At 43.1% G+C, this 72,089-nt stretch overlaps 2 protein-coding genes across 2 annotated transcripts in view; one reads left to right on the top strand and one right to left on the bottom strand.

The window, feature by feature from the left end:
* The window catches only part of ier3 (immediate early response 3), a 3,495-nt gene extending 1,702 nt beyond the window's left edge, over positions 1-1,793 (bottom strand). Inside the window, exon 1 of the mRNA XM_008121950.3 lies at positions 1,497-1,793. Within this exon, the coding sequence (XP_008120157.2) occupies positions 1,497-1,724 (228 nt within the window). The 5' untranslated portion in view covers positions 1,725-1,793. The remainder of the gene's footprint in view (positions 1-1,496) is intronic.
* A 43,683-nt stretch (positions 1,794-45,476) lies between these two features.
* On the top strand, positions 45,477-50,793 carry LOC134297074 (uncharacterized). The gene is made up of 2 exons (XM_062973688.1): positions 45,477-47,240; positions 50,469-50,793. The coding sequence occupies exons 1-2, from the start codon at positions 45,657-45,659 to the stop codon at positions 50,508-50,510; spliced, it is 1,626 nt and encodes a 541-aa protein (XP_062829758.1). The 5' UTR covers positions 45,477-45,656; the 3' UTR covers positions 50,511-50,793.
* The last annotated feature ends 21,296 nt before the right edge of the window (positions 50,794-72,089 follow it).

The raw sequence follows: 72,089 nt of genomic DNA, 5'->3' as shown, positions 1-72,089 counted from the left end.
GACATGGGACATGGCTCAGTTGTCATATTCCTTCAGATCAATTCCACTTCATTGAGAGACCATCCGGATGCAAATTAAACTGTTTGACACCACCAATTGCCATGGCTTCATACTATGGCATCCACTGTAGAACAAAATGCAGTTTGACACCACACTAACTGCCATAACTTAATGCTATGGAATCATAGGAATAGTAGTTTTACAAGGCTGTTAGCCTTCTCTGGCAAAGACTACTGGTGCCTCACCAAACTACAATTCTCACGATTCCACTGCATTCAGCCATGGCAGTTAAAGTAGTGTCAAACTACACTAAACCAACTGTGTATATCAGGCATGGGCAAACTTTGTCTCTCCAGGTGTTTTGGACTTCAACTCCCAGAAATCCCAGCCAGCTTACCAACTGTTAGGAAGTATGGAAGTTGAAGTCCAAAACACCTATAGGACCCAAGTTTGCCATACCTGATATAGATGCATCTCTGGTCAAGTGCTCAAACCAAAACACAACCTAGGAGTGAAGCTCCACGGAGCGACCAACCAAACGGCACAATCATAGAAGAATGATTTAGTTTGATTGGCACCAGAGCTGTCCAGGAAAGAAGGGTCAATATCTCACAAAACTTCAAATCCCAGACTCCCATAGCATGGAGCCATGGCAGTTACAAGTGTTATCAAACTGCTATCATTCTGCAGTGTGGATGCAACCTAGAGAATTGATTAGTTAAAAAGCCAGGAAGCATCTATATTGCAGAACAAATGCAGTTTGACACCACTTTTAATTGTCATGACTCAATGCTATGGAGGCCTGAGAGTTGTAGTTTGGTGAGGCTAAAACTACAACTCTCAGGATTCCATAGCATTGAGCTATGACAATTAATAGTGGTGTCAAACTGCATTCATTCTGAAATGTAGATGCAACCGCAGGCTACCTCTCATGGAGAACACGCTGCCCTTGCTCCACTTTATTTTAAGACCCTTGGCTTTAAACCAGGCCTGGGCCAACTTGGGCCCTCCAGGTGTTTTGGACTTCAACTCCCACAATTCCTAACAGCCAGTAGGCTGTTAGGAATTGTGGGAGTTGAAGTCCAAAACACCTGGAGGGCCCAAGTTGGCCCATCCCTGCAAACATTCCTGCTTCCTCTCCTCTCACTATTTCTGCATCTTACAAAGGGTAGAATGAATGCAATGTGTTGTCGAAGGCTTTCAGGGTGGTTGTGTGTTTTCCGGGCTGTATGGCCATGTTCCGGAAGCATTCTCTCCTGACGTTTCACCCACATCTATGGCAGGCATCCTCAGAGGTTGTGAGCCCGGAAAACTCACAGCAACCCAGAATGGATGCAGTTTGACACCTCTTGAATTGCTATGTGATTGTGGGAGCTTGAGTTTGGTGAGGCAGAACTACAACTCCCAGGATTCCCATAGCATTGAGCCATGGCAGCTGAAGGGATGTCAATCAAAGTGCATTCATTCTTACTGCAGTGAGGCAGGCAAATACTTACCACTGGCGGATAGAGCACTCTTCTGGATCTCTTTTTGCTCCTGGTGGTCTTGGCGCCCTTCTTAGGGGCAGCAGGGCTCGCCTCGACCTCCGGGATGGGGTCGAAAGTGAAGTATTGGGGCCCCGTGGGCTCCCGTCTTTTGGGAGCTTCGGGCATCGTGAAAGCAGGGGTCAGTCTGGACTCGCAAGCGTAGCACATGGCCGTGGGGCCGCCGGAGAAGCCGTGCATGTAGCAGAGACAAAAAAAAAAACAGCAAAGCGAGACCAGGAATCTGCTTGGGAGTGAAGAGCCAGCCTGCCTGCTTGGGTATTTATGAATGAAAGAGGGCACGCCCCCAGCGCCGCGTGATTGGCCGAAAGGGTTCGAATGGGGGACGCCGCTGATTGGGGGATCGGGGGAGACAGCTCACAATGGGAAACTCCAATCTTGTTCAAGCTCGAGTTGGTTTATGGGCTTGGCGCGAGAGGGACTGGTACGCAGGGAAAGGGGAGGAAAAAAAAGAGAGGAAAAGGCATGGTTGCGTAACTGCAATTAGCCATTACCCAATTTGTGCTCCTTTTAATTTTCTTTCCCCTCCCCCCCTCCCCCCCCCACAAAGTTTGCAAACTATACCCAGCCAGCAGAGAGGCAGGAGCATTGGGGTGGTGGTGCATCTACACTGTGGAATTAATGCAGTTTGACACCACTTGAACTGGAATGCCTCAATGTTATGAAATCATGGCGTTGGTGGTTTTATAAGGTCCTTAGGCTTCTCTGCCCAAGAGCCCCATGATTCCGTAGCATAGGGTGCATCTCAACTATAATGATAATAATAATAATAATAATAATAATAATAATAATAATAATAATAATAATAATAAAAAGACTGGCACAAGCCCGTCAAGGTGGTCCCAGTGGTGATCGACACACTGGGTGCAGTGCCTAAGGACCTTGGCCTGCACTGAACACAATCGGCGCTGACAAAATGACCACCTGCCAGCTGCAGAAGGCCACCTTACTTGGATCTGCCAGCATTATTCGCCGATACATCACACAGTCCTAGACACTTGGGAAGTGTCCGACGTGTGATCCAGTTCAACAGCCAGCAGAGTGTCTGCTGTAAACTCATCTTGTTGTGTTTCAAATAATAATAATAATAATAAATATAATGGAGCCCCTGGTGGTGCAGTGGGTTAAACCGCTGAGCTGCTGTCCGAAAGGTCGGATGTCTGAATTCAGGGAACGGAATGAGCTCCCGCTGTTAGTCCCAGCTTCTGCCAACCTAGCAGTTTGAAAACATGCAAATGTGAGTAGATCAATAGATACCGCTCCGGTGGGAAGGTAACAGTGCTCCATGCAGTCATGCCAGCCACATGACGTTGGAGGTGTCTACAGACAACGCTGGCTCTTTGTCTTAGAAATGGAGATGAGCACCAACCCCCAGAGTCTGACAGGACTAGACTTGATGTCAGGGAAAACCCTTTACCTTTAATAATAATAATAATAATAATAATAATAATAATAATAATAATAAGCATGCAAAAATACTATGGGACTGTCGAATCCAGACTGACACAACAAGTTTTGGAACACAACACATCGGACCTCATGGCTATGGAAAGAAAAACATTTTGATTTTTGATGTCGCCATAACAGGTGACAGTTGAATTGACAAAAAACAACAGGAATAATATTAATATTAAAACTTTATTTATATACTGCTCTATCTCCCTGAAGGGACTCAGGGTGGTTTCCAAAGAATACAAATACAAATACAAAACTCACCTATTTGGAAAAACTCAGTCGTTATTAGGACCTCAAAATCGAACTTCAAAGACTCAGTACAGGCGGTCCCAGTGGTAATTGGCACACTGGGTGCCATGCCAAACATCTCAGCTGACATTTGGAAACAATAGACATTGACAAAATTACGATCTGCCAACTGCAAAAGGTCACCTGACTGGGATCTGCGCACATCATCCGAAAATACATCACACAGTCCTAAACACTTGGGAAGTGTTTGACTTGTGGTTTTGTGATACGAAATCCAGCATATACATCTCATTTGCTGTGTCATACTCTGTCTTTGTGTCAATAATAATAACAATATAATATTGACTCTGGAAGCAGACGAAACGATGGATCACATCTTCAGCTGCTGCAAGAAGACCACAAGCAAAGGCATAATACCATTGCTCAAATGATGCATTGGAACTTGTGCCATCTGCCTGTGACAAAGAACTGGTGGGATGAAAAGCCTGAAAAAAGTTACAGAAAATGAACGCATCAAACTATTCTGGGACTTCCAAATTCAGACGGACAGAATATTGGAGCACAATACTCCTGATTTCACAATCGATTGTGTTAAAAAACAAAGTATGGATTATTGTTGATGTTGCAATCCCAGGGGACAGCAAGATTGAAGAAAAGCTGGAGGCTGTTAGGAATTGTGGGAATTGAAGTCCAAAACACGTAAATGGCTGAAGCTTGCCCGTACCTGGTTTAGATGCACCCATATGTTCAGCCCTAGACAACCCCATGAAAGTGGCAGGATCTGCATTTCCAAATGCATTATATGGGTCTACTACACTGAGCAGAGAATGCAGTTCAAACTACATCATTTGCCGGTGTAGATCCAGCCAAGGTCTCTTTAAATTAGAACCCAATTGAAAGCAACAGTGTAGATGCAGTTCTCACCTTTCATCCTCTTGTAGCCCTTTCTATCCAATGATGGGGTCTTTTAAGAGCCCACAACAATCCTTGCTATTGTTTTGGCTGCAAAAAATTAATACAATGGAATATCCAGAGATGTAATGTTGCACTGGAAGGCTGAGTCCCAAAGATTGGAAACAGAGAGTTATTTTGTGCCTGCAGGTCAATGTCAACTTAAGGCAACTCTTTCCTAATTTTTTTTCTTATCAAGATTCATTCTGGAGAGGCTTGCCCTTGTTTCCCTTTAAGGCCGAGAGAGAGTGGCTTTGTGCAAGATCCACCAGTGTGTTTCCATGTCTGGTGATGGACTTGAACCCGTGGGCTCCATGATTCTTAGTCTAACACTGAAACCACTATGCCACGCTGTTTCCATACCATTTATAGCATGGACTCACTGTCCTGAGAGATCCATTCCAAGCCTATGACTCTCTCATTTAGACACTGTTTCACAGCTGGAAGGCCTCTCGGAGTGGCTTACAGATCAATAAAAAGAAGATTAAGACCGTCTCTGGCCTCAGGAGTCAATCTGAACAAGACAGTACACAAAGGAATGCAGGCCGGGGAAAGGGAAGAGAAAAGATAAACAAGAAAACACATCCATACTATAGAAATAATGCAGTTTGACACCACCGTAACTGGCATGGCTTCAATGCTATAGAATTGTGGGAGCTGTCACTTCGCAAAGGTCTTTAGCCTGCTCTGCCTCACCCTCTTAATTCCATTGCATTGAGCCAAGGCAATTAAACTGCATTAATCTCATAGTGTGGATGCATCCCCAAGTCATGGTAAACTTAGGGCCCTTTAACACTGCACACTTATTGCACTATTTATTTATTTTCTTTATTGTGTCAGAAGCAAACTAAGGGTACAAGTTGTAATGTATTTGAAAACACAAACAAAATTTAAAACAAAACAACAACAACAACAACTTAGAATAATACTAAATGTCCTTTGACTAGTAGCTGGCCACTTGGAGTGCCTCTGGTGTTGCTGTAAGAAGGTCCTCCGTTGTGCATATGGCAGGGCTCAGGCTGCATTGTAAAAGGTGGTCTGTGGTTTGCTCTTCTCCACACGTGCATGTTGTGGACTCCACTTTGTAGCCCCATTTCCTAAGGTTGGCTCTGCATCTCATGGTGCCAGAGCGCAGTCTGTTCAGTGCCTTCCAAGTCGCCCAGTCTTCTTTGTGCCCAGGAGGGAGTCTCTCATCCAGCATCAGCCACTGATTGAGGTTTCAGGTTTTAGCCTGCCACTTTTGGACTCTCGCTTGCTGAGATGTTCCTATGAGTATCTCTGTAGATCTCAGAAAACTTTCTTGATTTAAGGAGTTAGCGTGCTGGCTGATACTCGAACAGAGGACGGGCTGGAGATGTCATTGCCTTTGTTCTTAACTGTTTTGGCTCCATTCTATGAAATCATGGGATTTGCCATTTGGCAAAGCACTACAGAGTCCTTTGGATGAGAATATTTAGTGCCCATCCACAAACCGCTAATACTGGGATGCCATAGGGTGGAACCATAACAGCTAAAGTAGAATAATAGTGTATTAATTACACTATGTAGCATGATTTTTGTTCCTGGGTTATAAATGTCATTTCTTAATTGGTTCTATCATCCAAACATGGGAAAAGTCGATTAAACTGCTAAAACTTTGTTTATGCCGGACATTCTGCAGCACATTTTTCTATAGTTTTTCAATAAATACAGTAGAGTCTCACTTATCAAAGCTAAACGGGCAGGCAGAAGCTTGGATAAGCGAATATCTTGGATAATAAGGAGGGATTAAGGAAAAGCCTATTAAACATCAAATTAGGTTATGATTTTTCAAATTAAGCACATCATGTTTTACAACAAATTTGACAGAAAAAGCAGTTCAATTCGCAGTAATGTTGTGTTGTAATTACTGTATTTACGAATTTAGCACCAAAATATCATGATATATTGAAAACATTGACTACAAAAATGGCTTGGATAATCCAGAAACTTGGATAAGCGAGGCTTGGATAAGTGAGTCTCTACTGTATCTGATAAGAGTCTCAACCAATTCAACATAGTTTGTGACAGTCACAAAAATGAAGTTTCTGGAGTATAGCAACTAGTTTCAAAGTAGGTACTACACAATTAAACAGGAATGAACACCATCAAACCAGGAACAGATTTTTTTTTTCAAATTTTGTTACATAATGTTATACAGTATGTAATGGCCCTTATTTTTGTAGACTGAATAACATAGCAGCTAAGTGGGAAAGTTCTGAGGTTTGCAGGAGCTTCTTGGGAAAGACTTCCAGACATTTTGTTGCCTCAGACAGAAGCAGCTCATGACATTTGCATTCATGTCTCCTTTTCCGCGAATTCAAGGTGCCCAAGGCTGGCCAAATTAATTCAGCCTCTGGAATGGAAAATTCCACAGGCAGCTCTCTGGGACAGTAAATACCCAGCAATAACAAGTATAATAATTCAAAGTTTGCTGCCCTTTCAATAAAAGTCCCCAGTTGCCAGAGGCGTGCATTTTGCTGTGTCTAATAGCTGGTCCTTTTAATGCCATGACTTTTATGCTCCTAGGAACACACTCTTACAGCCTGCTTGTCTTGTTATTTTTATATGCAAGGGAACTCAGAAGCTGGTTTGGAACTCCATAATAAAAACCAGATATCTAAAACTAAAATAAACAAAACATTAACCTGTCCCCTCTCCAATTATGTTTATAGGGGAAGACTGAAATCCTGTATATTCCGTATTTCACCTATTCTAAGATGCCGCCGACTTTTAAGATATTATTTATTTACTTACAGTATTTATATTCCGCCCTTCTCACCCCAAAGGGGACTCAGGGTGGATTACAAAGCACATATACATGGCAAACATTCAATGCCATTAGACATACGACATATAGACAGACACAGAGGCAATTTAACATTTTCAAGCTTCTGGCTTCCTGAGGGTATGCTCGATTCCAGCTACAGAGGGAGCTGTTGCTTCATCATCCATTTGAGACACCGAGTCCTTGATAGTAGTACTTCCTCATTCCTTTCTGCATGCTGCTAGAAGTTTTTATGGTGTCGTAAATTAGTTAAATTAGCTTCACCGCATAAAGCAGTACCTAAATTTTCTGTTCAACAGATGCAACTGTTTTTGAGCTACTTCAGTCAACAGCGAGCTAGGGTATTAACAGACGGGAACTCAATCTGTCCTGGGCTTTGATCTCATGACCTCTCGGTCAGTAGTGAATTATTGCAGCTGGCTACTAACCAGCTGCACCACAGTCCGGCTCGGGCTGTGATGCACACAAACAGGAAAACACACACACACACACACAGTATCTCACACATGATTCTAAGTGTTTTTGAGGTATTTATATGGGGAAAAGTGTGTCTTAGAATCAGTAAAATACAGCATTTACTTGTTGGAAGTAATTTCCAATAAACTCAGGGGTGGGGCTGTATACCTCCAAGTTGTAAAACTTGAAGTATACAGCAAGCTTTAGGTTCAACATAAGAAATGCAAATGACCCTGAAAAAAAAGTGTAACAGGCTGAACGTCCCTTTTCCAAAATGCTTGGGGCCAGAAATTATTTGAATTTTGGAATTTTGGTGATTTTGGAATACCTGTATTTGCATGTATATACATAATGAGATATCTCAGAGACAGGATCCAAGTCTAAACAGGGAATTAATTTATGTTTTATATTCATCTTATACACATAGCTAGAAGGTAATTTTATATATAACAAGCTTAGGTAACTGAAAGGTCGGCAGTTTGAATCCGGGGAGCAGGGTGAACTCCCACTGTTAGCCCCAGCTTCTGCCAACCTAGCAGTTCTAAAACATGCAAATGTGAGTAGATCAATAGGTACCACTCTGGTGGGAAGGTAATGGCGCTCCATGCCATCACGCCAGCTACATGACCTTGAAGGTGGCTGCAGACAACGTCGGCTCTTTGGCTTAGAAATGGAGATGAGCACCAACCCCTAGAGCTGGACACAACAAAACTTCAAGTTTAGCAGCTCAGCGGTTTAACTTGCTGCGCCACCGGGGGCTCCCACAAGCATAATGTATAACAAACTGTAAAATTAAGTTTAGCTATCAATCAGACGCATCTCTTTTTTTCCTTCCCATTCCCACCTCATCCCAGCAGCAAGGACACCATTCACTCATCCTTTAAACAACCTGGGCCACTGAAGAAGAAACAAGAAATAATGTCAATTTGCCATTAGAATTGCTCTGGAGGATATCTTTTGAAAAATAGACTACATATCTCATTGCACCCAATCAAACTTACTTACTTACTTAACTTACTTAGGCGATCCCTCGTAGGTCGAGGATGATGGTCCTCCAGTTATAGGGTCTTGGGGGTGTGTCCGCAGGTGACTGAAGACTGATCTGCATGTTCTCCCGCAATGAGGACATCGGTTTCCAGGTGGAAGGCGGTCTCGGTCAGGGTTGGCTTGACGCTCCTTCCTCTTGGCACGTTTCTCCTTTAAGCCCTCCATTTGTGCCTCTTCGAACTCCGCAGCACTGCTGGTCACAGCTGACCTCCAATTAGAGCGCTCAAGGGCCAGGGCTTCCCAGTTCTCAGTGTCTATGCCACAGTTTTTAAGGTTGGCTTTAAGCCCATCTTTAAATCTCTTTTCCTGCCCACCAACATTACGTTTCCCGTTCTTGAGTTCAGAGTAGAGTAGCTGCTTTGGGAGATGGTGATCGGGACATAAGTGATCGTCTTCCAACCCAATCAAAAGTGGTAATTTCATTACTGGTTGAGTCTTACATAGTGAATATGGAATTAGGTAAAGGGATCTAGTCACACATCCAGCACCCGCTGAGTTTTTCCTCAAAGGTTGTCAGCACACTTTCTGCTCTTTTGACGAAGTAGCTAAGAAGGCAATGCAGAATCCTTCTCCCATGATTTTCTTTATTTCTCCGGCCAGGATTCAGATGACTGTCAATGGGGTTGCTCTGCACTTATCCATGTAGCCATTTCTAGAGCTCCTGCTCTTCCTCTCATTGCCATTGATTGGACAGAAAATGAATATGGAAGCATTTGGGATGTTTGCTTTTTACAGGGTCCTTGTGTAAGCAGTATCTTCCCCATTCCCCCTCTTTTCTTTCCTGCATAAGAGTTCCTTCAGAAAAAAACAATTGGACTTGAGACTAGCCCCCTTTCCCCAAAGTGGAAGTTTTTGGAATGTTCTGGATTTCTGGATAAAGGAGACTCAAACTGTACCACATGTAATTACTTGTAGGTAGCTGGGACACTTTAACTCATTTCTCATCTCCTTCAGATATTATTGAACTGTAGCTCCCATAACCATACACCACTGGTTATACTGGTTAGGGCAGATGGGACTTGTAGGCCAACAACATTGAAAGGCCATGATTGCCCCCCTCTGCTTAACTAAGACAGGCATGTAGAGGCGGCATAGGTTGGACAAAGTTATGCTTCATTCACTATCTTTAATTTCTATTTCACCCATATGCTGTTCATCACTTTATTTTGTGTAATTGTAGTTTCTTCCTGACATATTTGCTCCAGTTGCATGAAATAAATACGCAGTACAGCAGCATAAACATGCAGCTTATCCAGCATAAACATCCTGCTATGATAAACACCCACATTGACCCCTCGGTACTACTAAAGACACTTGCTGGTCATAATGACATATCTCAAAAGCACCATCAATTCACATGTTGTGTGCAGTTGTTGACATTTTTAATTATGCACATGACAAGAAAGAGGGAAAATGCTACTAAAGCCAAGGGGGAAAATAAGAGTAAGAGTAAAATAGTTGACTGCGACACAACACTGGAAACAACTTACAACCTGTAATGACTCACAATAGCCATTTTAATCTATTCTTTGTTTAATGTTTTGCACCAACTGTCAGACAGCTGTGCAGCTTCCCATGCCAACCTATGAGATCACAATGGCAATGGAACTCCCTAAAATGAAATTATTAGCTTATCTATACCAGCAAAAAGAAACATCTGTAGCCAACCTTTTGCCAGTGCTGCTGCAACACAAAAGTATAACCTCGTTCACAGTGAAAGCACTTTTTAAAGGAATTAATGCGGTTTTCAAAAGCTCACTTTAGCAAATTATAGAATCATAGAATCATAGCATTGGAAGAGACCACATGTACCATTAGTCCAACCTCATTCTGCCATACAAGAAAAGCACAATCAGCACACCCCCGACAGATGGCCATCCAGTTTCTGTTTAAAAGCCTTCAAAGAAGGAGCCTCCACCACTCTCCAAGGCAGAGTGTTCCACTGTTGTCTAAACTAGTTTTGTTCTAGGACAAACAGCTTTAAGCTTTCCACATATTATTGGATTGCAATTCCCATCAGTGCCTGTGGTAAGGGATCAAGGGAAGTATAGTCCAGCAAGAACATCAGCCTTTGAATTGCATTTTTTTCCATATCAGGAACAACTTGAGAGAGTGCAAGTCACTTCTGGAGTGAGATAATTGGCCTTCTGCAAGGATGTTGCCCAGGGGACGCCCGGATGTTTTGTCATCCTTGTGGGAGGCTTCTCTCATGTCCCTGCATGGAGCTGACAGAGGGAGCTCATCCACACTCTCCCCGGGTTGGATTCGAACCGGCAACCTTCAGGTCAAAAACCCAACCTTCAAGTCAGCAGTCTGCTGGCACAAGGGTTTAACCTATTGTGTCTCCGGGGGCTCCGTGAACTGCACTGAAACAACAGGAAGAAAAACAAACAAAACACATTATATCACATTGGTACAAGTAGTGGCTCTTCTGTCCTTGGGATGGTAGATCAATTCCACGTCTTAGTCCAAACCTCAGAGCAAGGGGGAAAGTCTGGCCCATGGACATGTGATTCTTCAAGCTCCCTAAAGGCCTTGAATTCACTCAACCAATTGTTCCCATTAAAAATCCATAATAGGGAGGACAATCCCTCCCCAACTTTCTCCAAGATGGCTTAAAACGCTGCAACAGCCCCATATATCTGAAAAGCAACATCCTCTGTCACTGTCCAAAACATAGCAAAAAGCATCACTTCCAGTTGTGTCAGACTTACCATTATAGCTCCCAAGGCATTTTATGTGGATGAAAAATGCCTTCCTCCCTATCTGTACTTGCATAACCTTGCTATAAATGATCCATCCAACATGATAGTTTTATGATGGAGAAGGATTTGGCACTTTGGTTAGCTCTTTTAATGTTTAGCTTAAAATATGGAGGAGATCAACTTTTCTACCAACATAGAAGGCACCAGCAGCCATTGATATAAAAATATAATGAAATGTGAGGAGCACTGCTGCCATGTGTTAGATAAGGCATTCAGGAAGAAAGATGTCACTTTTTCTAAAGTCCATTTTTACACTTCTGCTGGACTGTTCACTCTTGAAGTACTCTTGAGTAATTTCAGGAGGACATTAGTCCTTGTGGAATAGTTTCTTTTTTCAGTAATCATTTCTGAGCACAAACCATGTCTCTGAGAAGATGAAAAGAAAGCAGGAATTTGTCCTGTTTACATTACCTCAAACCAATAACAGGTGTCCAACTAATAAACATAGTTGTAGAATCATAGATTAGAAGGGACCTCAAGGATCATCCTGTCCAAAACCTGATGGCTGGCTTATGAGAGATGATGTTGAAAGATCTCCAAAGAAGGAGAGTCTGATACCTCCGAGGCAGTTTATGTCATTCTGAAAATAGCTCATACAGTCAAGAATTTCATAATGTTTAGGTGTGCAATCTGAATCCATTGCTTCATTTCCTAGACTCTGGAAGAACAGAAAACAAGCCAGCCCAACTTCTACATGACAATCCTTCAGATACTAAAGATGGCTATCATGACCCCATTTTCTCTTTTCCAAGCTGAACACACCAATTTCCCTAAGTTGTCCTTCATAGGGCCTCGTTCCCAGATCTTGGATCATCTTGGTTGACCTTCTCTGGCCAGTTTCCATTTGGCCAAGATCCTTCTTGAACTGTGATGCCCAGAAAGAGATGCCATATTCCAGATGACGAGATCTGTCCAGAGCAGAACAAGTGGCATCATTACTTCTGCAATCTAGACACCAAACCCTTATTGATGCAGCCTCTGAATGCACCACTTCCTCTTACCAAGAAAAGTGAAGTTGCCTCTCCGTTTTTATTTCCATGAGTGGAAGAGAAGAACTATGCTGGACCACATTGATGGCCCATCTAGTTCTGCTTGGTTTTCACCTATTGGCAGAAAGGAAGCCTCAAGCAGGATGTGACAACAATGGCAAATGCCCTCCAAATATTATTTTCCGCTGAAGTGTATTGGACTATTTCTAGGTAGAAAAATATTAGGATTGTGCTGAAACTGAGCAAAAGCGGATGTTTGGCAGGAGCAGTTGCAGGTGGAGGGAACATTGTTTTCCCCTTCAAGTTAAAAATAAGTTTAGGGAAAGGACAAAATAGGGGGAACATGTTCCGCGGATTAAAGTTTTCTCCTTTTAAGTAGGAACTAGTATGAATGAATTCAGTTTCAAAGTGATAACTGCTTTCTTTCAGACTTCCAGACAGCTTTATACAAACAAATGGGATCCTGGAGATCTCATATGTATGCACGCAAAGTGTTCTCCTTTCTTCTATGATGCTTTCCACGTGGATTTTGATCCAAATTGCCACAACCATTCCATCATTTGTTGTGGTTTTAAATCACAGGACATTCTCTAGCTCTCCCACATCAGACAGAGTTTTGCTCTTGAGGCAGGTATTTTCCCCCTTTCCCCCAAATGGAAACTATAATTTGTCCAATGTGTTGTGTTTTATGGTTCTTCTCAAGCTATCTGATGTGGTGGAGAAGGATTTATTTTTCCCCTCAGTGTTCCAGTCACTGGTGCCTTATTTTTGTCATTGACTACAATGGATTTTTGAAAGGGTTGTGCTCTTGCGGTAAACATTAACCCGTTTTGTTTCCAGGCTTTTGGTGGGGGTCCTAATCCATTTTTTGGAGCCTCCCAAATTCAGGAGGGAAGATATCTGTTTTCGCTCTCGGGTGCCGAAAGATCCATTTTCTATCAGCCCATTTTGGGAGGCCGCTTCCCAGCCCCCCCCCTTCCCCCTTGTCATTTTAGGCATTTAAACTCTACTCTATAGGAGAAGTACTCGGCTGCAGAAAGGCATGCACTTTAAGGAGACATGTTCTTACCTTCTACTCCATAGGAGAGGCACTCGGCTGCAGACAGGTGTCCACTTTAAGGAGGCAAGTTCTTACCCTCTACTCCATAGGAGAGGCACTCGGCTGCAGACAGGTGTGCACTTTAAGGAGGCAAGTTCTTACCTTCTACTCTAGAGGAGAGGCGCTCGGCTGCAGACAGGTATGTGCATTAAGGAGGCAAGTTTTTACCTTCTACTCTAGAGGAGAGGCGCTCGGCTGCAGACAGGTGCACACTTTAAGGAGGCAAGTTCTTGCCTTCTACTCTAGAGGAGAGGCGCTCGGCTGCAGAAAAGTGCACACTTTAAGGAGGCAAGTTCTTACCTTCTACTCTAGAGGAGAGGCGCTCGGCTGCAGACAGGTGCGGACTTTAAGGAGGCAAGTTCTTATCTTCTACTCTAGAGGAGAGGCGCTCGGCTGCAGACAAGTGCACACTTTAAAGAGGCAAGTTCTTACCTTCTACTCTAGAGGAGAGGTGCTCGGCTGCAGACAGGTGCGCACTTTAAAGAGGCAAGTTCTTACCTTCTACTCTAGAGGAGAGGTGCTCGGCTGCAGACAGGTGCACACTTTAAGAAGGCAAGTTCTTACCTTCTACTCTAGAGGAGAGGTGTTGCAGGCAGGTGCACACTTTAAGGAGGCAAGTTCTTATCTTCTACTCTAGAGGAGAGGCGCTCGGCTGCAGACAAGTGCACACTTTAAAGAGGCAAGTTCTTACCTTCTACTCTAGAGGAGAGGTGCTCGGCTGCAGACAGGTGCGCACTTTAAAGAGGCAAGTTCTTACCTTCTACTCTAGAGGAGAGGTGCTTGGCTGCAGACAGGTGCGCACTTTAAGGAGGCAAGTTCTTACCTTCTACTCTAGAGGAGAGGTGTTGCAGGCAGGTGCACACTTTAAGGAGGCAAGTTCTTACCTTCTACTCTAGAGGAGAGGTGCTCTGCTGCAGACAGGTGCACACTTTAAGGAGGCAAGTTCTTACCTTCTGCTCTAAAGGAGAGGTGCTGCAAGCAGGTCCACATACTTTCTCTCCCGGGCCTGGACGCCATCCGCACTTTCCAAGGCGGAGGCAAGTTCTTAAAGTTGTTTCTTATTCTAGAAGAGAGACACTGCAGGCAGGCGTGCATGCTTTCTCTCCTGGGCTTGTACACTACACACAGTTTCGAAGGCATTTTAAGGAGGTTTCCCACTTCCAGGTAAGGAAGAGTGATGACCTCCTGGAACTCCTTATCCTCCCTGGGTTTCCTTAAGAAAACCCTCTTTTTTCCTGGCAGGCTTCAATTTCCTTTCTGCTTTGGGCTTAATGCTTCCTTAAAGCTGTTTCTACTTTCTACTCTAGAGGAGAGGTAACTGGTAGTAGTTTTCAGGGAATGAGGGTTTTCTTTTTGTTTGTTGGGAGATTAATAAAATTAAATTGTGATGGCGAAAAGCAGAGGTAAAGCCGATATCGGCTCCCGCTTATTTTCATACTGGGAGGGCCCTTCCCGTTTCATGCTTCCGAAGGTACTGGATGTGCTATAGGTACCAATGAAATGGGATTCGCGTACAACTCTAGTTTTTTCTTCTTGGAAACTCACTGAGAACAGGTAGCCAATGACCCAATGACCACAATTTCTAATAGCATGTTTGCTATATACATTCCCATTTCTGGCTGTTTGTTGTACTTAACACTATGATACTTCTTTTAATACTTCTGTGCCTCATAATGGCATTAAAATCCTTCTATTTTTTTCCTTAAATTAAAAAGCAATATGAGGATCAAAACAGTTTACTATTTGAGGCAGAAATAACAAAAAGGAGTATGGAAACTTGAAGACTTAGTAAATTTGTAACAGTGTGAGCTATTAGGGATTACAATTCAGTTTAGCATGTGCCTTCAAGGTCATCTGTCAAGATCATGAATTTTAGAGAAATTTCTTAGGCAATATAATATACAGTAGAGTCTCACTTATCCAAGCTAAACGGGCCGGCAGAAGCTTGGATAAGCAAATATCTTGGATAATAAGGAGGGATTAAGGAAAAGCCTTGTCAAAGACAGAACGCCACAAGATAAAAGATAACAAAGTTTATTGGAGTTACAGAACCAAAAATGCCCGTAAAAGACAAGGGCTAGGCAAACACTGGCCTTAAAAGTAAAAAGAGACAAGAAAAACGTTCAAAAGATAAACCGGATTAAACCGGAGTTTAATCCGGGTTAAATCAAAACAGCTTGCTTCAGCCTGGGAATAAACAAACAGAAGCTGGTGAACAAAAAGTTCAAAGGAATGCAACTAATTGGCAGCAGATGCTTCTCTGCTGCCAAGAGCTATGTTTGAGTAACTTAGAGGTTACTCCTCCACACAGCAGGCAATTTCCCGATACAAACACAGCAGACGAGGGCAGAAGCAGTCAGCGAAGTCCCAATCCGTTCCGAAGGTCGTAAGGCAGATGCAGACGTTTGTAGTTCACCAGTTCCAACGATAGACACAGGTAGGAGAATCCGAGGCCGTAGTCAGTCAGTCCGTAAGTCCAGAGTAAGCAGATGGCATCCGTCAAGAAGACGACGGAAGGTCAAAGCTATTAAGATTAAGCAGAGGTTGCACAACAAAACCCCACACAATTCCTCCCGCCGTCTGAGCCCAATGTCCAGGATAACTTACGTAGTCAGCAAACGAATCACACCCATCTTCAGGAAAACTTCCCACACAGATCCCAAGCGTTCGTCCAGATTACCTTGCCCAACGCAATTTGCTATTGCTCCCAAACCCCATTTTATGCCAGTTACAAGTCCTCATCGCTATCAGCTGTTCTCCTTAGCCCGGGCGTTTCCTCATCACTTTCCTCATCAGAACTGGAACACCTTTGACTACGCCCCACAGCATCCCCAGCTGTGGATCCCGTCCCATCCCTCCAGCTTGTCCACGGGTCTAATCCTGAAGGTCCCCAATCGCCTTCCATACTATCATTGCCAGTGGCACCCAAATCCTCCCTTACACGAGTCCATTCCATGTCATCCTCTTCCGAGCTAACCATCTCTTCCTCCATTCTCTCAGTAAACCCCTCAAAAGAATCCTCGTCAGATGGTTCTGCAAAGATATCTCGCAGCCGCTTCCTTTCTCACTCCTCGAGAGTATCTGACTCTCGAGGAGTCTTACGCCCACGTCTCCCAGTAGTAGAGCCATGAGGCTCAACCATAACAAGCCTATTAAACATCAAATTAGGTTATGATTTTACAAATTAAGCACCAAAACATCATGTTGTACAACAAATTTGACAGAAAAAGTAGTTCAGTACGCAGTAATGCTATGTAGTAATTACTGTATTTACGAATTTAGCACCAAAATATCACAATATATTGAAAACATTGACTACAAAAATGGTTTGGATAATCCAGAAGCTTGGATAAGCGAGGATTGGATAAGTGAGACTCTACTGTATAATAAAACTTTATTTGTTCTCCGCCGTATCTCCCCAAGGGGACTCAGGGCAGATTCCAACATACAACAGCAAACATTCAATGCAAGAAATACTCAGAGGTGGTTTGTCAGCTCCTTCCTTGGAAATATAGCCTACACCATGTGATATTCATGATGGTCTCCCATCCAAACACTAACCAGAATTGACCCTTCTTAGCTCTAAAGACTGGGGCCCCTTTCACACAGCTGAATAAAATCCCACATTATCTGCTTTCAAGTGGAATATATGGCAGTGTGATCTCAGCTATCCTAGTTCAAAGCAGATATTGTGGGGATTTTCTGCTTTGATATTCTGGGTTATATGGCTGTCTGGAAGGATTTGGGCAGGATTTGGTGCCTTTAGGATATTTAGGTCCAGCACTTTTTTCTAGAACAGTCCTTCCATCTGGATCCAATTCTTGGCTAAACAGAATCCAAGAAATTGGAGAGACGGGGCCCAGCTCCCAAGATATTTAAAACTGCATGTTTATTTCAATGGAAGAGAAGGAAAGATTTTGTGTTACTGACCTTCCAGGCGGATTTTTCCCTTCTATATGGAGGAATGTTGGCAACTCCTAAGGAGAATAACATCTGGATCATTTCCACAGCCTTTAAAAAAAGATTTAAAAGTAACCAGCTTTACAATTAAAGCAATCTGTGCCACTTTACTGAAAAACAGGAGAAGAAAAACATATATCTAGGTATTAGATTTTTAGGATTCTAAAAAATCTATTTTGTTGTACTCGGTGGTGCAGTGGGTTAAACCACTGAGCTGTTGAACTTGCTGATCAAAAAGTTGGTGGTTCAAATCCGGGGAGCAGGGTGAGCTCCTGCTGTTAGCCCCAGCTTCTGCCAATCTAGCAGTTCGAAAACATGCAAATGTGAGTAGATCAATAGGTACTGTCCCAACGGGAAGGTAATGGCGTTCCATACAGTCATGCCAACCGCATGACCTTGGAGGTGTCTACAGACAACGCCGGCTCTTTGGCTTAGAAATGGAGATGAGCACCAAACCCCAGAGTTGGACATGACTAGACTTAATGTCAAGGGAAAACCTTTACTTTAACCTAAGAAATTGATGCTGTAAAAAATACAGTAAAAGGAATGGATAGGCTATTCTTTTTTAAAAACAATTGATGCATACAATATAATGAGCCGCATGGCCATACTATTCAAAGCTTCCTTTGGGCTTTGGTGAGATTTCGTCATAGTGGTGAGCAATCGACAAAGCAGGCTGTCAGCTCGCACGCACCTTCTTGGCAGACAAAGGCAAAGTCCCGATCCATGCTTAAGGTCTAAACAAGAAATGTGTTTATTGGAATTGGGGGAATAAGAGGAGCTTGAAACTAGAAATGGAGGATGGAATGGTACAGTAGACTTACCAATGAAACGTTTTTTAAGAGTTTGTAGAGATTTGAGGTCCGTGCTGACACAGAATAATTGCATTCATAGGCTGCCATAATAAACTGTTAAAAGTAGATCAGGTTCTCAGCTAATATAGAATCAATGGCAAGAAGATAAATTGGGAGGAAAAAACCTTTGCCCTTTACTTGGTTGGGATGAAGGCTTTCCAGTGTGAAATCTATTCCCTGTGTAAGGAAATAAGTTAGAATCCATGAAAAAAGATGCTAAAAGAAATTTGTTAATCTTAGACTAAACTTTCCCCCCTCTTTATGCTGAAAATATTTCTTTGGTTTGTTGTCGAGTGCTTTCATGTCGAAGGCCGGAATCACTGGGTTGCTGTGAGTTTTCTGGGCTTTATGGCCATCATCCAGAACCATTCTCTCCTGACGTTTCACCCACATCTATGGCAGGCATCCTCAGATGTTGAGGGGTCTGTTGGAAACGGATCCCTTAACCTCTGAGGATGCCTACCATAGATGTGGGTGAAACGTCAGGAGAGAATGCTTCTGGAACATTGCTATATATCTCTGGTTATTGCTAATACCAATAACAAAAAATTGCTTAGAATTTTCTAAGGTGCTCTCTAGCCTACCTGCCATGTACAATTCCATAGAATCATGGGAGTTGTAGTTTTACAAGGTCTTTAGTTTTCTTTGCCAAAGAATGCTGGGGTTCACAAAATTTGGATATCACCAAATTAGAAATCCCAGGATGTCATAACACTGATCCATGGCAGTTAAAGTGGTACTAAACTGCATTCATTCTACAGTTTAGATCAGGTTGCAGATAGCGTGGTTAATAGTGAATGTCATGTTTTAAAATGTATTAATGTGTTTTAAATGCTATTTTAAAATGTTTATTTTAATTGTACACTGTTCTAAGGCATCGAATACTTGCCTATGTGTAAAGCCTCCTTGAGTCCCCTTCAGGGTTGAAATTTTTTTTTCGTGTCAGGAGCAACCGGAGTTGCTTCTGGAGTGAGAGAATTGGCCGTCTGCAAGGACGTTGCCCAGGGGACGCCCGGATGTTTTTGATGTTTTACCATCCTTGTGGGAGGCTTCTCTCATGTCCCCGCATAGGCAGGGTATAAATATGGTAAACAAATAAATAGATAGATCAGATGCATCAAACTCAAGTCATAATCTGGGATCAGATCCTGGGATATACGAGCAGTGTGGAAGGAGCCTCAGGCAAGCAGTACTCAGGGGTGGTTTTACATTTATACAAATCTTAATTGGTTACTGATGGTAAATGAACACAGCTTTTCCAGCTCAACATCTTTTGTGTTCATTTCATGTAAAATAGCTTTGAGTAATCACTCTTTTAGCATGCTGAAAATGATAGACTCATAGAGCTGGAAGAGACTCCAAGGGCCATCCAGTCCAACCCCCTGCTCTGCAGGATCATATAATCAAAACCCTCCTGACAGATAGCCATCCAGCCTCTGCTTAAAAACTTCCAGAGGAGACTCCGCCAGACTCACAGGCAGCATATTCTATTAACCATTTGTAGACCAAAAAGTAGCTTCCCTGAGTGTGCTGTGTAATTCTGACCAAAGACATTTGAAGACTGAACCAGTTTAAATGAGAGACCCTTTTGCCTGTTAAATGGGTGCATCATACAATGTTTCCCCTCATTCTATTAGGAAAACAGCAGTGGTGGAGTTTTGAACAGACAAAGAGTGGAAGGGTTCAGCTCATGGACACACATATGGCTTTTCTCTGTGTTTTACACTGTCAACCTCCAAAGCGTTGTCTAATTAAAACCATTAAAATAGCCAAACCACTTGCGCAACCCACACAAAGAAAGTGTCACGTAGCTTGAGCCTGCAAGACTGGCTATAACAGAAGTTGCTGTGATGTCAATAAATGAGACTACGCCTTGCAAAGATGCTATTTTGGGCTATATGTTTCCTGGGCAAGAAGGAAGTACAGTCACAAAAGCCATATTGCAGTTCATCAGAAAGAATAATAATAACAAAAGGAACGTCTGTGGTGTGGGAGACTCTCCCCTTCTTGCCTAGTTTCCAACACCTCACAACCTCTGAGGATGTCTGCCATAGATGTGGGTGAAACATCAGGAGAGAATGCTTCTGCAACATGGCCATACAGCCACACATGGCCATACAGACTCACAGCAACCCAGTCTTCCCATTGTTCTTGTGCCACCAGCCAATTTGCGCCTAGAAAATGATTTTGCAATTCAGCGACAAGTTGCATTGACTGGAAGTGACGTGATTTGCGAGTTCAAATGAATAACAGATTCAAGAGAAATAAGTCCAACGGATTTGCAATAATTTGAAGACGTTAAAAGGATATACTTGGTCCCACAGAAATTGTGATGGCATCTAACTAGATTTCTACCAAGATCTTCTGACAGAAATGGGAGGAAGGTTGTTTCCAAATTTCTGCACCTAGGATGCAGTTTGACACCATTTTAATTGCTATGGCTCAATACTATGGAATCCCAGGAATTGTAGTTTCACATGGTCTATAATCTTCTCTGCCAGAGGTCTGGTGCCTCACCAAACTACAACTCCCATAATTTCATAGCATTGAGCCAAAGCAGTTAAGTTGTGTTGAACTGCATTAGTTCCACAGTGTAGATGCATCTCAAGGCAATGCACATTCTATATATAAAAAGTATATATAAAAAGTGTCATTGTTCAATCTTCATATAATTGTCTTATTTTATAAAATGTACTTGGCTCTTCCTAGGACCTTTCCTAGTTACATATTTATAGCACTATGAACACCAATTTAACTACCATGTGTTTGTAATTTAGGAGGGGCTTAATCTCTTCATCAGCTGCCAATCCTAGGATCTCATAGGATGGAATCATGGCAGTATATGTGACACCATAGTGATATATTTATAGGACTTTATCATACCAGATTGATGAAGCGCAATTACAACAGGATAATTGTGCTTTTGCTTGAGGCTTATAGCCAGGGCCGGCCGGAGATATTTTTAAATGTTAAGCGGGGGTGCTAAAAAGCGCCCCCGCCACCGGCCCCGCCTCCCACGCCCTGGCCCCGCCCAGCGTGCCCTGGCCCCGCCTCCCACGCTGCATGGGAGGCGGGGCCAGGGCAAATAGTGCTGGGGGCGGGGCCAGAGTTGGCCCCGCCCCCCGTCCAGCGTGCCCTGGCCGCGACCAGGAAGTAAGGCCAAAATGGCCTATCTGTGCTGTGCGTATGCACACAGCACAGATAGGCCATTTGGCCCTTAGTCTACAAACTAAGGGCAAAAGGCCTATCTGGCTGTGTGCATGCGCACAGCACAGATAGGCCGTTTTGCCCTTAGTCTACAAACTAAGGGCAAAAGGCCTATCTGGCTGTGCGCACGGGCACAGCACAGATAGCCCATTTGGCCCTTACTTCCTGGTCGCGGCCGCCGATCGCCCGGCGGCCGCGACCAGGAAGTAAGGGCCAAATGGCCTATCTGTGCTGTGCGCATGCGCACAGCACAGATAGGCCATTTTGCCCTTAGTCGACAAACTAAGGGCAAAATGGCCTATCTGGCAGTGCGCATGTGCACAGCACAGATAGGCCATTTGGCCCTTACTCCCTGGTCGCGGCCGCCGATCGCCCGGGCGATCGGTGGCCGCGACCAGGAGGTAAGGGCCAAATGGGCTATCTGTGCTGTGCGCACGGGCACAGCACAGATAGGCCATTTTGCCCTTAGTCGACAAACCAAGGGCAAAATGGCCTATCTGGCAGTGCGCATGCGCACAGCCAGATAGGCCATTTTGCCCTTAGTTTGTCGACTAAGGGCAAAATGGCATATCTGTTTTCAGCGGTTTGGCGCGGGCACGGGGATTGAAGCCCCGCGCGGCCGCGCCAACACCGGAGGCATTTGCAGCTAAAAACGTGTAAATTAATTCACAATTGCTATTGTTCCATGACTATTGTGTGATGTTTTCCTTCTGCCACAGCCCTGATATTGCAAAGTGGAGGAAGATCCCTTGAGAAGGCTGACACTGTGCAACTGTGCAATTGCAGAAAAATAAAATACAATATGCATGTACCATATTAGGTACAGTAAACATGGGTAAGAAATGAGAATGGGCATAAGACTGATTGCAGGAATTTACATCACCAGAGAATTTACATCATGCAATTGAAGCAGGTAGTGAAAGTGATTGTTCTAATAACTGTAGGTTTCACTTTACTTAAACCGCATGAAAACCACGAGACAACAAGCTGATGTGATAATGTTCTTATTGTGAAAGGGCCCCCAGTCATAGAGAAAGGTAAGAACTTTGGTGGATTGACTGAATCATAGAATCATAGAATTGGAAAAAAACCACATGGGCCATCTAGTCCAAATCCCTGGCATGCAGGAGAAGCACAATAAAAGCACCCCCAACAGATGGCCATCCAGTTTCTGTTTTTTCCCCCATGTCAGGAGCAACTTGAATTGCTTCTGGAGTTTCTGTTTAAAAGCTCCCAAAGGAGGAGCCTCCTCCACACTCCAAGGCAATTTTGAACAGCTCTCACTGTCCTAGTATCCAGGGCAGCAGAAAACAAGCCAGCTCCCTCTTCCTTATGACATCCTTCCCCATATTTATACATGTCTATCATGTCTCCTCTCAACCTTCTCTTCTGCAGGCTAAACAGACCCATGTCTTTAAGCCACTCTTCATAGGGATTTGTGGTCTCCAGATGTTTGATCAATTTAAGTTGCCCTCCTTTGAACATATTCTAGTTTCCCAATACCTTCCTTGAATTGTGGTGCCCAGAGTGAAGTGCCTCCATTTGACCATCAGAAATCCTACTTCAATTTTGTTTTGTGTTGATCAAGAGACATTGCAGACATTCTCTTAAGCCTGTGTTAACAGATTTATGATATAGAAACTTGCTTGTATTTTTAAAAGCGTTGTGAAAATAGTTACTTGAAGACAAAGATGATGAGGATGACCCAATATCTGGTCTTTGAATTTTTTTGAGGCAAGGCAGATTATAAATGTAACAAATAATGATTCCATTATACTAGGTCAGGAGCCCCAGTGGCGAAGTGTGTTAAAGCACTGAGCTGCTAAACTTGCAGACTGAAAGGTCCCAGGTTCAAATCCCAGGAGCGGAGTGAGCGCCCACTGTTAGCTCCAGCTTCTGCCAACCTAGCAGTTCAAAAACATGCCAATGTGAGTAGATCAATAGGTACTGCTCCAGCGGGAAGGTAACGGTGCTTCATGCAGTCATGCTGGCCACATGACCTTGGAGGTGTCTATGGACAACGTCGGCTCTTCAGCTTAGAAATGGAGATGAGCACCAACCCCCAGAGTCAGGCATGACTGGACTTAACGTCAGGGGAAAACCTTTACTTTACACTAGGTCAGTGGTTCTCAACTTGTGGGTCCCCAGATGTTTTGGCCTGGGATTTCTAGGAGTTGTAGGCCAAAATACATGAGGTGTTGAGAACCACTGTAGTAGGAGGTGATACCTGTTTTTGGTAGATATCTACTAATATTTCACACCTCTTTCTGCAGAGAACATGGCGACTGCAATGCTTAGGTTTGACATGTTTTTGCCATGCCTTCCAAAAGTATGCAGGCCTTTGATCAAGATCCTGTTCAAGTCCACTGGAGCTGGATTTTTCCAAGTCACTGCAGGAAGAACTAGTTTCTAAGCCAGTTTTTTAGACCGTTTGAGCAATGGAAAATGCTTTGTGTCAGAATGTTGTGATGTCAGCTTCCACAAGAACCACAGGTTCAGGGGCCCAGTGTGTCTAGCTTCCCAGGGCCCTTCCACACAGCCACATAACCCAGAATATCGAGACAGATAATCCACAATATCTGCTTTGAATTGGGTTATCTGAGTCTACACTGCTATATAACCAGTTCACTGTGGATTTTATACAGCTGTGTGGAAGGGGCCCTAGAAGGCCAAATGAGAGACAAACGAGTGGAAGGCAAAATCAGAGGTTTATTCTCAATGATCAGAGAGGATGTCAGCAGAAAAAGCACTCCAAAGAACTGTCATAGAATCATAGAATAGTAGAGTTGGAAGAGACCTCATGGGCCATCCAGTCCAATCCCCTGCTAAGAAGCAGGAAATCGCATTCAAAGCACCCCCAACAGATGGCCATCCAGCCTCTGTTTAAAAGCCTCCAAAGAAGGAGCCTCCATCACAGTCCGGGGGAAGAGAGTTCCACTGCTGAACAGCCCTCACTGTGAGGAAGTTCTTCCTGATGTTCAGGTGGAATCTCCTTTCCTGTAGTTTGAAGCCATTGTTCCGTGTCCTAGTCTGCAGGGCAGCAGAAAATAAGCTTGCTCCCTCCTCCCTATGACTTCCCTTCACGTATTTGTACATGGCTATCATGTCTCCTCTCAGCCTTCTCTTCTGCAGGCTAAATATGCCCAGTTCTTTAAGCCGCTCCTTATAGGGCTTGATCTCCAGACCTTTGATCATTTTAGTTGCCCTCCTCTGGACGCTTTCCAGCTTGTCAACATCTCCCTTCAACTGCAGTGCCCAGAATTGGACACAGTATTCCAGGTGTGGTCTGACCAAGGCAGAATAGAGGGAGAGCATGACTTCCCTGGATCTAGACGCTTTTCCCCTATTGATGCAGGCCAGAATCCCGTTGGCTTTCTTAGCAGCTGCATCACATTGCTTGCTCATGTTTAACTTGTTGTCCACAAGGACTCCAAGATCTTTTTCACATGTACTGCTCTCTAGCCACAACTGCGAAAACAAAGCATATTTATTACATTTGACAGCTATTTAAGATTCCTGAGCTAGCCTCTGATTGGCTCTGAAAATATTTGGCTAGGATCTTCTCTGTAATTGGTTCAGGATTCCCTCAGATTTTATTTATTTTTTATTTATTTACAGTATTTATATTCCGCCCTTCTCACCCCGAAGGGGACTCAGGGTGGATCACATCACACATATAAGGCAAAATTCAATGCCTTAACATAGAACAAAGACAGAGACAAACACGGCTCCGAGCTGGCCTCGAACTCATGACCTCTTGGTCAGAGTGATTTGTTGCAGCTGACTGCTTTATCAGCCTGCGCCACAGCCCGGTCTGCCAGATGCCATTGCTGTTTGGTCTCCACCATGATGAGAAACTCAAACTGTTATTAGATTATTTTGAAAAGTCTGTCCATTTATTGATCTGCCCCCCAAGAGGGGGGCAATCAGAAAGGAATGCAGTTTTCAATCAGGGCAAAAGAGTTATATGATCTGAAAAGAAACCAGAGTTTTGCAATAAAAAATGAGCTTAATGTCTTGGCTCCAGGGGTTACAATGGGTTAGTCCAAGGTAAACAATGGGTGCTTTAGGATAATAACTGTCTCAATGGGTGTCGCAACAGTGAGTCTGGCTGGGCACAAGGAAGAGGAATCATTCCCACAGATAGCCCCAATGGCATCAGGGGAAATAGGTAAAGGACCCAGGAGTTCTGATGCAAATCTATTGTGTACTCCCTCAAAACTTTCCCGTTTATTGTAAAAGGATTATGGTAATTTAGGGGCATCATTTCCTGGAGTCCACATATGGTGAAGCAACATTCATAAGAAATTCATGCACGGTTACTACAGGGCGAAACAGAAAAGGCAAAGCGGGTGCGCCGTATGTTCCCATGGATCCATGTCTCATAATTCACAATTTGGAGTCCAGTTTTTTGATAACAGGGGAATAGTGATGTAAGCAAGAAAACAAGAAGCAGTGATGTAACTTGGAATTGTTGTTGCTGTGTGCCTTCAAGATGTATCACAGAGTTTTCTGTGGCTGAGAACATATGACTTGCCCTGGGTCACCCAACGGGTTTTCATTACTGAGTGAGAATTTGAACCAGAGTCATAGCTCAATGCTGAAAACTGCCTCTTTTCTCACTTTGTGTCTCCTCCACAACATGATGTACAGTAGAGTCTCACTTATCCAACATTCTGGATTATCCAACGCATTTTTGTAGTCAGTTTTTAATACATCATGATATTTTGGTGCTAAATTCGTAAATATAGTAATTACTGCGTAGCATTACTGCATAATAAACTACTTTTTCTGTCAAATTTGTTGTATAACATGATGTTTAGGTGCTTAATTTGTAAAATCGTAACCTAATTTGATGTTTAATAGGCTTCTCCTTAATCTTATTATCCAACATATTCACTTATCTAACGTTCTGCCGGCCCGTTTATGTTGGATAAGTGAGACTCTGCTGTATTTTTAATATATATAATAAAGGTAAAGATTTCACTTGAAGTCTAGTGTGTCCAACTCTGGGGGTTGGTGCTCATCTCCATTTCTAAGCCAAAGAGCCATTTCTAAGCCAAAGACACCTCCAAGGTCATGTGGCCGGCATGACTGCATGGAATGCCTTTACCTTCCTGCCGGAGTGTACCTATTGATCTACTCACATTTGTATGTTTTCAAACTGCTAGGTTGGCAGAAGTTGGGGTAAGAGTGGGACCTCACTCCGCTCCTCAGATTCGAACCGCGAACCTTTTGGTCAGCAAGTTCAGTAGCTCAGCAGTTTAATCTGCTGCACCACGGGGGCTCCCTCCCTGGTTATATAATGTGATAATTTCAATTCTAGCCTATGCTGAATCAGTCTCTGATACTGGAGCTTATCTAGCACCTGCATTTACCTGGCTGTTGAGAACATACAACCGCACATGGCATGACTTCTGACACTTTCAACAGAGGTGTGCCCCTTTGGGTGCAGGATCCAGGGGAGCCACCTTTGAAGTAGAGCCCCACCTTGCCCTTCCCCAGGGCTGGGCTTGCCTTCCTCCTTAGTAGGGAGAGGCACTTTTCCTCACCCACAAGGCTATAAAAGGACTACAAATTCTCAGTGAGTTACCTTTCGATTTTATGAACCAATAGTCCAACACTAGAGGTGATCCCAACCTGAAGCAGTTTTAAAATGGTTTTTAAAGTTTTAATTTATACCAACTGATTTGAAAGGATGAGCATGTTTGCTGCTACATATCTACCGGATAACATGTTTGTTTCCAAAACCCCCTTATCTTTTTCTTGCCTCCCCAATCTATGATTCTATTGGGAATCTTTTAGACTTCTGTTTTACTTATGTATCCCTGCATACTATTAGGTTGGATTAAATCAGGACTTATTTAACTTTTCCACTCAGGTCTCCTTTTGGCCTGAGAAATATTTACATGATTTATATATTTTATTTTATTTATTTACAATATTTCTACCCCGCCCTTCTCCCCGAGGAGACTCAGGGCGGCTTACACAACTGGCAGGATCACTACGAGTATATCATAATACAATAAAATAAGAATAAAACAGTAAAATAGTTAAATAACATAGTAAAATACAAGATATAAAAGATTTAACAAATAATAATAATAATAATAATAATAATAATAATAATAATAATAATAATAACAACAACAACAACAACAACAACAACAATAATAAGCCCAACTCCTTTCTGCCTTTGTGGATCAAAAGCACAAGCTAAGGACCCCTAACAGATGGCCTCCCAGCCTCAATGTTAATAATAATAATAATAATAATTAGATTTTGTATATAGGTAAAGGTAAGGGTTTTTCCCTGACATTAGTCATTTAAGTTTAGTACTTTTAACATAAATTGAAGACTATACGGTACTGAGGTGGAAACTGGCACAAAAGGAGGATCTTCATCATTGATGATGGTCCCTATTTAATAACATTGTGCAAAATCCAATGCAGGTTTACCACTACTCGTAATGAATCAAAGCCAATCAACAGCCCAACTGCATCATGTTCATGGGTGCACACTTGGGGCCATATGCTGTCCTCTCCCATAGTTGAAATTATTATTTCATTTTTTAATCACAATTGTGAAATGTCTTTCCAAAGATGATGTGCGATGGCGGCTTCATGTAGTAATGTTCTTAGTGGCTAGTCTCAACTAGATTAAGAGCATTAAATCAATAGTAAATGTGTACATCAGCAATTACGCAAGGTTTCATTTGAGTCATTGGGTTTATTCTAGTTGACTATCAAGTACTTTTAGTCAACAATGCTGGAGTTTAACCTAAATCTGCTTTTCTGTGAAACTTTTGAATCAACCCTTTGGTCTGTGTCCCTAACTGAAATGTCGTAAAGCAGTCCTGTTCCTTAATTGATTTATATGTCATGTCGTCATAGGTATGACTCAACTTAAGCAACAGGGACATTATCTCCTCCGTTATCTCCCTTGTATAAAAACAACTTATCCATGAGAGAAGGGTTCCCATGTCTTGAGCTCAGGCACTCTGTGTGAAATTTTCTCGATCAGTTTCCAATGTTGTCCTTGGCATACCTCAAAGAATATTTCACCCACTATATACTCCAGTATATTTGACACCTGGGGGAGATCATTTTCGACATGGGGTGGGAGGGAGAATCCATCTGTTGGTGCCTGTTACCAGCATGTGTGCATTTCTAAATGAAACCAACTCCTGCCTGGGAATTGTGCTTTGGTAGGACATGGGTGGTCCTGCCCTGTGGGAATGGGAAATTGAAAAAATTCAGCCTGATTAAGTATTTTGAAAAAAGCAATCACTAAAGGGAGTGTATGTGAGAGAAAGGGACAGGGAGAGATAGCCTGGATATTAGACAAATATACTGTGCTAGGAGCAAAGAGAGGTAGATCCAGATAGAGGAAGAATCATAGAATCATAGAATCATAGAATAGTAGAGTTGGAAGAGACCTCATGGGCCATCTAGTCCAACTCTCTGCCAAGAAGCAGGAAATCGCATTCAAAGCACCCCCGACAGATGGCCATCCAGCCTCTGTTTAAAAGCCTCCAAAGAAGGAGCCTCCACCACAGTCTGGGGGAGAGAGTTCCACTGCCGAACAGCCCTCACAGTGAGGAAGTTCTTCCTGATGGAATCTCCTTGGTGGAGTAGATAAAGGAAACCTAGAGGAGACGAGAGGGGAGAGGTGCATTCACATTCTAGAATAGTGGTTCTCAACCTTTGTAATACCACAACTCATTAACACAGTTCCTCGTATTGTTGTGACCCCCAACCATAAAATTATTTTCATTGCTACTTCATAACTGTAATTTTGCCACTGTTATAAATCATAATGTAATTATTTGATATGCAGGATGTATTTTCATTCATTGGACCAAATCTGGCACAAATACTCGATACACCCAAATTTGAATACTGTTGAGATTGGGGGGGATTGATTTTGTCATTTGGGAGTTGTAGTTGCTGGGATTTACAGTTAACCTACAATAAAAGACCATTCTGAGCTCCACCAATGATGGAATTGAACCAAACTTGGCACACAGAACTCCCATGACCAACAGAAAATACTGGAAGGGTTTGGTGGGCATTAACCTTGAGTTTTGGAGTTGTAGTTCACCTACATCCAGAGAGCACTGTGGGCTCCAAACAATGATGAATCTGGACCAAACTTGGTATGAATACTGAATATGATAAAATGTGAACACTGGTGGAATTTGGGGAAAATAGACTTTGACATTTGGGAGTTGTAGTTGCTGGGATTTATAGTTCACCTATAATCAAAGAACCCCTGGAACCCCACCATTGATAGAATTGGGCCAAACTTTCCACACAGAACCCCCATGACCAATAGAAAATACTGGAAGGATTTGGGTTCCTAAGACCATCAGAAATATGTGTTTTCTGGTGGTCTTTGGCAACTCCACTGAAACCGCCCTCGCAACCCCCTCTCCCCCCCCCCCCAGAGGTGCTGACCCCCAGGTTGAGAAACATTGTTCTAGAATTAGCACAGTTTGACTTCACTTCACCTGCCACGGCTCACCGCTCAATGCTATGCGATCACAAAAGTTTTAGTTTTACAAGGTCTTTAGACTTCTCTGACCAAGTGCTGGTGCCTCGCCAACTACAGATTTTAGGATCCCATAGCATTGAGCCATGGCAGATAAAGTTTTGTTGAATTGCATTAATTTTACAGTGAAGGTGCATATGAGGAGAACTGTTTGGGTGAAGAAGAAGCAGCAATAGCTGCAAGAAGAGGATGTGGGAAAGATTGATAGAGAGAGGGATCAATATGGTGCTTCCCACACAAAACGTCATCTTTCTGTGCATCACAGTGGAAAAAAAGGAGATGCAGAGCAATCAAGAGGAAATGTCTGGTCCTCAGAAATTTTTGACTAGGCATGGGCAAACTTCAGTTCCCTAGGTGTTTTGGACTCCAACGCCCACAATTCCTAACAGCCAGTAGACCGTTAGGAATTGCAGGAGTTGAAGTCCAAAACGCCTGGTGGGCCGAAATTTGCCCATGCCTATTTTATTATTATTACATCATCATTTCTACCCCGCCCTTCTCACCCCTCAGGAGACTCAGGGCGGCTTACAACATGAACATATGCATTAAAACAATTAAAACAATAAAACAAGACTAACCCCCAGAAACATGAGTTGCACAGACCAATAATCATGGATTCTGGGAGCTGAAATCCAAAACAGCTGGAAGGCTGACTTTGAGTAACATTGGGCTTGAATCCTCCAGGTGTTTTGGACTTCCATTCCCAGAAGCCCCAGCTGCGTTGGCCTATGTTCAGGGATTCTGGGAAATGAAGTCTATAACATCTGGAAGACCAGCATTTGGGAAACAGTGATTTTACCCAATGTGCATAAAATGGGGCTGGGAGACTTCTTACTTCAGGCTGGTAACCTCATCCCATCGCCTGCCTTTGGGCTGGAGTGTGCACGCTTTAGGAGTAATGACAATACAATATGATGTCATTAATGAGTGGTGGTAATTAAGAAGAAATCCATGTTGAACCAGCTTGATGAGTAAGTAATTGGGGTGAAAGTATATTGACTGAATGGATTGATGGGTTCTGAGATGGGGTGTAAACATATAGGGAAAATCTTTAGGAAGGCTACTTAGATGACGAATTAATTGGCTTTCCTATGGTGAAATGGAGAGTTTTGTAATTATTTCAAAGCATCCACTGAATCATAGACTCCAAGTAATGGACTCCAAGTGCACTCCCTAAGAGTTGGCTAATTTCTGTTTAGATATCTCCAAAGAAGGCAAGAACAGGCCTGAATTCTCACTAGATTTCAAGATAACTAAACTGAATCGGTCATACTTTGAATATATCATGAAATGACACGACCTACTGAAAAAGATGGGAATAAAGTAGAGCATCCCTTATCTAAATTTTGAAATACTTCAGAATTGCCCCCATGAGTGGCTAAGATAGTGATGCCTTTGCTTTCTGATAGTTCAGTGTACACAAACTTTGTTTCATGCACAACATTATTGTTTAGCTATGTGTATAAGCTTAAGACATATAAAAGCATAAATGAATTTCACATGTAGACTAGTGTCCCATCTCCAAGATATTTCATGATGGACATATACGCAAATACAGGTATTCCAAAACCTGTAAAAAATCTGGCCCCAAGAATTCCAGATAAAGGATAGTTAAGCTTTACTTTTGTCTCATGTATGTTTTAATATATGCTTTTATAGTTGTATTTTAACTAGGTTTTATAGATGTGTTTGACTATGTTGTGTTCAGCCTTGAGCTGAAAGGAAAGGCAACTCACAAATAATAATAATAATAATAATAATAATAATAATAATAATAATAATAATTGAAATAATTGAGTTGAAAATCAAAAAGCTTAGATCAGATGCAAGTAACCTGAAAAATATGAAAGAGAAGAAACTGAAGAATGACAAAATCAAGCAATACCTGATCCGAAAGTACTGGCTGAACACCAGAAAAATTGAAGAAGCTTTGGAGATCGTGAAAGAACAAATTACAGCAACAGCCAGAAAAATTGAAAGGTATGAAGCCAGAATCATCCAGTACAGACAAAATCAACTGTTTCAATCAGACCAAAGACGGTTCTACCAGAGTCTGAACCAAACAACAGACACAGTAACCATAAAACCAGAGAAAACTGCAACAACAAAGTTCTGGAAAGAACTTTGGGAAAAAAATTAAAACTACAACAAAAACGCTGGGTGGATAAATGAGTTTGAAGGAAAATTCTCACAGAACAAAATGGAACTGATGGAAATAACAACTGAAATGATCAGCAAACGAGTGCAAAAAGTCAAGAACTGGACATCGCCTGGTAGTGATCAACTTCATGGATTTTGGCTCAAACATCTGATTAGTTTACATGGAAAAATGGCCCAACAATTCAATGAGATGCTGCAGAAAGGAAGTATCAGTGAATGGCTAACAACTGGAAGAACATACCTGATACAAAAGGATCCAACAAAAGGAGCAGCACCAGGAAACTACAGGCCAATAACGTGTCTGCCCACTATGTTTAAACTACTGACTGGCATCATAGCTGACAGAATTCAAGACTATCTTGAAGAAAAAAACATCTTGCCAGATGAACAGAAAGGCAACAAACGGAAAAGCAGGGGCACAAAAGACCAGTTATTGATTGACAAAATGATCCTGGAGAACTGTAAGAGCCGAAAAGCTAATCTTCACATGACGTGGATTGACTACAAAAAGGCCTTTGACTCACTCCCACACAGCTGGATCATCAAGTGCCTGGACGCCATCGGGATTTGTAAAAACGTTGGCACCTTCATTGAAAACATGATGGAGCACTGGAAAACTGAACTGTTTGTTGGAAATGAAAGCTATGGACTTGTTAACATCAGAAGAGGAATTTTCCAGGGAGATTCATTGTCCCCTCTGCTTTTCATTATCGCCATGATCCCTCTGTCAACAATCTTACAAAAAACAAATCTCGGCTACCAAACATCTAAGAATTCTCACAAAATTTCACATTTGATGTACATGGATGACCTGAAGCTATATGGGAAAACAGAAACTGAAATTCAGTCTCTGACCAACACTGTCCGAATTTTTAGCACTGATATCAACATGGAGTTTGGTTTGGACAAATGTTCGACAGTGGCATTGAAGAAGGGAAAAATCATTGAAAGTGAGGGCATAAATATGCCCAATGGCCAAACAATAAAGTGTCACCAGCCAGAGGCCTATAAATATCTGGGCATATTACAGCTGGACAACATCAAGCATGAACATGTGAAAACTGTGGTCAGCAAAGAATACACACAAAGGGTCAGAAAAATTCTCAAAAGCAAGCTCAATGGAGGCAACACCATCAAGGCCATAAACACCTGGGCCATACCTGTCATAAGATATACTGCTGGCATCATAAACTGGACACAGATGGAACTGGACAATTTGGACAGAAAAACAAGAAAACTCATGACCATTCATCATTCACTGCACCCTCGCAGTGATGTTGACCGGCTATATCTGCCTAGAAGATCAGGGGGCAGAGGACTCCTACAAGTAAAACAAGCAGTCAAAGAAGAAGAACATGCCCTGGCAGAATATGTAAAGCAAAGTGAAGAACCTGCTTTGATTGAAGTCAAAAATCAGAAACTCCTCAAAGCACAGCAGACAAAAAACCAGTACAAGAAAACCACACTACAAACTAGAACTGACAACTGGCACAACAAAACATTGCATGGAAAGTTCCTTGACAAAATTGAAGGAAAAGCTGATAAGGAGAAGACCTGGCTCTGGCTCACGAATGGGACCCTGAAGAAGGAGACAGAAGGCCTGATCCTTGCAGCCCAGGAGCAAGCCATCAGGAGAAATGCAATTAAGGCCAAGATCGAAAAATCAGCTGATGACCCAAAATGCAGACTGTGCAAGGAAACAGATGAAACCATTGATCATATCCTCAGCTGCTGTAAGAAAATTGCACAGACAGACTACAAACAGAGGCACAACTATGTGGCCCAAATGATTCATTGGAACTTATGCCTCAAGTACCACCTGCCAGCAGCAAAGAACTGGTGGGATCACAAACCTGCAAAAGTATTGGAAAATGAGCACGCAAAGATACTGTGGGACTTCCGAATCCAGACTGACAAAGTTCTGGAACACAATACACCAGACATCACAGTTGTGGAAAAGAACAAGGTTTGGATCATTGATGTTGCCATCCCAGGTGACAGTCGCATTGACGAAAAACAACAGGAAAAACTCAGCCGCTATCAGGACCTCAAGATTGAACTGCAAAGACTCTGGCAGAAACCAGTGCAGGTGGTCCCGGTGGTGATGGGCACACTGGGTGCCGTGCCGAAAGATCTCAGCCGGCATTTGGAAACAATAGACATTGACAAAATCACGATCTGCCAACTGCAAAAAGCCACCCTGCTGGGATCTGCACGCATCATCCGAAAATACATCACACAGTCCTAGACACTTGGGAAGTGTTCGACTTGTGATTTTGTGAAACAAAACCCAGCATATCTATCTTGTTTGCTGTGTCATACAACGTCGTTGTGTCAATAATAATAATAATAATAATAATAATAATAATAATAATAATAATATGTTGTTGTTGTTGTTGTTGTACTATATTTGGAAAAATTGAAAGTAGTAAGACTGTTATAGGTGAATTTATTTAATCAAGGAAGCCACAGTCTTGAATTTTATGGTTTCCCATTTACAAGTTACCATACGTCAAAGCCAACTTTGCAGCAAATAGAATCTAACCCCCTGCTATGCAGGAAAAGCACAATCAAAGCACCCCTGACAGATGGCCATCAGGCTTCTGTTTAAAAGTCCACAAAGAAGGAGACTGCTCCACACTTCCAAGCTTTGAGTTCCTCTGCTGAACAGCTCTTATAGTCAGAGAGTTCTTCTTAATGTTCAGATGGAATCTCCTGTTGATCCCATTGTTCCAAGCCGCAGAAAACAAACCTGCTTCCTCTTTCTTATGACATTCTTTCAAATATTTATACATGGCTATCATGTCTCCTCTCAATACCAAGAAAGCAAAATTTGGGGAAATGCATACCCACAAGGATGCCAGATCTGCTAAACCAGTGGTTCCCAACCTTTTTTTGACCAGGGCCCACTTTGACCAGGGACCACTCTCCAACATTAGTACCAAAAGGATTACAAATCAGTTTTTGGTCAACTTTAGATTCGGTTTGGTTATTTGAGGTGCTGATTGAGAAAACTGCATTGGATAGACCACATCAGCTTTAATTTCTGATACAGAACATATGCCATCCAGTAGTCGCCATCTGCTCACTCACAGAAAACCATATGTAATAATCTAGAGTTGATGTAGTCTATCCAATGCAATAGTAAGCTCTGCTGAAAGGAGTAGAAATAAAATAAATAAAATAAAATAAATAAAGTGGAAGGAGGTTTGTGGACCAGATTTTTGTTCTCATGGCTCACTGCGGCCCACAGGTTGTGCTAAACATTAGTGTTCATGGTATGAACCATATCAGCTGGCAGTTCAACTTCCTAGCTCTGCTCTTTTTAGAAATCACTGTCTCTAGAATGACGGAAATCCATTAATATGTAAGAAATCTGGGGGTTTCTAATTTATCCAACCAGCAAGAGGGAGAGAGGCCCATTGCGTGCAAAGAGAGCTTTACACACAGGTTGGCATCTTGCCTCCTTGAAGTCAAGCTTTTGGCATAGCGAAGCTGGATGTGGAAAACTTTAGATGTTGAGTTCATGCTATTATTAGCTTTAGGCAAATGAGAAAGCTTCATATCTGGGCAGCAAATCTGGGTATTTCCCCAAAACGTGCTCGGTTTACCCTTTCACTGTTTCCACTCTGATACACGTGCTCTTTGGTTGCCAACCATCCCATAATGGTTTTCTGCAGCAGGATCATTGTGGTGAATGACAGAAAGATAACACAAGGCTCTCCAAACATCCATGCCTGCCCAGAAATAAAACTTTATCAAGCAAGGACGTAAATCTATAAACATTGGCTTATTAAGTTCCCATTGAGTCTGTGTCTCTGTTTTAGTTGGAACTAATACTTATCTATGGGCCAAAATAAACTGTTGCTCATCTGCCCTATGCTATGAGCAGGGATAATGGGAGCTGTAGCTCTTCAACATCTGGAGCCACAGGTTTTCAAACAATTGTGTATAAGATTGTAGCATCCTCCCATATTAGACATTTCTGAGAACTGCATGTTGCTGATAAGTCATTGGAAGAATTCAATTGAATTGAAATTGTGCTTTTTTGTCTGTCATATTCTAGGGATCTCTAGATCCTCCAGCAGAAGTTGAACATAGAGGTCTCTCTTGGGTAAAATAATTAGCAATTCCTTTATTTGTGATTTCTGACTTTCACAGGGGCCTTGTGCCCCTAATGCCAGTGAAGGTAAGTAAAGGTAAAGGTTTTCCCCTGACATTAAGACTAGTCATGTCCGACTCTGGGGGTTGGTGCTCATCTCCATTTCCAAGCTGGACAGCCGGCGGCGTTTTTAAACACCTTCAAGGTCATGTGGCTGGCATGACTGCATGGAGTACTGTTACTTTCCCACCAGATCAGTACCTATTGATCTACTCACATTGCATGTTTTTGAAATGCTGGGTTGGCAGAAGCTGGGGCTAACATCAAGAGCTCACCCTGCTCCCCGGATTTGAACTGCAGTCCTTTCAGTCAGCAAGTTCAGCAGCTCAGTGGTTTAATCTGCTGCACCATTGGGGACTCCAGTGAATGTAAGGTAAATTTAAAGGTTTTCCCCTAACATTACGTCTAGTTGTGTCCGACTCTGGGGGTTGGGGCTCTTCTCCATTTCTAAGCTGAAGAGCCGGCATTGTCCGTAGACGCCTCCAAGGTCATGTGGCTGGCATGACTGCATGGAGCACTGTTATTTTCCCGACGGATCGGTACCTATTAATCTACTCACATTGCATGATTTTTAAATGCTAGGTTGGCAGAAGCTGGGGCTAACATCGAGAGCTCACCCTGCTCCCCGGATTTGAACTGCAATCCTTTCAGTCAGCAAGTTTAGCAGCTCAGCAGTTTAATCTGTTGCACCACCAGGGGCTCCAGTGAATGTAGAAGGCTGTAATTCAGGGGCTGTGGGAATTATGATTTAGTAAACATTAAAGGCACCAAGTTGGAAAAGATATGACTAGACTGACGGTGACTCTCTGGGCAGGGATCTTTCTCAGACCTTCCTTGAGATGCCAGGATAGAATCACCAACTGTTTGCTGGCTCCCACGTTGATATCTATTATTCAGAGTCCTTCCCACTGGAGGTGGGCAGTTGACCTTCAGTAAAACACCATCATACATTGGGTTTGTTTTTATTTTGACCAGAATTCAGTGGGCCGAGGGAATCCTGACCCAGAGTGCAAACCAGACTTTTCTATACAGCTGCTGCTCAAAGCGTGGGTGTCTCCGTAGCAGAGCAGATATAATCTTATTGAGTAATATTTGGCTCTGGGAGGCTTCACGGAAGGAACCCAAAGTATTATGACATCAAAGCATTAGGAGCCTCCAATGGCCTAGGGGATAAAAGCCTCGTGACTTGAAGGTTGGGTTGCTGACCTGAAAGCTGCCAGATTCGAATCCCACCCGGGGAGAGCGTGGATGAGCTTCCTCTATCAGCTCCAGCTCCATGCGGGGACATGAGAGAAGCCTCCCACAAGGATGGTAAAACATCAAAACATCCGGGTGTCCCCTGGGCAACGCCAATTCTCTCACTCCAGAAGCAACTCTGGTTGCTCCTGACACGGAAAAAAAATCAAAGCATTTGCATTTGAGGATGGAGACTCAGTATATGAAAGCTTATGCTGCCAACTTTATTCTCTCTGTTAATTTCTAACGTGCTACAAGACCCCTTTGCATCTAGGCATTTTGAATTTCTAATTTCTAAAAGACTGCCTGGTCTTTCTTCATGTCAACTGGATTTAGAGTCCCTTTGGGAAAGCAGCAGATGTTAAGAGGTAGATTCAAAGCGCCTCTCCCTCCACTGTTTGGCTTCACATGACCACAGAAAGGATGGGCCCACACTTTTGCACCCTGCTGTCTGATAGGTGGCTGAACTAGCTGACTCATGGTGTGGAATTCGAGGAACGCCACTCTGTGATTTTCTGTGTATCTTTCTGCCCTCCCTTCCCGTTGGCTTTTCCTGTTGTAACCTTTTCCTTCTTACGTCACTTGGTGCTGACTAATGCTGAAACAGACCAGAACCTGCTCTTGGGGAATACCTGTGTCGTAACACGAAAAGAAAGGGATTTTCTCTCATTTATTTTTGGAAAATTACTTTTTTTGGACTACGGTTTCTCAAATCTGCCAGCCAGCATGCCTGGGCAGAGCCTTGGAGTCCAAAACAAGCTCTCCTGTAGGAAGTCATCATGGCATATTTTTAGCACCATTTTTTTTTGCAGTTTTAGGATTTGTGTAGCCAGAAGTGCAGCCAAGGAGTAGTATTACCATCCAAATAAAAATTTGGACCATTCCCTAATGAAAATTTTGTAAGAGCCATCATAGTGCAGTGGTTTGACTGTTGATCTAGAACTCTGGAACACCAAGGTTTAAATCCTCACCCAGCTATGGAAAATACATGTTGAACCTTCTCTGAAAAGGGGCCCTCAAGAAAACCCATGATAAGGTTATCTGATGGTTGTCATAAATAACTAAAAAACCCTATTTATTATTATTATTTACAGCATTTATATTCCACCCTTCTCACCCCGAAGGGGACCTAGGGCGGATCACATTACACATATAGGCAAACATTCATGCCTTTTAACATAGAACAAAGACAAGACAAACATAGGCTCCGAGCGGACCTCGAACTCATGACCTGGTCAGAGTGATTCATTGCAGCTGGCTTGCTCTCCAGCCTGCGCCACAGCCCGGGCCCTAGGAACTTTAATGCACACAAGCACAAACTGACAAGCTGGATGATCATCTTTGGTGATTTTTTCTATTGCATGATGCCATGTTGCCGGTCTGCGTGTCCTGTTCCCTATGATTAATTTATCCACTGCTAGTGATAGATGCCACAGTGAACCTGGTGGCGCAGCGGATTAAACCACTGAGCTGCGGAACTCGCTGACCGAAAGGTCGGCTGTTCAAATTCCAGGAGCGAGGTAAGCTCCCGCTGTTAGCCCCAGCTTCTGTCAACTTAGCAATTCGAAAACATGCAAATGTGAGTAGATCAATAGGTACCACTTCTGCAGGAAGGTAACGGTGTCCATGCAGTCATGCAGGCTGCATGACCTTGGAGGCATCTACGGACAATGCGGCTTTTCAGCTTAGAAATGGAGATGAGCACCAGAGCTCCCAGAGTCGGACACAACTAGACTTAATGTCAGGGAACAACCGTTACCTTTATTTTTACCTAGTGATAGAAAACCAATAGCCACAGATTGCACCATTTCGTTGTTACATATTCAATGTGATTGAATAATTTTACTTCTGTGCCAGCATGCCAGCACTAAAGGGATGTCAGAGGGCAGAATTTTCTTCCTCTTCCTTAGTGAAATTTCACAGATGCAGAAATATGCAATAGTGAGGATGCTCATGCCAGTATGTTGCTACTATTGGTGATCATGTATAATTACCATGGGATAACAGCTGCTTGTGATAAAGTCCTTGAAAGCATGCAACTCTATCAAGAAACCTTCTCTTTGATAATCCAGAAATCTCCTCTCTGCATCCTTTCTGTGCTACTTGACATGTAACGGAAAATAAATGGTTCCAGTTTAGTGATCTTTGTTGGCTGGTGCCTTGGCTGAATTACACATATCACTCTGTACTTATTGCATTCTGGAATTGAGCAGAAAAGGGGTAGGGGAGATCTGCTATTGAAACTTGTTATGGGAGATGTGGCTCATAAAAAAAACCTGGCACCCTGAATGAGTCTAAAATACTAGAGAGTGGCTGCTTGTTATTGAGAAATCATACCCACCAAAATATGAATAGTATAAAATTGTATGAAACTATCATGAACTGGCAGAGCTTAAGCCTTAGGAACAGCAAAGGGACTGCTTAACCTGCCTCAACATGTGTCTGGTCATTTCACCCACCCTGGAATGCAGACCAACCTCACACAAAAGGAAATTTACATAATCTTCTTAACTAAACACATCACTCAAAGGAAAATCAGCTGAAGAGGAAATGGCTAAATTCCCCCCCCCCTCCGAATCGATTGAGGATAGTCATGTTCATCCATAGGAAAAATTCCATTCACTGACCTCCAGAAGACTACTCTGTTTCATTCATTCATTCATTCATTCATTCATTCATTCATTCATTCATTCACTCACAAATCCTTTTAAATATTTTTTTCTGTGATCTCACAACATTGTAACCAAACAGGCTATGAACCCTTTCCCCCCTTTTAATCTGTATCTTGGGAATGTATGTATGGGTTGCTGTGAGCTGGTTGCCTTTTGAATTGGTATCAGTTAAATGGAAAATACGTATGTGCATACATTGTGTTGTCGAAGGTCTTCATGGCTGGAATCACTGGGTTGCTGTGAGTTTTTCGAGCTGTATGGCCATGTTCCAGAAGCATTCTCTCCTGATGTTTTGCTCACAACCTCTGAGGATGCCTGCCATAGATGGTGGGCAAAATGTCAGGAGAGAATGCTTCGGGAACATGGTCATACAGCTCGGAAAAACTCACAGCAATCCAGTGATTTCGGCCATGAAGACCTTCGACAACACAATGTATGCACGTACGTATTTTCAATTTACCTGATCCCAATACAAAAGGCAACCAGTGGCAGAAGGAGGCCATGCTCTAGGCACACACACATAAAGTGCTCCCCATTATCATGCCAATTAATGAAGGACCTCATCCCATTGATAAGTTAATAAGTTTCCTCCGGAGGGATTTTCCAGCCTCCCATTAAGGGCCACTGATAAAGGTCAGTTTATAACTTTACCTGTTGCACTGTTCATCTCTCACAATTTCTCATAATGTTTTACCAGACCTTTTGTTTTAACAACCTGAGTTGTTAAATCAATCACTGAATCATTTGCATGTACACCATGTCACATTTTTGGGGGTTGCACCCCTTTTGAGGACAGAATCAGAAACAGACTCTAACTTCAAACCAACAAATGACAGCTGGAGACACCTACTAGCGATGGGAGCCTGGAAATTAGCTGTACTGTTTTTGATCCAATCAGAGGCTGGCATGTGTATTCCAAAAATGGCTGTCAAACTGAATAAATATGTCCTGTATTTTCCAACACAGTAAGTCAGATCTTTGAGAGTGCATATTCTATTCTGACATCCTTTCGGGCATGAAAGAATAAACCTCTGTTCTTTTGCTTTCAACCCAGTTTGTGTCCTAATTTGACCATTGGTATAGTGTAGTGCGCCAGGCTTCAGACCTTCGGTCTTATTGGATACTGAAATCCCTCAGCAACAAACAAGATGCAATTATTAAAGGTCTGCCCTTTAAATGAAAGGCCCCAGGTCAATGGTTCTCAACCTTCCTAATGCCATGGCCCCTTAATACAATTCCTAATGTTGTGGTGACCCCGCCAAGCATAGAATTATTTTCGTTGCTACTTCATAACTATAATTTTGCTACTGTTATGAATCATAATGTAAATATACTGATATGCAGGATGTATTTTCATTTGGTACAAATACCCATTAAGCCAAATGTAAATACTGGTGGGGTTGGGGTGGATTGATTTTGTCATTTGGAAGTTGTAGTTGCTGGGATTTATAGCTCACATACAAAGAGCATTCTGAATTCCACCAACAATGAAATTGACCCAAACTTGGCACACAGAACTCCCATGACCAACAGAAAATACTGGAAGGGTTTAGTGGGCATTGACCTTGAGTTTTGGAGTTGTAGTTCACCTACATCCAGAGAACACTATGGACTCAAACAATGATGAATCTGGACCAAACTTCGCACAAATACTCAATATGACCAAATATGAACAATGGTGGAGCTTGGGAAAAATAGGCCTTGGCATTTGGGAGTTGTAGCTTCTGGGATTTATAGTTCACCTACAACCAAAGAGCCCCTTGAACCCCACCAATGATAGAATTGGGCCAAACTTCCCATGACCCACAGAAAACACTGGGAGGAATTGACAGTGTTTTTGGGGAGATGTAGTTCACCTACATCCAGAGAACACTGTGAATCCAAACAACTATGGGAGGATTTGCCATCTGTTTCCAAAAAAGAAGAAAAGGACTGGTGGAGAGATCATCAGCCTTCTCTGCCAAAGTGGTTCCTAAGACCATCAGAAATATGTGTTTTCTGGTGGTTTCGATGACCCCTCAGACACCCTTTTGTGACCCCCAGGTTGAGAAATGCTGCCCTAGGTGATATATTTGGATCATTTGCAAGCAGTGATGGTGTGTATATGGAAGGTCTATGAATCAGAGGTGAGCAACTCAGATTGGCTGGGTGAGGTATTGTTTCCTTGGCCTACTGTGAGCCATATGACCATTTTTGAAAGAAAGTGGAAGTGGCCGAGAAGTCATTACCTATGACATAAACATCCTTTTAACGTTAAAAAAAGGAATGTATGTGTGAAGCAAACCACAATTACTGGTAATATTCACAACTAAACCATCTACTTTTTCTCTACACGTAGAGAGGCTTTGATATTTACGATTAATATACTTTCAAGTTGACTCCAAGTTATGGTGATATATTCCCAGGATTTTCTTGAAGGATTTATTCAGAGGAAGTTTGACACTGCCATTCTGAGAAGGAAAGATGGACTATGTTGCCTTCAGCGTCTTTAGGAAAGAAGGGAGCTTTAAAAGGATCACATGTGTCCCCCCCTTGCAAAATGGAAGGCAAAGACTTTCTAATCCACTCAATCTGTTTGCGAGACAGATCACAATGTATATATACATGGCAAATATTCAATTTCATTAGACATACGACATACAGACACTAGGCTGTGTCAATCGAAATAACCTGTTTTATCCACAGCTATGACTGCATTTTTTGAATTTTAATGTTATACACTGTAATTATGTATGCGTGTGATTGTAATTCTATGGTTTTATCATTTTATATCTATGTATTGTCTATAGGCCCCTGGTGGCACAGTGTGTTAAAGCGCTGAGCTGCTGAACTTGCAGGCGGAAAGGTGCCAGGTTCAAATCCCGGGAGCGGAATGAGCGCCCACTGTTAGCCCCAGCTCCTGCCAACCTAGCAGTTTGAAAACATGCAAATGTGAGTAATTAATAGGTACCGCTCTGGCGGGAAGGTAACGGCGCTCCATGCAGTCATGCCGGCCACATGACCTGGAAATGTCTACGGACAACGCCGGCTCTTCGGCTTAGAAATGGAGATGAGCACCAACCCCCAGAGTCGATCACGATTGGACTTAACGTCAGGGGAAACCTTTACCTTTACCTATATGCATCACTTTGCTGTATTTTGTTAGTCTCCTTGAGTCCCTTTGGCTTGATACGGCTACCCCGGGGTGGTGGGGTAGAAATCAAATTTATTATTATTTATTATTGGGCTGTGCTGCAGATGATGGGAGCATAATCCAATATGTTAGAGTATTTTTACATGAGGAAAGCTAAGATACAAAATCTTCAGAAGATCAAAAGGTTGTAGTTACTAAAAGTGCTTATTCTTTACAGCTGTAAAGGTTCTGCATTCTTACAGGACACTGGCCTTTCAATGCATCTCCGCAAAGGAATGCTTTGAATGATGAGTCTTCTTGCAAGCCAGGAATTGCCCATTTGTCAAAAGCCTCAAACCTACCACAGCTTCAGTGAGGAGCAATTAGTCAGAGAGATAATTTTAGGTTTCAGAGTGCGGCTTTGACCTGGGCAGGTCAGTTACAGTGCATAACGGGTTGTTATTTAATGCACAGGAAAGAAAAAGCAGGAAGCAGGAAAGAAAGAGCAACCCAGAATCAAGGCAGATAATCCACAATACTTGCTTTGAACTGGATTATCTGAGACCACGCTGCCATATAATCCAGTTCAATGTGGATTATATACATCTGTGTGGAAGGGGCCAGAGGGGCAAAATGGAAGAGGTAGATGTTCCCATAATCTGGCCCTGAGATTTAAACTAAGAGCCACAGGAGAGGTTGGAAAAGTACATTATAATTTATAGGACAGTGATTCTCAACCTTCCTAATGCCGCGACCCCTTAATTCAGTTTCTCATGTTGTGGTGACCCCCAACCATAAAATTATTTTCATTGCTATTTCATAACTGTAATTTTGCTACTATGCACTGTAATGTAAATATCTGGTATGAGGGATAAATTTTCATTCACTGGACCAAATTTGGCACAAATACCCGATATACCAAATATCAATACTGGTGGGGTTTGGGGGGGTGGATGATTTTATCATTTAGGAGTTGTAGTTGCTGGGATTTATAGTTAATCTACAATCAAAGAGCATTCTGAACCCCACCAATTGGTGGTTGGTCAAATCTCCCACACAGAACCCCAATGCCCAACAGAAAATACTGGAAGGATCTGGGAGGAATTGTTAGTGATTTAGGGGAGATGTAGTTCACCTACCTCCAGAGAGCACTGTGAACCCAAACAACTATGGAGCTGGACCAAATTTGGCACAAATACCTGATACGACCAAATTTGAATACTCGTGGGGTTGGGGGGATTGATTTTTGTCATTTGGGACTTGCTGGGGTTTATAGTTCACCTACAATCAAAGAACGATGGAATTGAACCAATCTTGGCACACAGAATTCCCGTGACCAACAGAAAATACTGGAAGGATTTGGTGGCCATTGACCTTGAGTCTTGGAGTTGTCATTCATCCACATCCAGCGAGCACAGTGGATTCAAACAATGATGGATCTGGGCCAAACTTGTCATGTATACTCAATATGCCCAAATGTGAAAACTGGTAGAGTTTGGGGAAAATAGATCTTAACATTTGGGAGTTGAAGCTCCTGGGATGTATAGTTCACCTACAATCAAAGAGCATTCTGAACCCCACCAATGACAGAGTTGGGCCAAACTTCCCATACAGAACCCCCATTACAGGTGGAGAGATCTTCAGCCTTCTCTGCCAAAGAGGTTCCTAAGAACATCAGAAATATATGTTTTCTGTGGTCTTTGGTGACCTGTCTGACACCCCCCATACGGTCCCCCCTCCAGGGGTCCCGACCCCCAGGTTGAAAAACGCTGTTATAAGACCACAACTACGAGTTCTTTGATTGTGTGTTTGGAGTTTATTCCAACTATATGATTCTATAATTCTATGATTTGATGTTGTTCTCATGCCTTGATTTTTTCATTCTCCACTCATATACATTTTGTTTCCCTGGAAGTAACTTTCACTTCCTTTTTTGAAATAGCTTTGCTTTTTTCTATCCATTTTTGCAAACATTGCAAGTATTGACCTTACCTTTCTCCAATAATGGTATACCCCAAATCCATTTCAGCGCAGATATTTTTCTGATATTCTTGCCCTGCTCTGCAGTTATAAAAGCTTATTCGAGCAGCTTAGAAAGATGAGTAATAAGCCTCTTCTTTCTACGAGGCTTAACAATGAAAAAAGGATGTGACACAAAATGAAGAGGGACTGGGAAGACAAAAGAAAGAGGTACTCACATGTCAGAACCCTGCTACTAGAGCCTGGATGTGGCTCTGAGTTTCAGGGTCACTGACATTGATAAGACACCTGCGGCTCAGGACTCGGAGAAGAAACGGCTGCTGGTCTTGGCGGGGAATTTGCGCGGGGTTTTACTGAGCGGGAAGAGACTTTTCAAATGAGGGGGAGGGTATATAAAGGATGGTTGGCCGGAGCCTCCCATTCTTGGCTTTTTTGATGTTCATGTTTCCTACAGTAAAAGTTTCTGGTGATATCACAGAGAGTCTCGTGTGTTCATTCAGGAGCGGCTGTGGTGAGCTGACACTAAGCCAAGAATACGGACACCATCCCGCTGTAGCGGTGAGGTGTAACATGCAAGTGGAGGATGAAGAGCTCTTGGGCGCAGGAGGAGGAAGGTCGGAAAGGGCCACTCCCGAGCCGGACGCTGAGTTCCACCAGCTGGCGGCCCTGGCGTCATCCACCGCTTATGCCCAGCCAAATGGGGTAACCCAGAGGCGTGGAGTGGTGCGGGGAGACAGCACCGGAGGAGAGGAAGGTTCACCTTCCCCAGGCCCACAAAGGATGGTGTTTCTGGAGGAGAGGATGTCGGCGATGGAGACCACCCTGGCAGTGATGTCGAGGGCGATGGAACGCCTGGCGTTTTTGGCGGAGCCAGAGAGAGGAAGGGAAATTCGGGCTGGCTCAATGTGGGACGTGAGCGTGGGAAGCAGCCAGGGCTTTGCAGACCTCCCAGCACCGAAGGGAAGGGAAATGCGAAAGGAGCCCGGCGCCCGGCCCAAGACCCAAACAAGCCTGACGCGGGTGGAGGAGAGTGACGACGAAGGGGAAAAACCTCCGAGAATCCCAGCTACGCTCCCAGCTGAGACCCTGGTGCCCCTGGCGAATGCCGGGCGTGGCACAGGGCCAAGAGAAGCAGCAGCGGGGCCCACTGGTCCGCAAGGGGGCTTGCGACGGGCGGAGAATTGGGGATTGCCACCACAGGGACCCCTACCGAGACGAGAGGAACTAAGGATCGAGTTTGGGGGAGAGTCCTCTGAACTGGATTTTTTCCTGACCACGGTGAGGGGCTATATGGAGGACAATGCTCACACTTTTAGAACGGAATCCAGCCGGATACGGGCCATTGGTGCAGTGTTGAAGAGGGGAGCGGCCAGCTGGTACGTTCAGCTGCACGCGCGGCGCGACCCATGTCTGGGGTCACTCCGACGCTTTATGGGGGCCCTGGAGACCCGTTTCCGAGATCCACTGGAGCAGATCCGGGCGAGGGAGAAGTTGAAGACCGTCTCCCAGGGGCAGAGGTCGGTATCTGAGTATGCGGAGGAGTTCCAATGCCTCGCCGAAAAGGTGCCGGAATGGTCTGCAGTAACAAAGATAGAACTCTTCAAAGAGGGTCTCAGGCGGGAGATCCTCTCCTGGGCGGTGCATCGTGATGAGCCTGACACACTGCGCGGATGGATTCAGCTGGCGGGGCGCGTCGAGACATCGCTGGCCCAGGCGAGGAGGCACCGAGGAGGGCTACAGCAGCGGCCGCAGATGAAAGAGGGGAGCCGGAAGGAGGGATCAACCCCAGCCGGGAGGAGAGCGGAGCCGACAGGGAACGTGAGCGCCAGCAGGAGTGGCTGCTTCGTGTGCGGCCGGTTGGGCCACAGGGCTGCCGAGTGCTGGCAGAGAAAAGGGGAAGGCGGAGGCCCGCCCAAACCAAGAGCCGTGGCAGGGAAACGCGCCGAGGAAGAACCACCGATGAGGCACCACTCGGGGGGGTTGGTAAGTCAGGACAAAGCTATGATAGTGGTCCCCATTCAGCTTGAAAATGGCAGCAAACAAGCAACCTGCAAAGCATTTGTGGATTGTGGATGTTCCAGGAACATCATCTCCCCTGAATTAGCCGAGGGATTGGGATGCGAAAGAACGAACCTAGAATCCCCAATAGCTTTTTCGCAGTTGGACGGATCCACAGCATCGGGATCGTTAGCTAAGTACAGTGCCGAAGATGTAAAGTGTAAGATAGGGAGTTGGGAAGGAAAGGTGTCATTTGTGATATCACAAATAGCCAGCTATAACGTTATACTAGGCATGCCGTGGCTGGGGCAGGCCAACCCGCAAATCAACTGGGAGGATAAGAGCATGATCTTCAGGATGAATTTGGAAGAAGGGAGCCAGGAAGGGGAGAGGGAGCCAGGGAAAAGGGGGGAGGAAGACTCTATCAGAATAGCAGATCTGGCAGATAAATTACCCCCAGAGTATCGGGATTTTGTGGACGTGTTTGATGAGAAGGAAGCAGACAATTTCCCACCGAAGCGGAGAGTTGAAGTGAAAATAGAGCTAGTCCCAGGAGCAGAGCTTCCCAAGGCAAAAATATACCCGATGTCAGCTAGGGAAAAGGAGGAACTGAGAAAATACATTGATAAAAACCTAGCGAGGGGTTTCATAGAGCCTTCAAATTCCCCTTTAGGGGCGCCTGTGTTGTTCAGGCGGAAAAAGGACCAAACGCTGAGGCTCTGCATTGACTACAGGGGCCTAAATGCAATCAGTACTGTAAATAAATACCCCCTACCCTTAGTGAAGGACTTGATCGCCCAGTTATCGGAAGGACAGATATTCACTAAATTGGACTTAATTGAGGCCTACCATAAATTGCAGATCAAACCAGAGGACAGGTGGAAGACGGCCTTCTCCTGCGCATTCGGATTATTCAATTATCGTGTGCTCCCCTTCGGTTTGTGCGGGGGAGGGGCCGCGTTCATGCAATTAATCAACGAAGTATTGCATCCATTGTTGTACAAGGGAGTCTTTATTTTTTTAGATGACATATTGATAATGTCTCGGACTAAGGAGCAACACGTAGAACTAGTCAGGGAAGTCCTACAAAAGTTGAGGGAAGCGAAACTGTATGCGAAGCTTGCCAAGTGCGAGTTCAATAAAGACCAGATAGACTTTCTGGGGTATAGGATTTCCTCCCAGGGAGTGGCGATGGACCCTGCGAAGGTGGAAGACGTGCGGGGGTGGGAAGCCCCCAAAACACGGAAGCAGCTGCAATCCTTCCTAGGGTTCGCAAACTTCTATAGAACATTTATCAAGGACTTTGCGCGCCTCACTTTGCCATTAACGGATTTGTTAAAAACTAAAGGCAGGGGAGAAACAGCCAAAGTGAAGGCCCCAGGGGCCAAACTGACATGGACAATAGAATGCCAGGAAGCTTTCGAAGCCCTTAAAAAGCGTTTTACTGAGGAACCTGTCCTACAGCACCCTGATATGTCTAAGGCCTTTGTATTACATTGCGATGCGTCAGACCGGGCATATGGGGCAGTTCTGCTGCAGAAAGACGAGGGGGGGAACCTGAAGCCATGTGGCTATCTGTCAAAAAAGTTTAGCGATACAGAAAAAAACTGGCCGATTTGGGAGAGAGAAGCCTTAGCGATTCTAAAAGCACTAGAGTGCTGGAGACACTTTCTGGAAGGAAGTGGAACACCGTTTGAGGTGTGGACTGATCATAGAAATTTACAGTATCTAAGATCCCCTCGTAAACTATCAGCGAAGCAAATTAGATGGGCCCAATATTTCAGCCGTTTTGATTTCAGACTCAGATTCTTCCAGGGGAAACATAACATACTCGCTGACGCTCTCTCTCGGATGCCTCAGCACGGGGGAGGAATTCAGGAATCTGAAGGGAGCCTGTTCCTAGATAAGCAGTGGGGCCTGGCAGTACTAACTCGAGCACAAGCGGCCAAAGAAAACAAACGTACTGCCATTTCCACGGGGGGAGGAGAAATATGGGAGGAAGAGTTGAAGCGAGCGTATGGAATGGACAAATGGTTACAAACTAACAAAGAAAAGGGAGAATTGTGTGGGGATTTGGTGTTTGTAAATAAGAAATTGTATATTCCTGAATGTTTAAGACGAGAAATGTTAAGGAAGTGCCACGATAACAAGGGTGCGGGTCATCTAGGCCCCACCAGGACTATTAAACTGTTGGCCAAACAATGCTGGTGGCCCGGAATGAGGAAAGACGCCAGGGGGTACGTCACGCAGTGTGAATTATGCGCAGAGGGAAAAACACCACCGGGGAAGCCCCAGGGGCTATTGCAGAAGGTGGTGGAGCCCATGAGGCCATGGGAATGCGTGGCCATGGATTTTGTAGGCGAACTACCCCCCAGCAGAGGCCACAGATACATTTGGACAATATTGGACCTATTCTCAAAACAGGCACACTTTGTGGCCCTACCAAAACTCCCCTCAGCTGAAAAACTTGCTGATTTGTATGTGAAGCATGTATATCGCCTACATGGGTGTCCCGACAAAATAATTAGCGACCGGGGAGTCCAATTTACGGCAAAATTTTGGGGAAAATTCTTACAGCTGTTAGGAGCAGAAAGGAACCTGAGCTCGGCTTTTCATCCCGCAACCAACGGGGGGGTCGAACGTACCCAACAGACACTGTGCCAATTCTTGAGGATGTACACCAATTATAGACAGGACGATTGGGCGGACCTTCTACCGTTTGCTGAGATGGCTTTTAACGGGGCCGTACATTCGGCCACAGGTCGTGCCCCATTCGAAATAGTATACGGACAGGAGGTGGCACCTTTCCCCAGGCTACCCGAGTGGAAGGAAGGAGAGGGCCAGACCGACAAGGAATGGCCGGCCAAAATTAAGCAAGGGTGGCAGACCGTGGTGGAGGCATTGCGGGAAACACAAAAGAAGTACAAGCTCTTTGCAGATCGTAGGCGCCGAGAGGGGGACAAATTGGGCGAAGGGGATCTGGTTTGGCTGAGCACAAAAAACCTGAAATTGGGGTTCCCATCTAAAAAATTGGCTCCACGCTATATAGGGCCGTTCAGGGTAGCAAAAAGAATAAACGAAGTGACCTATGAGCTGAGGCTACCTAAGGACCTAGGAAAGGTACACCCGGTATTCCATTGCAGCCTGTTAAAAAAGTATAAAGGAACTCTGGACAGCGGAGAACAATAGTTGTGTTTAATCTTTTCCTTCCAGGACGAAGGGGAGGAGGACGCCATGTCAGAACCCTGCTACTAGAGCCTGGATGTGGCTCTGAGTTTCAGGGTCACTGACATTGATAAGACACCTGCGGCTCAGGACTCGGAGAAGAAACGGCTGCTGGTCTTGGCGGGGAATTTGCGCGGGGTTTTACTGAGCGGGAAGAGACTTTTCAAATGAGGGGGAGGGTATATAAAGGATGGTTGGCCGGAGCCTCCCATTCTTGGCTTTTTTGATGTTCATGTTTCCTACAGTAAAAGTTTCTGGTGATATCACAGAGAGTCTCGTGTGTTCATTCAGGAGCGGCTGTGGTGAGCTGACACTCACAGATGCAACTTTAGCATTGTTTCGGGGAGGAAAGGAAGTTCCTTGGGTTGCTGTAAGTTTTCCAGGCTGTATGGCCATGTTCCAGAAACATTCTCTCCTGACGTTTTCACCCACATCTAGAGCAGGCATCCTCAGAGGTTGTGATGTCCTTGCATTGACAACTCTCTAGTTTATGGAAGCAGCATTTCTCTAGCCATGGCCTTTTGTTTCCTCACTGGTGGCAGAGGCCAGAATGCATTACTTTTCAGTTTCGAATTGTCAATTGATAATAGAAGGAAATAGAGTAGCCCGATTCACTAACTACCCACAGCATGTTTTTAGAAAGGTATAGATCTGTAAATCTGACCACCAAAATGTGAAACATAAGCAAAGTCAAAGCTTGTGAAAAAAAATGATTGGAAATCTTTTGGGAGAAGTGTTTAATAGTTTCTCAATAAGGTTGGAAATACAATAGTCTCACTTATCCAACATAAACGGGCCGGCAGAACGTTGTATAAGCGAAAATGTTGAATAATAAGGAGTGATTCAGGAAAAGCCTATTAAACATCAAATTGCATTATAATTTTACAAATTAAGCACCAAAACATCATGTTTTACAACAAATCGACAGAAAACGCAGTTCAATACATGATGACGTTATGTAGTAATTACTGTATTTACAAATTTAGCACCAAAACATTGCAATGTATTGAAAACACTGACTATAAAAACATTGGCTACTAACAAATTGATTACAAATAAATTTAGAATTGCACAAAATGAATTACAGTAACAACATTGTTACTGTAATTCGCCTGGGATCTACGAATTAGTCTTCTGTTTTTAACACTGTATCCTGCTTGTTGATTTTAATGATTGTTTTTATTGATGTTGGTGTTTTTTACTGGGATAATTGTTTTATTGCTTTGTTACTGTTATTTGTTTGTTTTATCGGGCCAGGCCCCATGTAAGCCGCCCCGAGTCCCTTCGGGGAGATGGGGCGGGGTACAAAAATAAAGTAATAATAATAATAATAATAATAATAATAATAATTATTATTATTATTATTATTATTATTATTATTATTGTCGGAAGTTAAATCCGTAAAAAGTTCAGTCCTTGCTGCCTAAAGAAACAGCTGTGGATCCGGGCAGAAGGCAGACTACATTGGATAATCCAGAACATTGGATAAGCGAGACTCTACTGTATTTTTGTTTAGACAAGGGCTTACTTGAACTGGCTGTTTCATTTCACAACTCACAAATGCCCCATCTACAGTTTGAAACTGCATTATATGCTCAGTATAGACTCGTATAATGTAGGCACTGAACGACATTATATAAGTCTACACTGACCATATAATACAGTTTCTATCGTAAATAGGGCCAAAGCCTGCTGGAATTTGTTGAACTGCTCTTCTTTTTGGTAGTGCAGGAGTTTATGCTTATTCCTTCCATACAGTTACTATAAAATTTTCTATTCAGGAATGAATGCCCAGGAACACAGTATTAACTGGGGTGTACCTTTTTTATACTTCAAACTACTATTAGTGCCATAGTGTAGCGGAAGCCAGACTTCCCCTCTTCTCAGCTTGTCGTGTGTCTGTGCGGACACAGTGGAAGTAGGAGACAGACAACTGGAGTTTTTTTCCAAAGAAAGCAGTTTACTAAAGTTCCTGCAGCTGCAGAGGTTCATCCCACGCACAACTAGATGCTGAAAAGGGAGAACCCCGCCGACAGGGTCAAGTGTCTATTTATACAATTCAGTGGGTTCAGTTTACGACCGCCCACATATCAAACCATTGGTGCATATTTGTGGTGCAGTATTACATTTCATTACTTTCGTTTCTCTCAAAACACATGATTTCGGGGAAATCATGTGATAACCCATCGGCTGTGTTCCTGGCCTGCTCGTACCTCCTTATATGGCCATTTCCTCCTACCCCTTCATTCCTGCCTTATTCCCCCATTTTTTTTTTTTCGAAGCGTGTATACAAAAGCTGAAGCAAACTAAATGAGCAGACTTATGGGTCCCTCCAATCCCTTCTAGCTTGCAGCCAAGCTATCTTTTCAGTGGAGAATGAGCGCAGAATAGCATTTGTACATAGTTTCATCACCAGAGGTAAACAACACATGAGGATTAAAAATATTAATCAGGTTTTAGAAAGGACATAGTCCACAGTAGAATTCTGATCTAGCCCAGTCATTTGGCTTCTTCCGATGATGGATTTGTTGCTATGGCCCGAGGTGGCCATTCACATACATGTCCAACTTTCAGGTCTTTTCAGTCTTTGGCATAAAGTCAAACTGGGGGTGTGTTTCCTCTTCCTTGATCAAAGGAATAATGTTCAGTTAATTTGAAGAAAGTCTCTTTGTCCAATCAAGTCTCTAGTCTCTAAGAATTGTCTCTGTGTAAAGAAAAGTCTGTAAAGAAAATCTCCATCTCTCACAGGGCTTTAGCTGTCATACCCAGTATACCCAGCGTGTGGCGTGGGGTAGACTTAAACTGTTTTGGATTCCAAAACAGGCCTTCCAGTAATAATGCCTTATGGATCTCCATTTTGGAAAACAGGCCTCTCAGTAACAATGCCTTATGGATCTCCAATTTAGGAACAGGAGTCCAAAACGCTGAAAAAGAAAGCAGGAAGACAGTGAGAGAGAATGGGGGAGGGGGAACGGATTACCCATCTGTCGATCATCCTGTTCGGCATCACTTTTGTCTCAGCCAATCTTGTTGAAATCCCTTGTCTCTCCACGGGTGGGGCAGGTAGGCCACTATTCAGCTCCCAAACGACCCCTCCATGGCCTCTTGAGAAATGATTCCTCCATGGGCCTTCTTTCGCGATCTGCAGTAATCCTTTTTACTCTGGTCCTGCTGCAATGGTTAACTTATTTTATTCTTTGTCACATTGCCTCCGTGCTATATCCTCCTTTTGGCTTAAAAAGCAAGGTTGTTAGATGGCATATGAAAAAGTCCCTCATTGTCTCTCAAATCCGGCAAAAATCCGAATTATTTGCAATGTCCCGTTACAAAAGGTTCTAACCAGGAGAGTTGGGTCAAAATAGAAAATTGTATGTTGTTGAGTTGGTCAGCCCTTACAGCCTCCAGCCTGATGCCACACTCCATCACAGCCTTAGCACTCAGCAACACCTATAGGCCCTCCCAGGCCTCTCAATAAACATGTCTCATAGACTTCTGGGTTTATCCCATACAGGAGTTCAGGACCTGTAGCAAAAAACAATGAGAGGGAAAAGAAGGGGAGGGAAATACTCATCCTTCCAGGCTGTATGGCTCTTGAAGCACTCTCTCCAGTCGTTTCGCTCACATCCACGGCAGGCCTCCTCAGAGGTTGTGCCTTTGACAACACACTCATCTGTCTTGAAATCCAACAAAATCTTTCTTCTCCACATCTTTTTCTTTTCTTTTCCGCAAACGATTTAACAATCGTCTATCCACTTGCTGCAATGCAATCTTCCACTCCAGTCCTGCTGCAGTGTAACTTACTCAATTCCCCTTTTACACTGACTCGTTGAACAGATCAAAATTTGTTAGTAACACACGTTGAAAAGCCTCCTGCCGCTTCTCAAATCTGGCAAAATCCAGGCTGGGGGCGATGGAAAAATGCCCCTATTTGCATGATCTAATGTCCCGTTTACAAAAGTCCTAGTCCTCCCTTTCCGTAACCTTTAGAAAGAGTTGGGCCAAAATCACAAAGTCCAGAATCCAAATCTCACAAAATTATTATGAAGCAACATGAGACGTAGCCAATTATATCATGTCTTTGGTTCTCAAAAGGATAACTTTTTATCACTTGGGCACTAGCTCCCTTTTTGAATAAAATGTCAATCAAAAATTTAAAAATCAATGTCAGTTCTTAATCCTTCTGTGTCAGGAATATGGGGTCAATTTTTTTTTTCAAAAATAAATATTTTTTTTGCACTGCCAACTTGTGACAGTTTTCCATACAAAGTCTCTACAACCAATAACTCCTCTCCTTGTCCTCTCCCTTCAGCATCCATCTCCTTTCCAAAACATTCATTCACATTCCTTCTCCTTCTTCTTGACTCACCAAGATCACCTGTATTCCAAAGTGCTGCAAAAAAGAACCTCCAACATTTCCCTATAACCTGTAAGGGGTTTAAACAGTCTGTAGAACAGAAAAAGGGGGAGTAGCCCACAGAGGCTTGAGTTTTCAAAAGTACACTTGTTCAGGCTCATTTTTTTTTTTTTTTTGAGATTCAATTTCTGGGCAGATGTCCAGCTCTTATCTGTTGTATCACCATGTTCTCTAAAAACACTGAAGCATTGTTCTTTCAAAACAAGGATTTTTTTTTCAAGCCTAAGACCATTTTTTTTCCAAAAAAAAAAATATCTACAGCTTCCGAATTGCTTCTGAACAAATCTACTAACATTGTTTATAACTCTTTATGCATTTTGAATTCAACACATACATCTCATTCACACAAGGTCCACAGGAATTCTGATTAGTGGTTAGTTGTTTAGATAAAGTCACACACTCTCTCTCAGCTCATGAAACATTCTCACCCAGTTGTCCCAAAACAAGTCCAAAGCAAGGATTTAAGATCCAGGTGAAAGACAGAACCCCAATATATATATATATATATATATATATACACATTTACATCATCATTTTCTTTCTTTTTTTTTCATATTAAATTCACATTACATTTTTAAAACTTCACTAGTTCACAGCGGCTTTCATTGACCTTGGCTGTCCACTGGAATTCCATTATCTTTCTCTGGGCATTTCGCCTGAGTTTAACCAGAATGACAGGGAAGAAACATTCTAACAGACTTATTGTTTTTACCTTGGACTGTCTGCCAAGATTTTTCCACTATCTTTTTGGCATGAGGCCCAGGTGCAAAGGAAAACTTTTTAAGAAAACAGCCTTTGTTCCTCAGAAATAACAAGGAAAACTTTCTGAGCCTCAACACCACTTTAACAGCCTCCCTCCCTTTTTCTCGCCTCTCTGCAGCTTGTCAGCAAAAGCAAACTAACACAGACAGACCCTCTTCGAATCAGATTTTTTCAACCGTAATAAAACATTTCTAGATATTTGTGCTCAACATTTTTTGTGTAAATCTATAGACTCATTTTTCATTTTCACTTCAATATTACCACGAAACATGCAGAACTTGAAACTCATTATTCCCCACACATGACAAAGAAATCAAACAGTTTTTTTTTTCTTTTCCTTTCCCCGGGAGTTGCGACTCCTCATGAGCCCTGCACGACTTGGTCTTGGGGCACCCTCACAAGTCTTGTTCTCTGGGGAATTCCTTCTACGGCTCTACTTGCAACTGAGCCGAAATTGTCTAACATACACTGTAATGGGGTGGTGGATTTGAACCCACTGCCTCCCATCCTGCCTAATAGAGGGGACTGCCTTGGACTGGGCACCTGGACACTCAACGGTGTGTGTCAGGAATCACAAGACAGAACCCCTTTATACCTCCCTGGGAACCTTTGTGTCCCTCCCGGCGCTGGTAACTGTGTTCCCTTAGTGTCTCATTTAACCACTATACTTGCCAGATTGCTGTAGACGTCGGACCAACCTTCACCCCTGGACTTTTCCCTGGATCCTTTTCCTCCTGGCTGGTTTCTTTGGAACCTCGCTGTCGTTGCGGCTCCCACCGTCAGCCGGCGTTGGCATCAGAGGCAAGTACCGCAGCCGGTCTTACAATATTCAGGGGCCCCTTCTCGTCTCACGGTAGTTGCCTCTGGCCCCCACCGCCGAGTTGGGACCGTCCCGCCAACGGGATCCGTCTCCGATCTCCTGGCCCGTCTTATTGTGGAATCACGTCGGGGTCACCAGAAAATGTAGCGGAAGCCAGACTTCCCCTCTTCTCAGCTTGTCGTGTGTCTGTGCGGACGCAGTGGAAGTAGGAGACAGACAACTGGAGTTTTTTTCCAAAGAAAGCAGTTTACTAAAGTTCCTGCAGCTGCAGAGGTTCATCCCACGCACAACTAGATGCTGAAAAGGGAGAACCCCGCCGACAGGGTCAAGTGTCTATTTATACAATTCAGTGGGTTCAGTTTACGACCGCCCACATATCAAACCATTGGTGCATATTTGTGGTGCAGTATTACATTTCATTACTTTCGTTTCTCTCAAAACACATGATTTCGGGGAAATCATGTGATAACCCATCGGCTGTGTTCCTGGCCTGCTCGTACCTCCTTATATGGCCATTTCCTCCTACCCCTTCATTCCTGCCTTAATAGCTATTAAAGTTTGGAAATGTTACTTATTTAGACTACATCTCCAGAATTCTCCATCCAGCATTGCCACTGGGAGATTCTGGGAGCAATAGTCCTCCCCACGCAATTTTCAACAAGGGTCAGGATGAAAGGGTGGCAGCCCCACAATAACTGAGATAACAATGTTCTGGACTAGCCCCACATGGGACCATGTACTGAAAGAAAAACTCAGACCTTATTCGTGTTTTTTGGATGAATCATATACAACAAAATGTTATTCACAACAAAAGTAACAAAGTGATTATTGTAATAGGAGATCAATTAGAAGTCATTGAAGAAGATGGATGAACAGATGGGTGAAACAGACTATGATACAATTAAAGGTATGAGGATGACCTGTAAAGATGAGGCACGGCCCAGTCTTCCAAAGCTGTGACCCAGGATGGCTTCAGAAAACCAGACTGAAAGGAATTTAACTTCATACCAAAGAGAAACCTGTTTAAACCTTCCCAGAAAGAGCCAGTCTGAGCATGGTTATTAGACATGGGCCCGACATTTGTCTCATTCATTTGATTCGTGTTTCCGTTTTGTATCATTCATTCGGATGGCACGGAACAGGAAGGCCCCTCCTGAAACAAAAATCAATTCAATACGAAAGGCAGGCGGGAGTAGGTACTGACTCCAAGCCTGCTTTTCGGATTGACATAGTCCCAAAGCATCAGGCTGCAGGCAACCCGGCGTTTTGGGCCTATGGGTGCAGGCTTTGGGCCTATGTGCCTGGGCCTTGCAGGGCCTGCAGCCAAGCGCCAAGTAAGGAGTGCTCCTTACTTGGCGCTCAGCTGCAAGCCCTGCTAGGCCTGGGCACGTACGCCCAAAGCCTGCACCCATAGGCCTTGTAGGGTCTGAGACATATTCTGCAGCTGAATGCTGAGTCAGGATTGCTCCTTACTCGGTGCTCAGTGTGACGGCACGAGTGGCGCCATCTATATGTCAAATTGTAAGTTGCAAGATTTGAATTGTATCATGCCTGATTTTGCCTTTACCCTGTAAATGTAGTTGGATTGATTGGTTATTCATAGCTGTCAATCAATGTTGTTTGCACTAGTTATATTGCTCCCTCAGCTCAATTGTTTGATTCCACTCTTTCCTGGAGTGGGTCAGTGTTTCCTTTTTCATTCCACCATCAAGCTTTCTACCAGATGGACGTGAGAGAGAGACTTAGCTCTAAAAGCCCTGGATTAAGTTACCTCTCAGCACCAATGCTGAGGTTCTTACCCTTGAGACTTATGTTTCATGTTCAGGGTCAACCTGGACGACATTGAGGAGTCTCAAGCACCTTCAAATCAGTTCTTTGGCATCAGAGGAAGACTGTGTCTTCAAACATAGGCCATTTGGACTGAGGCTGATGATTGCTCCAGCATTCACAGCCATTGAGAAAGAGGGACCTGGAAAAGCTTCTCAGCTGCAGAGCTCCTTGGACAACTAAAGACTGTAATGTATATTTTCCTTTACCCCTTTGAAACTTCCAGCTTATTGGGATAACCTTTTGTGAACAATAAAACCAGTTTTGAGTTATCTACAGTGTTTGGTCCTTGGGAGTTCCAGTTTCCCTAAAGGAGGGCAAGAAGCAATCCCCTGGGGAAAGATGTCGTGTCCATGCCTCTTTCGCTAAGAGTTATAGCCCCACGCGCGACAGCACACTCAGCTGCAGAGTCTGCAGGAGACCCTGCAAGGCCCAGGCACATAGGCTCAAAGCTTGTCCCCCCCCCCCCCCCCCCAGTTAAGGGGCCAAAAATGGATCTTTCATCACAGAAGATGGAAGAACAAATATCTGTCCTCCCAATTTTGAGAGGCTCAATCAAAACCGATCGGGCCTTCACCGAATGAGAGTCCAAAAGTAGCAGGTTAAAACCCGGAACCTCAACCTATGGCTGAGACCGGATGAGAAACTCGCTCCTGGGGGACTTGCAAGGCACTGAACAGACTGCGTGCTGGCACCATGAGATGCAGAGCCAATCTTAGAAAATGGGACTACAAAGTGAAGTCCACGACATGCGAGTGTGAAGAAGAACAAACCACAGACCACTTATTACAATGCCACCTCAGCCCTGCCACATGCACAATGGGGGACCTTCTCACCGTGACACCAGAGGCACTCCAAGTGGCCAGCTTCTGGTCAAAGGAAATCTAGTATAATGCCAAGTATTATTATACTTTGTGTTTTTAAATACATTATAACTGTATCGCCAATTCGCTACTGACACGATAGATAAATAAATAAATAAAATGACATTCCTGCGACTTTTTAATGCACTATATGCCTTTTAATCTGTGCTGCAGTGTGCATTGGCAGCATGTGTTTTGTGGCTGCTCATTTTCGGGTCGGCCTGGAGCTGCTTTAAATGGTCAGTATAGATGAGCCCAGGAGCCCCGGTGGCAAAGTGCGTTAAAGCACTGACCTGCAGACCGAAAGGTCCCAGGTTCAAGCCCCAGGAGCGGCGTGAGCGGCCGCTGTTAGCTCCAGCTCCTGCCAACCTAGCAGTTCGAAAACATCCAAATGTGAGTAGATCAATAGGTACCACTCCGGTGGGAAGGTAACGGCGCTCCATGCAGTCATGCCGGCCACATGACCTTGGAGGTGTCTACGGACAGCACCGGCTCTTCAGCTTAGAAATGGAGATGAGCACCAATCCCCAGAGTCAGACGTGACTGGACTTAACGTCAGGGGAACACCTTTACCATAGCCAACAGCTCCTGGACTTTGCCAGTGGGCTCCTATTCAAATGCTAATCAAGGCTGACTCTTGCTTATCTTCCATAACATTATCTTACCTTTTAAAGGCAAGCACAGGCAGCTACTGTAAGATTGTCTTGTATAGATTTCCATCTTTTACCAATTCAAGCTTCATTGCATTACTTTCTGTAGACAATCTGACATTGAAAGTATCGGTTTCTCCTTCACCACCCTCCCAATGCCAATTCTGCAAAAAATATGTTTGGTATGTTTTGAAGAGCATCCAAAGGTCTTAGAAAGTCCCCATGGCTATTACACCCAAAATACCTTTCTGAAACAAAAAAGTCTAATCAAGACCAGAGGAAATAGCGGAGAATTTGGCTCTGAAAGGAGAAAACCATGGAAATGAACAAAATCTGACTACCAGTATTTAAAAAAAAAACCTCTAAAATTAGGACAATAAATAAAGAACAACACTCTGAAAACAGGGGAAATTCAGACATGAAACAATCAGGGCCAGCTAACACCCCCCAACAAAGGATTCCCCCAGGCAAGAATTAGCCAGGCCTTGAGTTACAAGGCCATTAAATGCCAATCAAGGTGATTAATTACAACATTCACACTTGCCTCCAAGAGACAAGAGTTCTTTCTCCCACCCTAGATCTTCCACAGATATATAATCCTCACTTGCTTAGTTTCCAATATACCTCACAACCTCTGAGGATGCGTGCCATACATGTGGGCAAAATGTCAGGAGAGAATGCTTCTGGAACATGGCCACACAGTCCAGAAAACACACAGCAAACCAATTTGGCTCTGGTTTTTTTCTCTTTCCTGCCCTTTTTGTCATCTTCTGTTTAAGGCTAAGCAAAAAGAAAGTAAGCAAGCAAGGAAGGAAGGAAGGAAGGAAGGAAGGAAGGAAGGAAGGAAGGAAGGAAGCAAGGAACAAGCCTTAATTGCAAATTTAGCTGTCACAACAAACCATGGTTTAAATAAGCTGAGATTTATAAGCCAACAACAATCAATGGGTTTAGCTTATTACTTACAGCTGGTTGACAAACTATCTTTTTAGGAAGATTCAATTAACCATACTATGACTGATGCAGTGAACATTTGGGTGCAAATTTGCCCTTACAAATATGTGTTCCTTATTTTCTATTTGAAATACTTTCCCTCAAAATAATGTCTTCCAGATGTGCCACACGGCTGTCAAATTGAGGAAAAGCTAGTTGTAACTAGTTGTAGCTAGTTAAACTTAGAAAGTATAACTTTTAGAGTTACAACTGTGAGGATCTCTCAATGGCTGTCCCGGCTGGCAAATTCTGGGAGTTGTCACTGCAAAAGGTCACTTTTCCAAGGTCTGTGCCAGAAGCATGATGAAATAACAACTAATGCTATCCATACAAACTTGTGTTTCTATGTAAGAAAAGGTTCAATAAAAACTATGCATTTCACCCTCCATTTAACCTGTGAAAAAGAGCTCTTTATGAGGAACCTCCAAGAAGCAATCCTGTCCCTTTCATTCCAAGAAGTCATGTTCCCACAAGCTTTGCATAAATATCTCACAGTCCATTAGCAACAGAAGAAAAAGGGCCTCTGGGATGTTTACCAAACACAGCACCTTGCAGCAGCTCTGGTTTCCTGCTTCCTGAAGTCCGGACATACTTTGTGCTTCTGGTTTTCAGGGGATTATTCTGAACAACACTGCAGCTGGGAGGAAGAAAATTTAACCTCACAGGCTATAGCTGGGACACCAAACGGTGAGAGAAGTAGACCAGAATTGTAGAGTTGGAAGAGACCCCAAGGCCCATCCCATCCAAGTCCCTGCCATGCAGGAATATGCAGGTGAAGGTACAGTAGAGTCTCATTTATCCAACGTAAACGGGCCAGCAGAACATTGGATAAGCGAATATGTTGGATAATGAGAGATTAAGGAGAAGCCTATTAAACATCAAATTAGGTTATGATTTTACAAATTAAGCACCAAAACATCATGTTATACAACAAATTTGACAGAAAAAGTAGTTCAATACGCAGTAATGCTATGTAGTAATTACTGTATTTACGAATTTAGCACCAAAATATCACGATGTATTGAAAACATTGACTACAAAAATGTGTTGGATAATCCAGAATGTTGGATAAGCGAGTGTTGGATAAGTGAGACTCTACTGTAAAGGTATTCCCTTGACATTAAGTCTAGTCATGTCTGACTCTGGGGGTTGGTGCTCATCTTCATTTCTAAACCGAAGAGCCAGCGTTGTCCGTAGACGTCTCCAAGTTGATGTGGCCGGTATGACTGTATGGAGTGCTGTTACCTTTCCGCCGGAGCGGTGCCTATTAATCTACTCACATTTGCATGTTTTTGGACTGCTAGGTTGGCAGAAGCTGGGACTAACAGCGGGATCTCACCCGCTTTGCAAATCACCAACCTTTGCAAGTTCAGCAGCTCATTGGTTTAACCTGCTGCGCCACCAAAGGCTCCTAGGAATATGGAAGCAAAGCACTTTTGAGAGATGGCCATCCTGCCTCTGTCTAAAAATCCCCAAAGAAGGGGAGTCCACCACACCTCTGGATAATTATGGGTGAATGCACTGCCAAATATTGTCATCTGTGAAAAGGGGCACAAGACCCCTGTGAAAGTGAAAAAAACCACAACATTTAAAAGCATTGTTTTGTTTGTAAACATGAGAGAACATTTCACTAGGAATCTCTAGGTTCTCCAGCATGCATCTATCTCTGGCAGAAGTTGACCACCCAATTACACTGGATGATCCAGAGATTCATAGAAAAGAAAAGTGTAATCAATTTGCAAAAAATCAAATACATAAAAGTCATACCCAAAAATACGTAAGGCTTGCTCTATAGGCTTGGCATTAACACTCAGAATCACTAGGGAAATGCCATAACATTACAACGCAGGAACATCTATGGTAGCCAATGGAGTGAGTGATGTGCCATTACCCAAAGGGGCATCAATGTCCATTGGTTAGTCTATAATGAACAACAGGACTGGGCAAGAAATTCCAGAACACAACAAAAATATTTGATGCACATTGCATGTGCCTGATGTGAATTAAAATCCTCTTGTCTGTGCTCGGATATTCATCTCCAAGTCAGGGGCCTCATAACTTATTTATTTATTTATTTGCTACATTTATATGCTGCCCTTCTCACCCTGAAGGGGACTCAGAGCGGCTTACAAATTAAATTTGCATACAATATAACTTAATATACAATACATAACTTAACTAGCACAGGGCTTAATTTGTCCTAAATCCGGCACTGGCAGGAGGACTTGGTGGTGGCTAGAGCCACTGCTGCAATTCTATGGTCAACTTGTGGCAGAGCATGTGGTGGAACATCAAGCAGAAGGTGACCACAGAATTGTGCTAAAACACTAGAGACAACACTTCTCTCGGCATCATAATTGAGCCATCAACATGGAATTAATACTATTTCACACCACTTTCACTGCTTTGTGGGAGTTGTAGTTTTATAATTTCTCTGCCAAAGAAATGTGCCTCATCAAAATATGTTCCCAAAATTCCTTAGCAGTGAAAGTGATGTCAAACGGCATTGATTCTACAATGTAGACGTACCTTAGGCCCATCTGTGTGATTCTATATTTTGAAAGCTCTTTCTATACAACTGAAACTTGGAGAAACATAGGATGATGTGCAAGAACAGCAAAGTGATGCATGTCTCTGAACATGTGGAAGATCACATAGTTATTGTTGGGGGGAATGGCTTTTTGTGAGTATAGTGCTACATCTTCCATGAGGAAAATGAATAGAAGATCACGTCCTTCCTTTTCTCCCTCCCCAAATGGGGGACAAGCTCAGAGACACAACCGCTTTCTGTGTGTGGTCCAAAAAAAGTCAGGGAAGGAGGAGCCGTGATCTGGCTATGAGACAGTGGCCGCTCTGTACGTTAATAACGGGACCCAGAAAGTGATGCTTACTGATGTCAGAGCCTGCTGGTGTCTGGGCCGCAATCCCAGTGTCTGAATCTTTGCTTACACTCAAGATCTGGGTTGCAGTCCAAAGGAGGTCATGTCACACAATTGCTGGATTTGGTGGGGCTGCTGACAATCAGTCATTGTTAGCTGAGTCTCTTCAGCAAGCTCTTTCCAGCTCCCCCCACACTTTAGACTGTAATTGTATTACGGGAAATTGGACTTATAGGACTCTGGAACAGCTATATCATATGTTTCCTAGAGTCATATAATATCTGGCAATCCTGGGAGCTTAAGGCACGTATTTGTGCGGAAAGATTATGTCAAGCACAGCTGGTGTTGGCTGGCAAGTATGGGAAACGTGTCCGCCTGAAGGCATTCTTATGGTTGCTTTGTTCTATTTTGGTGCAAAGACTTTTGAAAAAGGAAGGAAAATAGAAAGTCATTCCAGTGGTTTAGGGAGCAGGAGTGAATTTCCACTCTGCAAAGGTTCAGTGAGTTTCTCTGGACAAGTCAGGACCTTGACTCAGACTCACTGGTTCAACTGTGAAATGGGGAAAATCACTGGTCTCCCTTGAAAGCAGGGACCCTCCATTTCTCTCCTCAGTGGCTTCTGTGTTTCTAAGGGCTGTTTCTGACAAATACAGCGCAGTACAGAACACTTTTTCTGGAATGGCAACAGATTGTCGGAAAGTTTTTCCTGTTACATGTCGTGCGTTGGGATACTCACAAGCTGGGCCAGAAAGAAAAGATGGTAGTCCTATGAAGCTCAGCACCACAGGAATAGCAGAGGAAAATATATTATTAATTCCACATCCACTGCCTTGAGGTCTTTGCAGAAAAGGGAAAAGAGAAATTATTATAGGCTAATACACGTGGCCAAGTATGATTGCCTTCCAAGTGCAGGCTCTTAACGGTTGGTCCATAGGTAACTGTAGAGACCTATTCTGGATTTGCATGTTCTTCAGTTTCGAGATGGAAGATTCTAACAAGGGCTGGCTTAACACGCCTTTCTCTTCACACATTTCTCCCTTTCACCCTCCATTTGTGCCTCTTCAAATTCCATAGCACTGTTGGTAACAGCTGACCTCCAGGTAGAACATTCAAGAGCCAGGGCTTCCCAGTTCTCAGTGTCTATGCCACCATTTTAAAGATTGGCTTTAAGTCCATCTTTAAATTTCTTTTGCTGTTCATCAACATTCCATTGTCTGTTCTTGAGTTGAAGTTGGATAACTGTTTTGGGAGATAATGATCAGGCATTCAGACAACGTGGCCAGTCCAGTGAAGTTGATGGTGAAGGATCATCACTTTTTCCAGAATGCTGGCATTTGTCTGCTTGTCTTCCCAAGAAATTTCAGGATTTTTCAGAGGTAAAACTGATGGAATCATTCCAGAAGTTGAGAGTGATATTTGTAGATGGTCCACATTTCGCAGGCATATAACAGTGTTGGGAGGACAATAACTTTATAAACAAGCATCTTGGTATCCCTACGAATATCCCGATTCTCAAACATTCTCTGCTTCATTAAAAAAAATGCTGTACTCGCAGAGCTCAGATAGTGCTATATATATTTCAGTGTCGATGTTGACTTTTGCAGAGAAGTGGCTGCCAAGGGAGCAGAAATTGTCAACATTTTTTAACATTACACAGTTAAGATGAATTTCTGGCATTGCAGGGATTGGTTGCTGCCTGCTGGTAGAACACTTTAGTTTTCTTTAGTTATCTGCACATTTAAATTGTGCATACATTCCAAAATTGCAGAGATGAGAAACTAATACATCTTGACCATGTGGCTACACATGGTCAAGATGGCACAAGTTATAAATGAGGAAGAACAGACAGGCTAGGAGGGGCTGAAGCAGTTTTCTTTTGCTTGTGCCTCCTGAGAAGAGCAAGAATCTGCTCTCTGCTCACCCTAGTGTTGTGTGAATTGTGTGCAAACAATTATGGCATTTTGAACTTAATTGGTCCAATTAATGCAAGCTGAAAACAAACAGGGAGAGTGGAAGAAGTACAGAGAAACCAAGACACTAAAAAAGCAAATGAAAAAAATAGGATGACGGTTGATTAATTGGGACTCAAAACTGTCCCTGCCAAGCTTGGAACAACTAGGAGCTAAGATTGTGTGATAGGGTTGGCATGCTTCCCTCCCTTTGTTTTCTTGTTTGTTCCCTTCTGGGAAACGAACAGCCATGAGACTGGAAATAGTGGCATCTCTAAAACAGCAACTTTCTCTCTACTTTATGAGCTGACACAAAAGAACTGCATCTCTGGTAAGACACTGTTTTTCATGCTGTGGCCTTTCTGGGAAGGTCAAAATGAGCCCCTGGTCTTCTTATGGATTCTTATCTTTGGCATTATCTTTTAGAATCCCGAGAGAAGAATGAAAGGGGAAAGGAGCAACAAATAGTGCTGTGGGGGAGTGATTTATGTGCTTGTTTTTCTTTCCCTGTCTCCAGCTGTTTCCCTCTCCAGCTGTTTTGAGTTTGGTATTCAAATGTAATTTCTGTAGCTTATTGAACAAAGTGTATGTCCAAGGGGAAAGGGCAGAGGGTGGGAGTGGGTTAAAACAATAAAATAAAATATAATAATAATTTTTAAAAGAGCTTGATATGCATGACACCATTTTTTGTCTTTTGTTAGGAAAAAACTCTGGTCATAAATATGACTCCAGAATCCATATTAAGGTCATGTTTTTATAAAAATAACTAACATGTCAAAAAATCCTGAAGACTATGATTGTAGTTGTATTAGTGCACTGTATTGGCAATTATAGTTTTCCTAGACTCATACACAAAACATAGAACCATAGAATCATAGAGTTGGAAGAGACCTTGTGGGCCATCCAGTCCAATCCCCTGCCAAGAAGTAAGAAAATTGCATTCAAAGCACCCCTGACAGATGGCCATCCAGCCGCTGTTTAAAAGCATCCAAAGAAGGAGTCTCCATCACACTCCAGAGCAGAGAGTTCCACTACTGAACAGCTCTCACAGTTAGGAAGTTCTTCAGGTGGAATCTCTTTCCTGTAGTTCAGTGATTCTTAACCTGTGGGTCCCCAGGTGTTTTGACCTACAACTTCCAGAAACCCCAGCCAGTTTACCAGCTGTTAGAATTTCTGGGAGTTGAAGGCAAAAACATTCGGGGACCCACAGGTTGAGAACCACTGCTGTAGTTTGAAGTCATTGTTCCGCGTCCTAGTCTCCAGGGCAGCAGAAAACAAGCTTGCTCCCTCTCTATGACTTCCCACCAAATCTTGATATATGGCCCTCATCATGTTTCCTCTCAGCCTTCTCTTCTGTAGGCTAAACATGCCCAGCTCTTTAAGCCACTCCTCATAGGGCTTGTTCTCCAGTCACCCTCCTCTGGACACATTTCAGCTTGTCAACATCTTCCTTCAATTGCATTGCCCAGAATTGAACACAATATTCCAGGTGTGGTCTGACCAAGGCAGAATAGAGGGGTAGCATGACTTCCTTGCATCTAGACATTATATTCCTATTAATGCAGGCCAAAATCCCATTGGTCTTTGTAGTTGTTACATGCTTTCAAACATTTCACAGATAAAAACTGGAAAAATGTGAGGTCAGGATTCCAAAGCATTAATCCATGGCAGTTAAAATGTTTTTAAGTGGCATTACTTCTTCAGTATAGATGTACCTTGTATTCTCCATATCATGCATATGTTTATTTATCTCTATCAAGTCCTTCTATCCTCTTTTTTCCGAGCTAAGCAGACTGAAAAACATCCTATGAAAGCTTATGCTACCAAATTCATTTTCTCAATTAGGATAATATCCCCAGAGGAGGGGAGGAAGCATCATATATCAGTGTATTAGAAAGCAAATCATATCATTTCTCAGAATCCATCACACATTATTTTTTCTTGTCTTTTCTCCTGAAATCGTTAATTTTCAGATTTATGCCAACATCAGTTTGGGAACATAGACACCACTTTGGAGATGCAGATTTTCCCTTCCAATACTGCTACTCCCGAGGAGACAGGATGCATTGCTCTGCATCTCTTTTCTGGGCTCCTATCCTTCCTCCCAATCTCTAGTCATAGCACAATTTCAAAAGCCAAGGTTACTATGAAGGAGAAATTACCAGAAAAACAAACTGGTGATATTTTGAAATTTTTGTATTTTTAATGATTAAATTAATTTTTTAAAAAATACCATGCCTGGCTCACGAAGCAGGATTTGGGGAGAGAAATCTCTATGTTTGGTAGGAGACTGCCCATAGGAATGCCTTTCACTCCACATCAATGAAGTGATTCAACACAGGTAAATTTGACAGATCCTATCCCATATGTTTTTCCTCATTGTCTCCAGTTATATAGTGATTCCTGAACTCAGAAGGAAGCCATGGCCATCATCTTTCTCTGCAGACACTTCAGAAACACTTCCCTGATGAGAAATGATGGATGCAGGGAGGAAGTCCTCCTTCATTGGGTTGCTGTGAGTTTTTCGGGCTGTCTGGCCATGTTCCAGAAGCATTCTCTGCTGACCTTTCTCCCATATCTATGGCAGGCATCCCCATGGCCATACATCCTGGAAAACTCACAGCAACCCAGTGATTCTGGCCATGGAAGCCTTTGACAACACAAAGGCTTTCATGGGCTTCATTATACAGTAGAGTCTCACTTATCCAAGCTAAATGGGCCGGCAGAAGCTTGGATACGCGAATATCTTGGATAATAAGGAAGGATTAAGGAAAAGCCTATTAAACATCAAATTAGGTTATGATTTCACAAATTAAGCACCAAAACATCATGTTAGACAACAAATTTGACAGAAAAAGTAGTTCAATACGCAGTAATGTTATGTTGTAATTACTGTATTTACAAATTTAGCAACAAAATATCACGATATATTGAAAACATTAACTACAAAAATGGCTTGGATAATCCAGAGGCTTGGATAAGCAAGGCTTGGATAAGTGAGACTCTACTGTACATTGTTTCCTTTCTGTATTATTACAAGAGTGTGTATGCATGCCTGGGATACTGTCCTTAGTTTCCAAAGTGCTACAAGATCCTTTTGCAGCCCCAAACACTACCATTTTGGGTTGTTGTGAGTTTTTCGGATTGTATGGCTATGTTTCAGCAGCATTCTCTCCTGACATTTTGCCTGCGTCTGTGGCTGGTATCTTCAGAGGTTCTGTTGGCAGTGAAGCAAGTAGAGTGTATCTATATCTGTGGAACGTCCATGGTGTGAGAAAGAACACTTGTCTCTTTGAAGCAAGTATGAATGTTGTGAATATTCACACTTGTTCAAACAGACAAGGATTATTTCTCCCACCCTGGACATTCCATAGGTATGTGTGTGTGCCTCTCATCTATCGAACACCCCTTCCCTCCTGACTTTCAAGAAGAAAACTAAAAATGTGGCTTTGGGATCAAGCCTTTGGTCAGTAAATTTGAACACTGCAATAAGATTACGAAATAACACAATGACGAATGGAACGGCCCTGGAGTATGGTTTGGATTGCGTGATTTTAATTGATGTTTTAACGTTGATGTTTTAATCATTTTGGATTTTAATGTGTTGTTTATTGATAGGTATATCTGTGTCATCAAATCGTTGCTTTTGTAAGGTCTCCCTGAGTCCCCTTCGAGGTGAGAAGGGTGGGGTACAAGTGTTGTAAATAAGGTAAAGGTAAAGGTTTCCCCTGACGTTAAGTCTAGCCGTGTCTGATTCTGGGGGTTGGTGCTCATCTCCATTTCTAAGCCAAAGAGCCGGTGTTGTCCGTAGACACCTCCTAAGGTCATGTGGCCGGCATGACTGCATGGAGTGCCGTTACCTTCCCACCAGAGCAGTACCTATTGATCTACTCACATTTGCATGTTTTCGAACTGCTAGGTTGGCAGAAGCTGGAGCTAACAGCAGGTGCTCACTCCCCGGATTCGAACCTGCAATCTTTCAGTCTGTAAGTTCAGCAGCTCAGTGCTTTAACACGCTACACCATTGGGGGCTCCAATGTTGTAAATATATATACACGCACGCACGTGCACACACACACACACACACCACTTGCCTCATTTCCAAAAGACGTCTGAACAAACCTCTGAGGATGCTTGCCACATGCAGGTGAAACGTCAGGAGAGAATGCTACTGGAACATGGTCATAAAGCCTAAAAAACCCACAGCAACCCAGTGATTCCGACCATGAAAGCCTTCAACAACACTGTACCCTTTCTCCAGAAGGAAACTGATTGACATCCATGATTGTTTATGCAGCAGAAGAATACTTTTACAATGTAATACTATACCTGTTTACTCATAATTAAATGGATTTCATTTAATTCCCAAAATACACAGAAGCAACCTATTTGAGCCTTCAATCTCTTTGTTGAAACTATCCCTGGGAGTTATTGCAAGAACTTGGAAAAGTTCCTTTGCGGTTGCAAACCCTGGAATCTCCAAGAAGACTGTTAGTGCAAAGCAATTCTTCCTGGAAGGGTCCAGAGGCCCCCAAAAGTAACATCTACAAGCTCTGCTGAAACCTGGGATTTCGCAAGGTCATAATTATGGGGCTATGATCCTGGTTTAAGAGTCATTGTTTTGTACTATAGAATCCTGAGATTTGTTGTTTATGGAAGACTAAATACCGTAAAATACTAAATCCTGTCTGATCTTAGAAGATAAGCAGTGTCAGCTATGGTCAGTACTTGGATGAAAGATGATCAACAGATACTAGGTCAATGTATGGCGATCTTGTGAGTTTTATAAGCTGGGAATAGATAGAGCTGGCTTTGCCCATTACTTAGCCTACAATGTCTAGTATGTATTGGTGGTCTCCCATCCAAATGCTAACCAGGGTTAACCCTGCTTAGCATTCAACATTAGATGGGATCTGGTGCCTTTAAAGTAACTAATTAGACCATCATTTCCTCTGTACCATGTTGCAAACCTGTTGATCGTTGGACTGTGCTTTTCCATCAGGTTAGTTCATCTGTTAGGAATGTCTTGGGGTGCATGTGATCTTGTGTCTCTCGCATATTGGCACATCGAGAACTGAAATTTGCTAGTTGGTTGTCCATACCTAGTTTTGGTGTCCTTGTTTTTGGAGTTCAGGCATGTCCCTTGAACAATCTCTGTGACTCTCCAATTTCTCACATCCCAGAAATTATGGGTGAACTACTTTGTGTGTGTGAATAGTCATGAAAATATGTGTAATCTACCTTTGGGTGGAAAGTTGTGAGGCTTGTGAAGGAACTACATTAGATATTAAATAGAGTCAATTAAAATCATACAAAACTTTTTCAAAAGCATCCAGTAACAAAAGAGATGAGACTAGTGTAGACTCATATGATGCAGATTGAACTGTATTGAATTGGGAAAAAAAGATATTATGGTAACACTTGAAAGACTAACGTTGCCCACCCTTGTATCAAATTGTAGGGAAAGATCATGGCCAACACAACATGACCAATTTTGAATACTGGTGGGAATGTGGAGGGAGTTGACCTTGGATGTTGGGAGTGATAGTTCACCTACCTCTAGAGAGCACTGTGAACCCAACTGACAATGGGTCTGGTCCAAACTTTGCACACATATCCAACATGACCAACTTTAAGTACTGGTGGATTTTGTAGAGCAATGACAGAAGATTGTGGAAAATATTCTTCCATATGCAAAGTGCACTGTGAACCCCACCAATGATGGATCTCAACCAAACTTGGCACATACAACCACCATGACCAACTCTGAATACTGATAGGTTTGGGGGAGGCAATGAAAGAGGATGATGGGAGTTATAATTCTTTCATATACAAAATGCACTGTGAACCCGACCAATGATGGATCTGGACCAAACTTGGCACATATAACAACCATGACCAACTCTGAATACTGCTGATTTTGGGAGAGGCCGTGAAAGAGGATGATGAGAGTTATAGTTCTTCCATATGCAAAGTGCACTGTGAACCTCACCAGTAATGAATCTGGACCACACTTGGCACACTTACCCACCATAACCAACTGTAAGTATTGGCAGGGTTTGGGGGGCAATGACAGACAATGATGGGAATTGCAATTTACTCACATCCCTATGCATTTTGCGTTCATTCATATAATCCAAAACCCAACAGTGACTAATAATAATAATAATAATTATTATTATTATTATTATTATTATTATTATTATTTTATTTTTATACCCCGCCCCATCTCCCCGAAGCCCAGGTCACAAACAATATAAAAACATAACAATAAAACAATCAATCAACAATAAAACAAGTCATAGGTCAAGATACAATAAATATACTATGATAAAATCCTGGGTCGGCTCTAAAAAAAAGAACTGGGCCAAAAAAGTGCAATTAGTGTCAGATTTCTATTGTTTCTCCTTTCCAAATACCGAACATGGGCATTGTCACGTAACTAAGCTAGTATA

The sequence above is a fragment of the Anolis carolinensis genome, chromosome 2, assembly GCF_035594765.1.
Source record: "Anolis carolinensis isolate JA03-04 chromosome 2, rAnoCar3.1.pri, whole genome shotgun sequence".
Classification (NCBI taxonomy): domain Eukaryota; kingdom Metazoa; phylum Chordata; class Lepidosauria; order Squamata; family Dactyloidae; genus Anolis; species Anolis carolinensis.
The sequence above is the reverse complement of the archived record's forward strand: the minus strand, read 5'-3'. Positions and strand labels throughout refer to the sequence as shown.

What these genes read in the sequence shown, in the direction of transcription:
- LOC134297074 (XM_062973688.1), top strand. Translation starts at nt 45,657, where the DNA reads ATGGTTGGCCGGAGCCTCCCATTCTTGGCTTTTTTGATGTTCATGTTT. An exon ending in GGCACCACTCGGGGGGGTTG is followed by an intron (nt 47,241 to 50,468) that starts GTAAGTCAGGAC and finishes TTTTCCTTCCAG; the next exon opens with GACGAAGGGGAGGAGGACGC.